We start from the raw sequence: 72,089 nt of genomic DNA, 5'->3' as shown, positions 1-72,089 counted from the left end.
TGGTCGTTGGCTTTGCCCCGCCCTGGGAGGAAGGTCGCGTGCTCGCTCCGTGCCAACATGTCGCTGTGCACGGAGAGAAGCTATTGTGTTCTGCAGCCTCTGGTACTTTTGTCCCTTTTCCCAGCTTGCTGCGAGAGCTGGGCTCCGGGAGCTCTGACCACGCTACCACGTTACAGCGTTCATTCCTCTTCCTCACTCAGCAGCTCACAGAGGCTTTCTTTGTCTTTGCCTCACTCATACCTGACTGTATTACAGTTCCTCCTCCGCCCCCGCTCCCCTTCCCTGCAGCCCCCTCCCCTTAATCCTTGCTCAAAGCTTGCAGAAAACCCCGTGGTCTGGACGGAGGTGGTGACTGCACCGCTGGCTCCCAGCCAGGGCACTTTCAGCAATAACAACATTAGTCATGCCTCTTACCAGAAATGGCTTCGACAAGCAGCCAGGATCCATGTGGCCCTGGGCGGTTTGCTTCATTTCCTTTACATGTTGTTTTCAACTGCAACCTGCGTTTGCAAGCCAAACAGAGACTTATCCAGAAGCCTCAGTTCAGGCATCAGTTGGGGCTTTCAGGGGGATTGGGTAGCTCGAGACTGGTGAGGGTGAGTAATGTTGGCCAAAGGTAGACGGGATAGTTTACTGGGCTTAATGGAGCCAGGGATGAGGTGGGGGGCATCATTCTGACTATGTGCAAAAAATCCCATTACTTCCAGTCTTCCAGACAATACAGTTAGCTTGGGTTTCCGTCTTGGCTCTCGAATTTACTAGCCTTGTGATTTGGAAAGTCACTTAACTCCTGCACCTCAGTTTCCTTATCTGTAAATTGGGATCTCCACACTCATAGGGTAGGTCCATTTTGTAAAAGTACTCTGCAGGATGTCCCCAATGGCTTAATGTAGTTTTCAGTTTTAATAGCTTGAAACCACACTAAGACTTTGAGGGTACCTGTATAATACGTTACTAAAATTTATTATCGAAGGTATGAAAATAGTAATAAAGCAGGCTCCTCTTTCATTAACAAAATTATTTAAGAAATAGTTTCTGTTGTTTCTTTTTATTCACAGGTTTGGGGTTGGTTTAAAAAAAAATCACTGATTCTCTTAGCTGTCCCATACAATATCATTGTAAGGTTTTTATCATTTCCCATTTTCATGGGAATACAAAAAAGGAAAATAACTTGCTCAGCTTCACACCAGAACAGAGATTGCTTGTTGAATTGAAATAGACTGGCTCTCTTAGTGACTAAACCTAATCTTCTTTGGATTTCCCTTTCCCCACAAAATGGTAGATGAAGCTGGATCAGTGGTAATTCTCACTTTCTAGGTCTTCAGGTAAGAGCTGTTCCAAAGAGGGGGTACAATGTTTTTTTGTATGGATGTAGTGTGAGGCTGTTGGATGGCTTAGCAGTGGTTCCCAAACTTTTTTGGCCTACCACCCCCTTTCCAGAAAAAATATTACTTAGTGCCCCCTGGAAATTAATTTTTAAAAATTTTAATAGCAATTAATAGGAAAGATAAATGCACCTGTGGCCATCACCACCCTCCTGGATAGCTGCAGCATCAACCAGGGGACGGTGACACCCACTTTGGGAATCACTGGCTTAGTGGATTGAAAACCTGGAGTCAGGAAGACTCAAATTCACATCTGGCCTCAGACGCTAACTCTGTGACCCCAGGCAAGTCCTGTAACTGCTGCCTTAATCTACCAGAGAAGGAAATGGCAAGCCACTCCAGTAACTGCCAAGAAAACTTCAGATAGGGTCTTGAAGAGTTAGACACAATTGAGCAACAACAATGTATAGGTGCATATAGAGATAGAGTGTACAGCTACACTCTTGAGAGGAAATAGGTAGTATAAGTAAGTTTACTTTGGGGTTCCTTTCCTCCAACCTGGAAGATGAAGCTGGATCTGTGGAATGTGTAATCCTTGCTTTCTAGTTCCTCAAGAACTGTTCCAGAGAAAGGCAATTTGGAATTATACACAAAGGGCTTTAAAAGAATGCAAACCCTTTGATCCAGCCATACTACTGCTGGGCTTGTACCCCAAAGAGATAATAAGGGAAAAGACTTGTACAAAAATATTCGTAGCCATGCTCTTTGTGGTGGCAAAAAAAAAAATTGGAAAATGAAGGGATGCCCTTCCATTAGGGAATGGCTGAACAAATTGTGGTATCTGTTGGTAATGGAATGCTATTGTGCTGTAAGGATTAATGATCTGGAAGCTTTCCATATGAACTGGGAGAACCTCAATGAACTGATGCAAAGTGAAATGAGCAGAACCAGAAGAACATTGTACACAGAAAGTAAAACATCAAGGCAAAGGAGACAGCCCTTAAAATGTCCCTCTGTCTCCATCTCTATCTTTCTTCTAGAAAGCATCCTTTCTAAGAGTTTACTTATCTGTAAATTTCAAGAGGACCCTGTCTTAAATTTTGTATCTCTACCCAATAGGATTTATGTTGAATTGAATAGTAGAATGTAAACTCCTTCAGGGCAGGGGTTGTTTTGTCTTATCCCTAGCACCTGCAATGATAAAAGAAGTTTCCCATTTGGGGTTAAGAAATCCAGTGAAATTACATAGGAGTCCCTATACATCTCTCCTACTACCCTCATGCCTAAGGCAGTGCCTTGAGCATCATTTCCCACCTGGCTTCACTACTCTGGACTTTGATCATGCCCTCTAGAATCTCTTCATCTTGCAAGACAAAGTTAACTTTTACTCAGGTCTCCTCAGTACCTCTTGCAGCTGAGGCCCCTTCTCCTCTTACTGAAATGGGTAGGTAGTGGAGAGCTCCTCTCAGATTCTCAATTGAAGTAGAGTACACTGGGGAGCCTTCTCATCATTTCCCATCTAGCTGCACTCACTGGACCTTGTCACCTGCCCCCCACCCCTGTAAGAGGGAAATAGGTTTGAAGCATTTTGGACCCCTGTCTTTCTAAGCTTCCAAAATGCTTCAAATCTTATTTCCCTCTTACACACCCTCCACCTTTTTTCTTGTCTTCCTCCATTAGATTGTAAACTTCTTGAGGACAGGAACTCACTTTGTAATCCTCAGTTCTTTGCATAGGACTTGGCACATAGTAGGCACTTAATAAATGCTCTTTGACTAATTGGTTAAACTTAGTAGGTGCTTAATGTTTGTTTAGTGAAAAAAAAATCCCATCTTACACATTAACCTATGGGGAATTTCCTTCTGGGAGTTTGCATGGCTATGCCCCCAGAGTCAGGGTCAGAGAAGCATCCTGAAAATGTCACAAAACATTCTTTTAGATTGTTTCGAACAGTATCAATTAAGAAATAAGCATCTAGGGGGCAGCTGGATGGCTCAGGGGATTGAGAGCCAGGCCTAGAGACAGGAGGTCTTGGGTTCAAATGTGGCCTCAGACACTTCCTAGCTGTGTGACCCTGGGCAAGTCACTTGACCCCCATTGCCTAGCCCTGTAACAAATAAAATTAATATAGAAGGATATATATAAAAGATATTAGGGTTTAAAAAAAGAAATAAGCATCCATTAAGCACAAACTGCTTGCCAGACATTAGGCTACATGCTGGAGATGCAAAAATAAAAATGAACTAGTCCCTACAAGGGGCTTCTTTTCTATAGGCAGAAATAACATGTGTATTGATTTTTTCATAATAAAAAACTGTACTTTTGGTATAGCCAAGTCTTCAGAATAACTGGAAGGGTGAGTGGCATATACTATTAGAGTCCTAACACCTTTAAAGGCATTTAGGATATCTAAGTCATTTTCACTTATTTATTTATTCATTTGTTTGTTTATTTTTTTTTAACCCTTACCTTCCTCTTGGAGTCAATACTGTGTATTGGCTCCAAGGCAGAAGAGTGGTAAGGGCTAGGTAATGGGGGTTAAGTGACTTGCCAGGGTCACACAGCTAGGAAGTGTCTGAGGCCAGATTTGAATCTAGGACCTCCCGTCTCTAGGTCTGGCTCTCAATCCACTGAACCACCCAGCTGCCCCCTCTAAATCATTTCTAAAATGTGAAAGTGAGGCCCCAAAATGCTATCCCTTGGGCCAGACATAGCTAATTAGTGGTGGAGTTGGAATTAAAACCTGAGTACTCTGACTTTTGAGCCAATTTCTTCTCAATTACATGACTGACCATCCCTTTTATGGCCTTCCATCACTGTCTTCCAAATATTGGTAGAATTTTGCATTTTTGGATCTTGCCATAACCATCGTTCTAAATGTTCACATGAGAAGGCAATTTATTTTCCAAATTTTCAATACAGTTTATGTAGAAATTAAACCTTATGCTTTATAAGGAGTTCCCATCATTTCTGTGAATGATACATCAAACTGTTGGGACCCAGATGGCCTCCCTAGTAAGTAAAATGATCATGAAGCCCTTTAGACAGACTGACCTCCCAAGCCAACTCTGCCCTGAGAACAGTGCAGAATCACCTTCATTACCCAGCTTCCTTCTATATTTCTAGTCTTCTTACACCTTACTCCCCAGTACATATTTTTTTTTGGCTTCAGTGACTGGTCTCCTGGCTGTTCCATGAACAAGACACTCTATTTCTTGGCTCCTGGATTTTCTTTGGCTGTTCCCCATGCCTGGAATTGTTTTCTGTTCTTTGTCCTGATCTTCCTGGCTTTCTTTAAGCCTCAACTAAAATCCCACCTTCTATAGGAAGTCTTCCCTAAGTCTTCTTAATTCCGGTGTTTTCTCTCTTTTACCTACAGCATGACCTTTTTTTACATGACCAGTGCATTCCAAGACCTTTTCTATAAGTTGAAAATCACACATAATAGCGAACCTCATGATTTAATAAGTATTTCTTATGCTAGGCATTTTACAATTTTCCGTAGGCTTATCAGAGTTACCAGTATCACTACTCTTGTACTTTGGGGCTATTATTAATAACTAAATAGCATTAACAAAACAAAGAGCAACGCTGCTATGACGCAATTACAAGAGATAACTCCTGGCTGATGGGAGCTAATGTTGAAGTAAAACAATGTAATGACCCACACTAAGGCTTCTCAGAGTGAGAATGAGTGGGATTGGGCAAACAGCTGGGAGGCCTAACATTGTCTGGGAAAATGGCACAGATTTAGCATGTAATTTAAAATGTTCTATTTTACATATTTTTCTACCTTTATTTTTTTGATTGACAATCAGGTATACCTGTCAAACTGTCACAAAATAAGGTCCTACTGTATTTCCTATATATTCTGTATTTGTTTTGCTTTTTTGGTATTTATCTGTGTGCATATTGTTTCCCACATCAGACTGTAAACTCCTTAAGGGCAAGGATTGTCTTTTGCCTTTGTTGTTGTTGTTGTTTTTCCAGTGCTTAGCATAGTACCTGGTCTAGAATAGGCATTTAATAAATATTTATTGATTGATTAGATGTAAGAACAATCTTCTTGGACTCTCCCATGTATATGCCTGGAAATTATCAGGTTAATATGGGATTCAATTTATTTTACTTGCCTTTTAGAGCCCAGAATGAGAAGCAATGAGTGTAAATTGTTAACAAATTTCAACCTGATATGAGGTAAAACTTCCCAAGATTTAGAATTGTTTGAAAGTAAAGAGAGCCTGCCTTATATAGTAGGAGATTTGCCGTCACTGGAGATTTTAAAGTAGGAGCTTGATTACCACTTTCAGGGATTTGTAAAAATAAAGTTTTATTGATATCTTTTGCTTTTACATTGCTTATATTAATGAAACCCTTCCTGTCCACTCCCAGAGGGCTATCTTTTATTTAAATAATTTTAAAAAGTGGGAAAAGTTAATCAAAACTAAGCAAAATACTGAAAGTTTGATGTAATATTTTATGTTCCAGTCATTGACTTCTGTGTCTTGCTGGAGTAGAAATGGCAGGAGATGACTCTTCATGTCTTTTCTTTGCAGCTAAGCTTGTTCATTGTAATTTCAATGATTCAGTTCAAATTCAAATTCAAAGTATTCAGTTTCAATTATTTTATTGCTGGTTCTGCCCTCTCTACAACAGTTCATATGTATCTTCCCATGCTTTTCTGAAGTCATCATAGGGAAGTCTAGTATCTCTGGTGTGAGGGCTTGCCAAAACTTTTTCAGGGCTGCTCATCCTCCTTTGGTGTCTGCTTGTCACTTAGCTTTCAATGGGTGTCTCCAAGAAGCTGTAGCTTCCACAATGACTCTACCCCAGTAAAAGTGCCTTAGACAGATGGGTTAAACAAGGTTAAGGGTATTGACAGGCTTAAAACCTGTTGTTGAGTTGTGTGTCTGCCTCAGGCATTCAGAAGAATGGGCAGATGAGAGCAATTAGTCCCAAAAGCCATGAAGGCAGATGAAGCAGACACTGTGGAGTGTATAGAACTTGGTTAGACATAGAAAAAGCCAAGATCATTCACTACATCCCTGGCCATCACCAGTTTTTTTGACTTTTGTTTTGCCATTGGTCTTGAATGACTCTGGAAGAGAGAATGAGACTGATGACTTTGTGTACCTCTGTCTCACTTAAATTCAGTCAAAAGATATCTCTAGAGATGTCATTTTGGTCCTCTTCTGGTATGAAGGACAACAACCAACCATACATATGTGTAAATATACATATTTGACTATATTTCAATATGGAGGTTTTCCTTTACAATCTTCCATATTTTATTTTAAAAGATTGTTTTGAGGGGTCCATAGGCTTTACCAGACTTCTAAAGAGGGCCATGCTACCGAAAAGGTTAAGAATACCTGTTTTAAATATTTGATGCTCTATTTCCCCATTGACCTCCCTGGGGTATTGCCTAGCAAAAACACTAGGTCAAAGTATGGACATTTTAGTCACTCTTCCCATCCATAATTCCAAATTGCCACACATAGGGAATGTTGAACAGGATGACCTCTGAGGTCCCTTCCCACTCTGAGCTATTATGGTCCTGTGACAGGAGGGTAAAGACAAAATTTAATTTCCCAAAGCAGAGCTGGACAGTGTCTGGATTCTAGCCTCTGGTGTGAGTGTGTTCTGTTGAGTGACTGGCTGCCCTAGCAACCCAAGCTGTTATTTCATGAAGCTCCCAGAGCAGTAAAAGCTTCCACCATTATCCTATCTTTCAGTTTTTAGTAGGATTACAAAATCTTGCCTTCAAATGTCCCACTGACCTCATTGTCAAAATACTTTGCAGAATTTGTGGGTGTAGTAGAATTAGTATGAAACCACATTACAAAAATTGAGGCCTTTTGGGGCCATGTAAAGGAAGGCAGGCCTGGGAAATAGTCTGTCAACTGTCTTGGGAAGGAAGGGATTTGTTTTCTTATTTCACCATTAAAATGGGCATCTGATTTGGTTTGAGACCTTGGGGCTCCATCCTTGCTTCAATGGCTAGCATAGGCTCGGCTCCCTAGGGATATCCAGCCTAGAAATGACCTGGATTTGTTCCCTACCTCCCACTCTGGGCAACATGGAGTTTTCTGGGACTTGCCCTCATCCACACTTCCTCTGAACCCAGTGCCACATGACTTTGGGTTAGTGAGGTTCTTGGCTCATGTAACACAACTTAGGGGCTGAAGAAATAATGAAGAAGACTATAATTTTCAGACTAATCCCAGGGGCCATGTGTAGACATGGTTATTCTAAGTTCAGAACTGTCAAAAATGCCACAGTCCCCAAAAGGTGATGGCAGAATAATAGTTACCAGATGAAAAGATTTGAGGCTACCTCAAACAGAAGCCTTGCTACTTTCAGTTCTCTCTCTCTCTCTCTCTCTCTCTCTCTCTCTCTCTCTCTCTCTCTTCCTCTCTCTTCTCCTCCTTCTCCTCTCCCTTTCCTTTACCTCCCACCCCCATATATATGCCTACTAGGTAAAGAATACTGGGTTAAATGCAAGAGGAGGAAATAGTGATTGGCTAAGACACAGTCCTTATCCCCATAGAACTGACAGCCAGCATTAAAGGAACAAAAGGTTGTCTTTTTCAAAATGAGACCTTGAGATAATAGTCTAGTCTCTGAATGATTTACTGAGAAGAGACCGATTAAACACAAAGCATTGTATACTCAGTTTGCTTTTCAGAATGCAAGAATTATTTTGTATTTTTTTACACTTACATTTTTTCTTTGTTGTATATTCTTTTGTAACAAACAAAACAGTTAAGCAAAACCAGCTGATTCACTGACCTTCCAGGACCATGTTTAAAAGAACTGGACTATATTCTCTGTATTAGAGAATAATGGACCATCTTATGAAACCCAAGATGTTTGCATATCTTGTTGAACACAGATTGTTCACTCCTCCTTTGTGAGGAGGGAATTGTGTTTCTATAATTTATTTTAAACAGTACATGTTGGAATGTTTTCTCCTTCCTCCCTCTTTCCCTCTCCCGATATAATGACGAAAGAAAATAAGTGTGTCTATCCCTAGACATGGATGGCATGAGTAATGGTCTAACTTGGAATGACTGGATTAATTTAGAAAGCCTCAATACATATTGTTGGAAGCAAATTTCTCTCTCCATTATGTAACCTTTTTAAATGTCATCTCTCAGTGACCTGGAGATCAAAGGCCACTGAGTAAATTCAAGTATAGATAAACCCTCAGAGAAAGGAAGTTAAAGAACCAGGGAACCAATGAGGCAGGAAACTGATTCCACAGGCACTGCCCTGCTGGATGGCCCAGGCAAATTAAGAAACTATGGTTGGTTCCTGAGATATGATGTGTGAGAGCTAGTGGGTGGAGAAAAGAGCTTATAAGTGGAGACCATGTGGTCTTTGGGGTCTTCTGGCTAGAGCAAGGAGGCTGGAGGAACCATTGTCAAAGTTAGCCACAGGCCCATCATGGGGGCCAATAGATTAATAAGCTAAGTACCTCTCTACTTCTCCCTTACGTTTCCCTCTCTTTACTACTACTACTTTGATTTAATAAAGTTATAAAGCCTCATATACCAGCCTCATAATTTTAATTATTACAATAGCTAGTCTATGGAGGATTTATGGGAAAACATGGATAAGAGTTAAGCAGGCATGGACAGATTTCGACAGGAAGTAATAGCCACAGATCAATGAAACCATAGATCTAAGTGCCCAAGTGTGAAGAGTGAATCAAACTCTATTTGCCTATCAATCAGCAACTTTTAAGTTAATTTATCAAAAACTTAAGTAAGTTTGAGAGTTCACAAGTGTTAGGGGGGTGAAGGGAAGAAGGTGGGAAGGATGGTTGTAGGAAGGGAAGGATGGATGGGAGAAAGGAGAGAGGAAGGTAGAGGAAGGAAAAGGAAGGCAGTGGTCCCCAGCCCCTGCAGGGGGAAATTGATCAGAGCCATTCAGGGCTCAAAAAAGAGATCAGAGAGCAACTTTAGGCTTTAGAATAGCTAGGTTTTATTTAAATTATAAATGGGAAGGTCTAGGAAAAACTAGAAGGTAGATAGAAAGGGAAAAAGGTACCAAGAGAGAGAGATCAGGGTAGATAGTGTCATCCAGCCTTCAGGCTTAAGAGAGCAGAGAAAGAGCCCCTCCAGGGTAGAGAGAGCCAGAAAATGTGCCAAACTTTCTCTTTTATACTTTCTCCGACACCTCCAACAAAGGAAGTGGGAGGTGTCAGGGGAAGTTGTAGCAGAGAACCTTGGGAGTTGTAGTCTTCCAGGGCTTACAACAATTCCAGATGACACATTCCCCCTGTGATCCTTTGGGAGACCAGTCTCCCCAGTGGATCATAACAAACATAAATAAATTTACAATTACAATAAAATAAAGGACATATACATCAATACAAGGGGAGAATGGTAACAATTTTTACAATATAAAGAAATCAAATACTTGGCGCTTCTTTTACAAAAAAATTCAGGAGACAGCCTTATTTCACAACTAAACATATATATATATATATATATATATATATATACATAAAACAAATGCATTTAAACAAAATAGATGAATTTAACAAAGCAAATGAATTTTAAACCAGACAAATGAATTTAAAACCCCCCCAAAATTCAAAATTGCACATCCAGTTGCTCTCTTAGGCTTCTGGATCAGCATACGTTCTCTATGTGGTCTCCACTGGCATCTCCATTTGGATTCCAGGAGGTTGTAAACTTATTTTCCTAAAATAACCTAGAGTCTTTCCATATGAAATAAAAACACATCCCCCCCCCTGAGGAGGATAGAAAGAAACACTGAAATCACAGAGGGATTTATGGCTGAGGCAGGAGGCATATGAATCACTGCCAATCAAATTCATCAGAAAAATTAGCACAAAAAGGCCAAATAACTAGTGGATGAAAATTCTAAACATCCAATCCTAAATTTTATATGAAAAAATTCTAAATAAGAAAAAAAATCACACTAGGTCTTTGAATAATGCCCAATTAAAGTAATCCATGTCCAATATCATGCACATACCCACTTAGCAGCCAGGACCACAGTCAACAACCATAGTAAAAAATTTAGAAAAAGGACTAGATTTTTATTTTATTGGTCTGATATTACGTCGTTTCTTCTTTTCTTCTTTCATCATTTCTTCTCAGGGATAGAATATGGAGCCAGAACAGCCAATTGTTAGGTACCTGATATAAATTTTCACAAGGAGTGGTGGTTCAGGAGTCCTACTTCTTGGGGGAATGTGTCATATGGAATTGTTGTAAGCCCTGGGCAAGACACTTGTTAGAGTGGGTGACAATTCCAGAGGCCACTGCCCTGCCCCTGGGCAGTGCTAGGCAAATTGAAAGACTGCGATTGGTTCCCATAATGTAGGGAAGGGACAGGAAGTGACATAGAAAAAGTTCTATAAAAAGTCCTGAATTTCCTGTCCAGGGGACTTCTCCTTTGAACATCTCCTTTGGAGTTCATCTTTGGACTCTTTGCATCAAGGAGGAGATTCTTTCCCTGGATACTGTGTTGCCTTGCTGGGTGAGTAGCTGGCCATCCTTTCCTGGCTTCTGGAGAAATTGGTTCCTGAGATTCCTGTCTTGGCTTTGGAGGAGGCTGCATTGGTAGAACCCTTGCTGAAGACACTGCCAGAACTTCTGGCTGAGAATTACCAGGAAAATCCACATGGAGACAGAGTCTTAGGGAAGCCCTGCTGGGACTAGGCCTGGCTTATAGGAGAAGGGCTGGTAGGCTTATTAGAATCTGTTTCTTTATCTGCATTTTTCCACTGTCACTCTTTCCACCTCTTTGTAAATAAATTTGCTAAAAGTCATTTTGACTTAAACTCTAATATTTTTAAATTGGTGACCACAAAAAACCTAAATTTAAATTCTTATACAAGTTACCTTTCATAATATTGTGACCTATGTACTGTGGGCCAGATTCATTGCTTGCCTAACAGATGAGCTGTTTGTTAACAAAAGGATTTGTCCTGTGGGGTTTGGCATTTTTCCCCAAAGGTCTTCTAAAGGTGATATTGTATATATATTGTGATAAATAAGAAGCCAAATTTCCCTACTAATATCAGGGCTGATTTTTCCTGTGGGGTAAGGGTTAATCAATCTATACTGGAACTGGGAAGGTCTAAGATGGGCTTGTGGCCGCTTCTATAGCAAGCCCTTCTAACCTTTCTCAGCTGTGAATGAACCTGAGCTATATGTGGATGCCTTCCATTGAAATGATGTATAAAACTGAATGTATTCATATTAAAATTCCCTGGTTATCCATTGGCTTTAAAGAAAAAAGTGGGAAGATGGTATGTGTAAAATGCAAGGGGTAGGGGGCAGATATTGTGCTATAGTTTTTTGGGTTTTTTTGGTAGAAGCTATTAGCTAACAGTGAGAGAAATCTCCCCAAAGTGTACCTTTGGTATTCTGAGTGAATCTGAAAAATAACATGTGAGGAATCTCAGGGCACAAATAATATGCAGGTAGGAAAATTACAGGTACTATAGTTACCCCATAAACCCAACTTCTTTCCTTTGTTACATTGTGCTTTATGCCCAGGACAGCTAGATTATTTCTCTTAGTCTGTAATCTTTGAGAAAAAAGGTGTTCTTTCTAGTGGATTCTCAGGGGACAACTCTTGAGTTCAGGCCTAAATCATTCCCCAAATTACAGTAAACCAAAAAGTTTTTGCAGTGGAATGTTGTTTTTGATTCAGGGATTGAGTTAAGCCTTAAAGAGAGTATATTCCCCTTCCACTGGAAAAGTTTCATATGAGGCCAAATGTGCATAGATTAGCTCAGATGCCTGATGTGTGAATTTTTGAGAGCCATCAGCATTAGAGATAGTTATAGCAGTGGGACTTTTAGCTGACACTGGTTTGTGTTTGCTACATCCTCTACCTACCATATTTGGGAGATCATGTTAGGATTAAAACTGGAATTTCCTCCAGGTAGGCAAATTATTGCTGATTTTTCCTGTTCCTTCCTCCTCCCCATTTTTTGTCTGGAAGAGCATCCATGAAATCCAAAATGTGCTTGTTCTTTTTTTGTTCAAGTCAGTCTTCATTGAAAATATGGTTGATTGTGGCAATTTATGATTTGTATGTTTATTTTGTTTGTGGGAATGGGATGTGAGGGACAGTAGTGAGTATGTTAGAGAATAAGAGAGACAGACAGACATAGACAGAGTCAAAGAGACACAGAGAAAGAGAGATAGTTACAGAGAGAGAGATAGAGAAAGAATAAAATGGGGAAAACAAACTCACTCTCAAAAATTTGCTATGATCTTCCTGTCTAGGGTCCTTGGAGCCAAATGAAAGAGAACCATATTGATTTATACTTCATAACTTTTCAAAACAGGGTAAAAGCATGAGTCCAGAGTTCCCCTAGGCAAAGGGCAAACTCAGCAGGAGCTTATATCTGGTCAGGGATTGAGTCAGTTGCTCTAAGGGGCTACTTAACCTTTCCATTGTTCAACTTTAAGTAATTTTGTTACATTTATTTACTCTTGATTTGGAGAGTGTTGCCCTACCCATTTATACTATCATATTATATAATGGGTGTATTATGTATATGTGTATTGTTTTCTAGGCTCTGTTACTTCCTTCTGCATCAGTTCATATAGATTTCTTTTTACATTTAATTAAAACAAATTTTCCCAAATACATGTAAACAGAAATTTTTAACATTAGTTTTAAAAGTTTTTGAGTTTCATATTCTCTTCCCCTTCTCTTCTTTCTTTCCCCTCCTTGAGAAGACAAACAATTTGATATAGATTATACATGTGCAACAGACAGAGAGGTGGCACAGTGGATAGAGCACCAGGCCTGGTCAAATCTGGCTTCAGATACTTACTAGATGTGTGGCCCTGGACAAGTCATATAACTGTTTGCCTCACTTTCCTCATCTGTAAAATGAAATGGAGAAGACCAATATCTTTGCCAAGAAAACTAAATACGGTCACGAGGAGTGGGATATAACTGAAAAACAACTAAACGACAACAACAAAAAATACATGTACAGTCATATAGAACATTTTCATATTGGCCATGTTGCAAAAGAAAACACCAATTGAAAAACAAAACAAAAAGCCAAATCTCCCAAACAACAAGAATAAAGAAAGTTTAAAAAAAAAAGTATATTTTGATCTTTCTTCAGACTCCAACAGTTTCTTCTCTGGAGAGGGATAGCATTTTCTGTAAAAGTCCTTTGAAATTGTCTTAGATAATTGTTTTCTGAGTCTAGCTAAGTCCTTTACAGTTTATCATCATATAATATTGCTGTTAATTGTGTACAAATATCCTTTCTATATTTCTGTGAGTTAGGAGTCATATTGAAAATCTTTGTAAAAATTTTTGACCCGTCCTTTGTATCAAAGAAGTCTGAAATTTTTTCTTTTTCTTTTATGGGGTGTTTATAATATCTTTTATACATTCATGAGTTACTAACCTTTTAAAAATATAGCTACATTTCTAGCCTTTGGTTGTCATCTGCTAGCTTTCACATTCTTTCCACAAACTTTAACTTTTTATTTATTTTAACTTAAAGAAATTGTATGCATTTGTGATATTAAAAGGAAAATATGTTGATATTATGAAATACTATATTTATATTTTATGTGTTTTTGAATTTCTAAACTTTTTCTGTGTCATCTACTGCCTTTACATGTCATCTGCAGCTTCTGTAAAACTCCTTCAAAATTTCTATTTAATTTCTTATGTCAACTTGTACTAAACCAAAACTGTGATGAGGAAATTTGTGTTGTAGAAGGGATACCTGTGCAATGTTCTCCTCGTTCTGCTCTCTTCATTTGTATCAGTTCATTTAAGTCTTTTTAAGTTTTTCTGAAAGCATTCTGTTTGTCATTTCATATAGGATGATAGTATTCCATCCCAATAGTATTCCATCCTAATCATATGCCACAACTTGTTCAACCATTCCCCAAATGAAGGACATCCCTTCAATTTCCAGTTGTTTGCCACCATAAAAAGAGTTGCTATAAATATTTTTGTATACTTAAGTCCTTCTCCCTTTCCTCTCTTTAAAAAAATCTCTTTGGGATACAGACTTAGTAGTTGTAGTTTTCACAGTTGTTCATTATATAATATTGTAGTTTTATAGCCCTTTGGGTGTGGTTCCAAAGTGTTCTTTGGAATGGTTCTATCAGTTCAGAGCTCTACCCACAGTGTATTAGCATTCAAATTTTATCACATCCCTTCCAGCATTTACCATTTTTCTTTTCTGTCATATTAACCAATCTGATAGGTGTGAGGTAGTACCTCAGAATTGTTTTAATTTGTATTTCTCTAACTAATAGTGACTTAGAACATTTTTTCACATGTCTATAGGTAGCTTTGATTTTGTTGTCTAACAACTGCCTGTTGAAATCCTTTGACCATTTATCAATTAGGGAAATGAATTGTATTCTTATAACTCTAACTCAGTTCTCTATATATTTGAGAAATGAGACCATTATCAGAGAAACCTGATGTAATTTTTTCCTCAGTTTTCTGCTTTCCTTCTAATTTTGGCTGCATTGGTTTTGTTTTGCAAAACTTTTAAAATTTGATGTAATTGGGATGCTATATCACTTGGTGCATATATTTTTAGTATTGATATTATTTCATAGCCTATGGTGTCTTTTAGCAAAATGTAGTTTTCCTGCTTATCTCTTTTAATTAGATATATTTTTGCTTTTGTTTTATCTGAGATCATGACTGCTGTCCCTGCTTTTTTTTTTTTAACTTTAGCTGAAGCTTAACATATTCTCCTCTAGCCCCTTGCCTTTGTCCTGTGTATGTCTCTCTGCTTCAAGTATGTTTTTTGTAAAGAATATATTGTAAAATTCTGTTTTTTAATCTACTCTGCTCCCTGGTTCTGCTTTATGCATGAATTCATCCCATTCACAGTTATGAGTACCAACTGCGCATTTCCCTCCATTTTATTTTCCCGTGTCAGTCTCTCTTCCTTTCTCATTCACCTTTTCCCACCTCAAAAGTGTTTTGCTGGGGGTATCTGGGTAGCTCAGTAGAGTGAGAGCCAGACCTAGAGACAGGAAGTCCTGGGTTCAAATCTGGTCTTAGACACTTCCTAACTATGTGACCCTGGACAAGTCACTTAACCCTCATTGCCTAGCCTTTACCACTCTTCTGCTTTGGAGCCAATACATAGTATTTATTCTAAGGTGGAAGTTAAGGGTTTAAAAAAATATTATGCTTCTGACCATTACTTTCCCCAAACCACTCTTCCTTCTATTATGAGTAAATCATAATTTGCCAATTGTTTAGATCTGTTTTTATTTGGGTGAGAAGTGGTTTGTAATTGTGTTCAAATAGTTCCTGGGTTTGTCTTGGCAGGTAGACTCGGGTATTTTATATTTTCTTCAGTTATTTAAAAAAGAATTTCTCTATCTTCTGCTGCTGGACTTTGTTGATAATATTTAGAAATGCTGATGATTTATGTGGGTTTTTTGTATCCTGTAATTCTGTTGACGTTGTTAGTTATTTCAGGTAATTTTTCAATTGATTCTTTAGGATTCTCTAAGAATACTTCATATCATTTGCAGAGTGATAGTTTTATTTTTTCATTGTCAATTCTAGTTCTTTCAACTTCTTTTCCTTGTTTTATTGCTATAGTTAGCATTTCCAGAGCAATATTGAATAATAATGGTGATAATGGGCATCCTTGCTTCACCCCTGATCTTATTGAAGAGGCTTTTAGTTTATCTCCATTACAAAAAAATACTTGTTCATGGTTTTATTTATTTGGGATCAGTGAAAAATATTTTTTTTATTCTTAAAATTTTTATTTAGAACATTTTCCCATAGCTATCTGATTCATGATCCACACCCTCTGCCTTCTCCTCCTCCCTCCCAAAGTTGACAAGCAGTTCCCCTGGGTTATACATGTATCATTGTTCAAAACCTATGTCCATGTTATTCATATTTGCAGTAGAGTGATCCTTTAACGTCAAAACCCTAATCATATCCCTATCACACTATGTGGTCAATAACATGTTTTTCTAATGCATTTCTGGTTCCACAGTTCTTTCTCTGGATGTGGATAGCATTCTTTCTCATGAGTCCCTCAGAATTGTCCTGGGTTATTGCATTGCTGCTAGTAGAGAGGTCCATTACATTTGATTGTGTCACCGTGTACCAGTCTCTGTGTATAATGTTCTGGATCTGCTCCTTTCACTCTGCGTCAGTTCCTGGAGGTCTTTCCAGTTCACACTCCAGTTCATCATTCCTTTCTTGCTCATGGTTTTAGATAGAGACTCATTATTTTAAGGAAAGCCCCATTTGTTCTTATGCTTTCTAGCATTTTTAATAGGAATGAATGATGTATTTGGTCAAGAAATTTTCTGCAACCATTGAGATAATCATCTGATTTTTGTTATTGAAATGGTCAATTATGCCAATAGTTTCCTTAATATTGAACCATCCCTGAATTCCTATGTAATGATTGAAATTCTCCAGAGCCTGTATTTCTGAATTAAAAAAAATTATTAATAGGATATTCAAGAATGCAATATAATTCAAGAATGGGCAATATAACCAGTGCAGGCCTACAGAGAGCCAGATCAAATGAGAGCAATTGGGCAAGAGAGAGCTGGGCAAGAGCTGGGCCAGAGAGAGGGGCACACAGCCCAATATAGACCCTTTGTGGCATCATCACTCAGTCCTTCCCCTGGAGATTTCTGATTGATTGATAAACAGCCACCAAGAAGGCAGATTTAAGGCTTCCACCGCTCCTTCATTACTTCATCACAGAAAGAAGTGGGTTTAAGGATGTCCAGAGGCCTGCCACATGATTGGGTCATGGATAGTCCAAAATGGTTGCCTAGAGCTTACTGATTTTATTACCTAAACTCTCAAGTGAGTCAAGTGGCTGCTCAGCCCTGCCTTATATCCCATTATTCTTTATAAAGATCTTAACAAAAGCAGGGTGATCCAACCAATTTTAATACCATGGGGGTGGGGGTGGGGAGGGAAGGAACTGTTTTAGCCTTAAAATCAAAACATTTTGGAAGGAGGACAAAGAGAAAATCCTTTCCCAATTCAATATTAATTTTGTACAGTGGGTATAAATCCCACTTGGTCATAATATATGATCTTTGTGGTATGGTTCTATAATATCCTTACTAGTATTTTGTTTTAAATTTTTTCATCAATATTCATTAGGAAAATTGGTATTTAGTTTTCTTTCTCTGTCTTTGCTCTTCCTGGTTTAGGTATTTTATGTTGTAAAAGGACTTTAGTAAGATTCCTATTCATATAGATCTTTACATCCTACTCTGTATTCATCACACAAAATTTTTTACAGCACAGTATATTCCATTAGACTCATGTACCACACATTTTTTAGCCATTCCTCAATTGATGGACGTGTGCCTTGTTTCCAATTCTTAGCTCTCATAAAATGTGTTATTCATTTATTCATATAAACAAAGAATGCATGACAAGCAAGATAAATGAGCAAACCTAAGGCAAGGAATCTAATTTGACCACAGAAGTATCATTGAGATTTGATGAAATGTGACTCATGACTGTAATATAGTTATGCAGGAGTATACCAGTTCAAAGCAAATAGAATAGGTTTTAAAACAGAGAGACTTGGAGGAGATGATCAGTTTATTGTCGGAAGACAGTGAAGTTTATTTATATAGCACTGAAGCAATATGTTTTCTGTATTATATGTATAATAATGGTGGAAATGGGCTGCCTTCTTAGTTTATATTTTGTTCTGGCTCAAATTCATTTGTATACTAAACCAAAGGGGATCTTGGAAACCTCTAATCCCAAATAACATAGTTGTTTGGAACTTCTAAAGGCTATAATCTGACTTGGAAGACAAAAAAGAAAAGATATTGTTATGTCGGACACCTTTTATTCTTTTGAAGCTAGTCACGATGGTTATATTTAAAGAGTAGCTAGCCTTTCCTTATCAGGGAAAAGTTGTCATTGAACTCCAGCAAATTGGACTTGTGATGGCATGGGTGGCTCTGAAGGGGCAAAATCTGGTAGGATCAAACAGTGCCTAGGAAAGACTACATACCACACTATTCCCACCAGGTCATTAGAACAGCAGAGCAATGAAATGCCCAGAAGTCATCATAAATCCAATAATACCAGCAGAGATGACATATGTAGCAGACACCGTAAGACCATCAGAAGGTTTAAAAAAAAGTGTTTGTGTGTGTCCCTGGTAGTATAGCACCCTTGAGTTTTTTGTAAAACTTTTTATTTTTGAAACCCTAAATTACCTGAGCCAGACAAACTACATTTTCAAGCACTGAAAGAACTCAGAGTTTGTAATTGCTGAGTCACAGTCAGTAATCTTTGAAAACTTCTGGAGAAAGGGAGGAACACCATAGAGAAGGACAAATCTTCCCATTATTATTTTTTTTTAAGGGAGGGGAAGGAACATGGAAACTTCAAACTATAAGTCAATGAACTTGGCTTGGATTCTTGACCAAATCCTAGAATGGATTGTTAACAGGATGATTAAAAAAAAAAAAAGAAAAGGAAAGGAAACCCCTTAAGGATCCTTAGGTCTTCCAGTTCCAGATTCTTGCCCTATCTAAGCCTCCTTTCCACCTTGAGATTTGGATATTCTAGCTGGGAAAGGGATCTTGATAAGCATAGTGAATCAAAATTTTGAGAGGCAACTCTATCCTCTCAATCCAAATCTCCTCCATCTCAGGTACCCAACTTGTTCTCAGCAGGGAGATTCATAGACTCAGGTATAGTCCCATTTTCTTTGTAATGAGAAAGAGATAGCCGGAATGTTGTGGATAGCAGGTCAGGTAAGAGGGGCAGTGAGTTAGAAAGACTTGAGTTCAATTTTGGCCTTAGATAGTTACTAACTGGGAGCCTCTATGTAAGTCACTTAACCTTTTTGCCTCATTTTCCTCATTTGAAAAATGGGAACAATATTAACACTTACCTCACAGTGTCATTGTGAAGATCAAATGAGATAATAATTGTAAAATGCTCAGCATAGTGCTTGGCACATGGTAAACATTGTAGAAATCTTAGCTATTGTAGCTACTATGGATAAGTAAAAAAGAGTTGCCTGGTTCTGAATTCCTTAGTTGCTCTTGAATGACAGAGCCTAGTGTTGGCAGTCCAAATGATTTTCATGGGCTAGTGAGACCTTAGCCCCAAGTCTGGAATTCTCTAAATTCAACACACCTGGGATGAAACTTCACTTTTATAGTTATTGTTCTGTAGGTGTGGTTGAACAACAGCTTGTCTGAAAAGATCTAGGCACTTTAGTGGACTGCAAGCTCAGTATGTGTCAGCAGCCAAGAAAAAGAATGGGATCTTGGGTTACTTTCAGAGAAGCATCATATCCAGGAGTGAGGAGGGAAGAGTCTTACTTTGCTCTGCTCTGGCTAGATCTCATCTGGAATATTATGTTTGTGTTCATGTGTGCTTGTAGGAAAGTAGAAATAACATTTAAGAGAATAAATTGAAAAAATTATAGAACAAAAGATTTCACCTTCCTTATTGTTTGTTAAGTATAGAAATAACTTTTAATTTGGTTGAATAAATCATCATCTTAAAGGCTGTCTTCCAACAAGATATTTCCAATCATACATCAAAATTGTAGAAGATTCTTTAAAAATGTATATAAACATAAATGAAATTATTCAGTGGCACTCTTGATTATTAGTATCAAGCAAGACAAACTAGAGAGAATTATGCTTAATTGAAGATGTTTACCATCATAATGGAGGAAACCCATTAAAAGATTCAAGTAGAAAACTAATCTTAGATGGGGAGTTCCTTCAAATGCTTCTATTTGCAGGTGATGTTGTACTGCTTACTTGAGACCACAGAATATTGCAGACCTTTTGAGAAGAAATCAATTACCCTTCAAACAAGTTTGACCTAACCATCCACATTGGAAAAAAAGGTGGATGAAAAAAGCTCATTATCATTATATGGCACCAAGTTAGATGGACAATCTATACTGATTGTCTTTAATATGTATATGTCTATATATTTTGGACAGACAGTGCAAATGAGTGAACTGTGACTAGGTTTAAATAGGGCAACAACAGAAAGCTAGATAGCCTTTGGAAAAAGCTTTAAAGTCTCCATATTCCTCCCCAAAGAATCATTCATATTTTTAATAATAATATTCTGCTAGTATTATTGTATGACTAGAAGCTAGAAACCCATAAAGTCTCTGAAGGATTTAAAATCACTTAGATGGTGATGAAGAAGTACATGGTGGGTGTGACTAAACTATACTAAATATATAGAACTATGAGGAAAAAAATAGAATACAGAACTTAGCCTGGCTACAAGGATAGTTCCAGACCCAGAGTCAGGAAGACTCATCTTTGTGAGTTCAAATCTGGCCTCAGACATTTAATAGCTGCATGATCCTAAGCCAGTCACTTAACCCTATTTGCCTCAGTTTTCTTATATGTAAAATGTTAGAAATAAGGAAATTTCTGGGCCATAATTTTGAGCTGAAGATTCATATTTTAATTGTGGTAAATTAAAGCTGGAGATCTCACTATACCCAGATCTGTGATTAGACTCCATATAGATGTTCAATAGTATGTTTTATAGGTTTCTGATAGCTTATTAGCATAAGTCATTACAACAAAAGAAGGTACAGAGGATGTTAAGAAACATGCAATGGTACTTGATAACAAGGGTTTGGAACATTTTCTACGAAGTCTTAAATGTTCAGTACAAGGTTAACTATTGTACTACTTAGGTCAAAGTAACCTTTCTTGACCACAATACTCTAGGGAGCCTATAGTAGAATACATCTTTAAAGGATCAAACAACACCTGAAAAAAAAACCAAACTTGTTTTCATTTTGTGTTATCAAGCCAGCTATATACTCTTCACTCCCAATGAACCCAGCTCCTTCTGCATAGGTTTCAACTTCCCTAGATAACTACAAAAACCTAAATTTTTATTCCTTAATATTTAATTGCTATAATATTCCAAGACACCAACCTACATATTTCTAATTCTATAGTTAACATTATATTACTAAAATTAATATTATATACACAGTTTAATAACTGGCTCTCACTCTAAAAATTATAATTACAGTTACTTATCTAAAGGATTATATGTGATTACTTGGTTTATGATTAATAACATAAAAGTGATACAAAACAATTTTCTTTTCAAAAATGAACTGGAAAAAGGAAATGGCAAAATCACTCTAATGTCTCTGCCAAAAAAAATTCCCAAAGGAGGACGCAACTGAAAAATGACTGAACGACAAGGCCACTTCCAGCTTTATATCTATGACCTTATGCTGACTTTTTCTTAAAAGATTTTGTTATCCCAATGTCCATCCACAAAATTAAAATATCATCATCAATTCATATGTTCCTTGACTTAGAAAGACTTAGTCTCCATGGTTAGGAGATAAAGATTAGGTGACTATTGCATAGAGTGCCATTTTGAAAAAAACAAAAACAAAATAAAACACAAATTCAAAACAGCAGACTTTCAACATGGTAGTTCTTTATTGCTGAAAAATTATTTCACATCATATCAGTATTGCCTAAAAATGATAGAAAATCCCAAAGCCTCCCTTTTCCCCAGTGGATTCCACACTCCACTGCCTTATTTACCTCTCTTTCCCATTTAGTTAACACTACCTTTGAACCGGTAGACTGATTGGTTAAACTAAAATACTGTGAACCTACTTCAGTGGCAACGATCAGAGGATGATTCCTTCTTTTCCTTAGTGATGTTGTCCGTCCTTAGAGGATGTAGTAAAACAAAAAAATCCCAATGCTATCTGGATCTCTTAGGAATGTTTCTAAATGCTAGGCTATTGTCAATTCAACTTAAGCACAGTTGATAAACATGGCAATCCCATGCAGATCCACCTGCAATATAAAATTTGTATGACTTAAATTATTATGGCTAGCATCCACCCAGGTTCAGCTCTATAGCTCCTGGCAAAGACTGACTCTGAAGAAGATGAACAATGAGTGTTATGGGTGTGGTAATGATCAATCAGGAAATAAGCATTTATTATGTATCTCTTGGGTGTCAGTCACTGTGCCAAGTAGTGGGGAAAACAGAAAGGCAAAAGAAAATCCCCCTCACAGTCTAATAGGGGAGACAACTTGCAAATAATGACGTACAAACAAGAATTCCATATCTATATTTATACCTATATCCATATATATGGAGATAATTAGCAGAGGGAGGGTACTAACATGAAATGGGACAAGGAAAGACTTCTTATGGGATGTTAACTGGGATTGAAAAAAAGACAGAGAGGCAGAGATGATGAAAGAGAAAACTTCAGGTATGGAGGACAACCAGTGAAAATTCCTAGAGTTTGGAGATGGAGTGATTATGTGGGGAGCCCAAGATTGAAGAATATATGGTGTGAGGAGGGGAGAGGAGTAAAGAAGTTTGGGCAGGTAGGAGGTGGGAAGAGTAAAGAGCTTTAAATGCCAAACAAAGGATTTTATATTTGATTCTGGAGGTGATTGAGAACGATTACAGTTTGTTAGAGGGGTTGGTGGTGACATGGTCAGGAAAACCAATTTGACAGTAAAGTGGTGGATGGATTGGGGTAGGCTGGATAAATAGATTGGAGAATCATTAGCATATGATATGAGATGAAGAAAAGAGAACTCAATGAATGACCTCAAGTCTTTATATAAATTATGGAGCAAGGTTTTCAGCTGAAAGAGTGGGGGGATAGAAAGGCATGAGAAGTCTGAGGAAAGATGAAAGGTTTGGAAGAGTCCCTGTGATGAGTGGGTTTGTTAGGAAGTTGTAAGAGGATATATAAGAGGATTATAGCCTTGCTATAATGAGGATCCAATTGGAATTATGTCACATAAATTTGTTGTGGATCTGACCAGCATGATTTTGTGATTTTTCTGCAGCTTTTTTCTATAGCACTTGTGTAGAAATGAAGACAGTGGATGGTGTTAATAATTCAAAACAGGCTTGGTAGGGCAAGACTGGTGATAGGATGAAGGGAGAAAGGAACTCAAGAAATGAGAACAGTATAGAATTGAATTGGTTCACCTAGGGGTCTAGATGGAAAAGAGGAGAATATAGTTAGTACAGGTTAGATGGCCTGGAACAAAAAAAGTGGGGTTGAGGGACTGGAGGTCACAGTGAGGACAAAAGAACAGTTGTTAGAGTTTAATTTAATTCTTGCTTGCTTAGTATGATCCAATTATTAGTAATTTTGAGTTGTATGTATTGTAACTTTGTATGCTTTCTCTCTCTGACTCTTGCATCAATATAGCTAGTTGGGGGTGGACTAGGGCATATTCTATAGAACTAGGCATGAACTTTGATCCCTTTCTATCCCCTTGCTCCATGGAAGGTACCCCTAATGTGATAGGAATAATATCTACCAGCATTTCCCAACAATATGAATTAAGGTCCACCCTTTATGAATGCATAGCTTTGTTTGGATTAATTTGTCAGTGGAACCCCCTGAGTGATCTCTCTAGGCCTCACATGGTCTCATAAATCTGGTGGGTTCAGATATTTTTAATCTGGGGAACACTTCACCAATAATTCCCTTTAATATTAAAAATAGAACAGAACTACAATCTTATTTAAAATGTAAGTAGTCATCTAAATCTAGATGGAGACCATTAAGGTAAATGTTGAGGTATTACTAGTAATATAGCAGAATTGATTTTTGTCATTGAGCACGTCTGATCACATGTGTAGTTATTCAGAAAACTCTCAAGTGGTCCTGACTAATGTCCTTCAATAATTTGTTTGAGGGTATCCTTCAGAGTTTGCATAATCCTTTCAGTCAAATTTTTCTGTTTCAGAGGATTATATAATGGTGAGAGTCTAAATAGTTTATGCCCACAAATCCCTTAAATTCAGTTGAGAAAAATATAGGCCTAATGTAAAAAAATCATAGTTTCTGACAATATTAGTGTTGTAAATAATGGTCATAGGACTAAGATTGTGGCAAAGAGGTCCAGACCTTTTTTGCTGTGGTCCCAAGTTTTCTTAGGGTGGAAAAATGTCTCACCCTGACCTTTTGTTGACTCTTTCTCTCCAAAATTTGAGTTGAGGCATTATTTTAAAGTTGTTTGGGTGGGAATTTTGGGAGAGTTCAGTTGGGTTATTGTCTCTAATCTGTCATTTTGGTTCCACTCAACAACGATCTTTCCTCGATCTTCATCCTTTTTGTCTCCTTTGTATCCTTTGGCATTGTTAACCACCCTCTTCTCCTTATTACTTTCTTCTGTGTAGGTTTCTGAGAAACTACTCTATCCTAATTTTCCTCCTACCTATTTGATGACTTCTCAGTCTCCTTTGCTGGAGATCAGGTATTCATCAGGGCCATACCAGGTAACAATGAGTGTCCCCATGGCTGCTTCTCTTCTACCTCTATGCTCTTGCATTTGGCGATATCCTCATCTCCTATAGATTTCATTATCATCTCTGCTAAGAATTTCTCGATCTACTTACCCCTCTTTAACTCCTCTTCTAATGTCCTGACACATCTCCAGTTGCCTATTAGACATTTAGAAATAGGTATCTCATAATCATCTTAAACTCAGCAAGTCTAAAACTGTACTCATTATCTCCTGTTCCCCATTCAACCTCAATTCTGTTCACTTCTAAACTCTCCTATCACTGTCTGGGATGCCATCATCTTCCCAGTTACCCAGACTTGAAATCTGGGTATCTTCCGCAATTCCTCACTCTTTCTCACCTCTTGTATCCAATCTACTGCCAAGTCCTGTTGATCTTATCTTTCTAACTTCTCTCATAAGCCCCCATATCTTCTCTGATTTGGCCACCACACAAGTACAGATTCTTTAGCACCTCACTTCTGGACCGTTTCAATAACCTGCTAGTTTGTCCCCGTACTTCAAGTCTCTTGTCTCTCTAGTCCATTCTCTCTACTCAGCCATCAAAATAATCTTCCTGACCACATCTCCATCTTCTTCAGTATATTCCACTGAATCCCTATCACCTCCAGGATCAAATATAAAGTATTTTGTTTGACAGTCAAAGTCATTCCTAATCTGCCCACCTCCAACCCCCTCCTAGTCTTCTTACACTTTACATCTTCCCAGTGCACTCTACCATTCTGTCATCCAATAATGCTGACCTTGTTGCTATTCCTCAAGTAAAATATTCCAACTCATAACTCCAGGTACATTGACTGGCTCTTCTCTTTTCCTAGAATGCTCTCTCTCCTTATCTCTGCCTCCTGTTGTGAGGAAGATTACTTAGTATTTAAGTATTAAGGTTGACCTAGCAGGAAGGACTGGAGCTGGAGCATTCCAAGATGGAATGAAGGAGCAGGAAGTTGCTTGTGCTCTGAGAGAGACTCCACTAGGGGTTGGCATCAAACTGTGGTTAGCCCTGGGAGATCTCAGAGTTAAGGACACCCTGCATCCTGATTCCCTGGGATCCTGAGTGGTGGTGGCATCTAGCAAGGGGACAAGACCTACAGAGCAGCACCAGGTGGAGGAGGAGTTTGGGATCTGGTGGACAGCATCTCAAGCACACTCTCTCTACTTGGATACCTTGGGCCACCTTGGCTTTTGGCATCCTGAGATCATCTGTGGATTACCGTGAGAAACCCTCAAAGCCACCCACGGGCCCTTTAGCTGTGCTGGTCAAACCTGGCTGGAACCAGGTTTGAAGCAGCCTCCCAGAGACTCCATTACTGCTCCTTTATGCCCAGCCTGGCCTGGCTCAATTAGAATTAGAGAAGTTAAGTCCTCCCCTTACCCTGTGGTTTTGCCCTTTAAGTTTTAGAGTAGAAATCCCTATCCCACCTTTATTTTAGTTAAACATAATTAAACCTGTTAAAACATTTTACCTTGCCTGTTGGTTCCAAAGACTCTGGCCTAATGGTGAGCTGGTTACAGTTGGTGACCTTCTTGTCAGTTATCAGCAGCTTAGCTGTGATCTCTGGTCTCCCCATCCTGGTCAAATCTCTCCTACAACCCAGTGTGTGTACCCACAATCATTTAGATTATATTTTAACATCCCTGGTGCCTCCATATTTTTCACACTCCTGACTTCCTTTTAGTCTCACTTTCTATGGGAAGCCTTTTTCTGATCTTCCCAAATTCTAGTGCTCTCAATTTCTCATGAAAAAATAGTTTTTGTCATATTAGGACAAATAAACTGACATCTACTAAATTTACTTAGAGTCTTTTCAAAGCTCAATTCAAATGACATTTTCTATATGAAGTCTTTTGGGAACCTCTCCTCTCCAACTGCTATTACTTTCCCCCTTGAAATTATCTATATTTGTTTTGTATCCACTTTGTTTTGATAGGTAGCGTGGCCTAAGGCAGTGATGGGCAAACTTTTTAAAGAGGGGGCCAAAGGAAAGGAAATGCTCATCTGTCAGTCTGTTTCTAAGGCAACTCTTTCAAAGTTTCATTTTATTGTATCTTACTCATTGTATTCGTCAGATTAGGAATAATGTTGCATAGCTGGATTGAACATTTCAGCCCCCCCCCCTTCCCAATATGGCCTGGCCCCATAGTTTGCCCATCACTGGCCTAAGGAATACAGTGCTATCTCCAAAATCAGACTGATCTAGGTTCATGTCTTGCCATTGGAATATACTGACTATGTGACCTTGGATAAGTCTCTTAACCACTATCTGCCTCAATTTCCTCATTTGTAAAATGAAGATATCAATTAATACCTATTTCACAGACTTCTGAAAATTAAATGAGATAATTTTTAAAAATATTTTTATATTTTATTTTTTTCCCTCAATTACATGTGCAAACAAAATTTCACCTTAATTTGAAAAATATTTGAGCCAAATTTTCTTCATCCTTCTGATGGAGACAGGCAATAGGTAGTGAGAAGCGATGATGGAAACAGAACCCTCATGCCCTGGGATCTTCTATTTCTCACTAGTTAGCACTAGTTAAACATGAACTGCAAGATATGTCAAGATTAGCCAAGCATGAATTGCAGAATCTGTACTGTTGATCAGTTACCTATTCTGTATCATCAATCACCTATACTGGATCTGTAATGTTCTATCCTGGACATCAGCTTTATGCCTGCTCTACATTATTAATTACTCATATTGTTCTTTATTTAACTTAGTTCTGAACTGTTAGGCATTATTAATTACCTATGGTAGTCTTCTATTGTGCTGTATCCCCTCCCTACATTCCAGAAGGCTAGTAAGACGTCTCCCATGTTGACAAATGATGCCAGGTGGAACCATAGGGAAACATGGGATGTGTATACTAAAGACTTTGGCATTCCAGAAGAATCCCCCCAAATCTGCACATGTTCCTTATTCCCTTTCTGGTACCCCTAAGCTCACCTATGACCCAACCTCCACCTGAATTTGGCCATGCTCATTTTCCAGGGTTTTGGAAAAGATGGAGACTTCCCTGGAATGGGGGATGACTAGTCCCCAGACACTAATAAATATGCAAACCCCGATCCACACTTGGGTGTCGGATTGCAACTCCACACCTGGAGCTGCTACTCCACACCTGGAGCTGCTACTCCATCTCCCTGAGAGCTGTTATTCCATCAGCCCAGGGCAAGGAAATTGCTAATCCACCTCTTGGGGCTACTGCTCCACACCTGGAGAGCTGCTATTCCATTGGCTACTCTACTAGTCCCAGGGCTAATCCATCAGCATTAAAGCTATCTGATTAGTCTCCAGGTTATTCTACCAGCTATCAGGCTATTATATTATTTTAAAAATTTCTTCTTCAAATAAAACTCTTTTCTCCTGGATTTTGTTTGAGCCTTCCATCTTTGGGGTGAGACCCAGCCACAAATGGGTGTATTTCTCCCACAACACTTTCCCTCCTCTCCCTTCCCCCCATGATGGTAAATAAATGAGATAATATTTATAAAGGGCTTAGCACAATGTCTGACACATAGTAGGCATTTAATATATGCTGGCTCACTTCCTAGTAGCAAATGGATTAAGGCGCCATTTGCAGCTGTTGTTCCAGGGTCATCACTCTTTGGTCAGTATTAATTATTCCTGTCCTAGCAGTGAGTTGTTCCCTCTCTCTCCTTCCCCACCAGCTTTCAAGCTCTCAGAGGGCCCTGGGGATCCCTCCGGCTGGTGAAGAAGGAAGCTCAGGATTATACTTCTTGCCCACTTAGTCAGAGTGGACACCACAACCAGTGTTTCAGACTTTAACAAAGAATGCTATTCCCAGCCCCTTCCTTCCACCTAAAAAAAAATAATCATAATAAGCTTCTGTGCTGCCCACATTTTGACATAAAATGAGTTTATTTTTAGAAAGAGGCAGGTGATCACAAATTATGCATCCACAAACCTAGAAATACATAAAATTATATATCTACAAATTAAAAAGAAATCATGGAATCTCTATGACTGAGCCAATGGTCTCTTTGTGTGGATCTAACCTCTGATTATGGCAATGCATTAAGAAAAGGAATACATACCGTTGCTATAGAGTCCTGGTAGAGTGAATCAGATAAACAGTCATTTGCTAACATTCTAGGTAGTATGCCTCCTTCACAGATCTCCTTGGCTTTAAATCTCCATTCTTACCTTTGGCTTCCCCCTCTCCTTTTCAACTTTTTAGGCTGTGGTGTTGGGAAGGAGATCTGGTTGCTGACAATCTAGCTGTTGGTTTATACTTATTTGGATTCTGGTTTGGCTTTCTCCTGCCCCTTTCTAGCAGAGTGTAAACTCTTTGAGGATTAACCTTTTTTTTTTTTTTTTTAAATCTATCTTCAGCCTAGCAGTGTGTTTGGTATACAGTAGGTGCTTAGCAAATATTTGTTTTTTGATTAATTGGTTGTTCAGAAGCAGATTTTACCTACTACTTTGTGATTGATTTAATCACTAGAATGTGTAGACACACTTGAAGAAGATATTGCCATGTGGTTTGATGCCTTCTAAACAAATTATTGTGGGAGAGCTTGATATTATCTGGCATGGGAAGGCACTGTTTAAAGAATTACCAGGCTCCAACGAATCTTTAAAAATAGAGAAATTTATTGAGTGAATGGTCAGGAGGCAGGTGCAGGTGAAATCTGCCTCCCTGAGGAGAAGGGGTTCAGGATTTTTATACCTTAACAGAACAGAGACTCTGTGACCTGGAAAGAAAGGTGGGGAGGAGGACAACTAAGGAGGATTAGGTGACATTCTCATGTGAGGTGCCTTGGCATCTGGAGGAGAAGCACAGGTATACATTGTTTATGACATATTAAACCTTGGTCATAAAGATGGGTGAGTTGCTTATCTCAGAGAATCTAGTGATGTTTGAGGTGACAATAGAGGGTACACCTCCGTGCTAAAACCTTCATCATAAAACTAGGGGAAATGCATCTAAAATAGAAGGAAATTTATCTCTCCAAGAATCCTTAGTTTTATGCAGTTGCCACCAGGGCCAGCTTTTTTCCACCCCCAGCATTTTTAGGGTCCAGGATGGAGGAATTCCTCACATAAGCTTTTGACCTGAGCTTCCTCTAGAGACTTGGAGTGTCCAGGGTACCCTTTATCCCCATTCCAATATTTACTATGACCAGCAAAGGCAGGACTATTAATTGTGCTATAAGATCCAGCAGGAGGTTAGAGTCCTCAGAACTTCAGCTGCAATTGGAATGGACCTCTGAATGACTGGCGGTGCTTTCAGGTGCATATGCTATTCTTTGGAAAGTAAACTCCCCCTGGCTCTGGTAGTGGTCTGAAACAGCTGCCCTGCCTAAAGACAACATGGAGAATTATCTAGACTTTTGCACAGAATTGGCATAGGGTCTCCTAAAGTTCTTGGCCCAGTAAAAGATGCTAAAAGATGTCTCAAGCAATTTTGTATAGCTCTAGGCAAGGTAGTTTCCCTTGGATTCTTCCTAGTCAGGTAGGCTGCATGCTGAGGCACCTCCTATGCCAGGGGAAATAACTCTATTAGATTAAATAGAGGAGTTCCTTCAAGGAGATTTTTGCAATATTTTCCTTTCTCAAACTGCTAATCTGGAGATGTCCTGGCTTTTGCAGTGGCAAAGGATCAAGGCAAACTATGTAAGATCCTTTCAAACTCCTGTCAGAACTTGCTGTGGAAAACAAGTGACTTGCTCAATAAATTTCTGGAGATTTTGGCCATGTCCAGGGATTAATTAGTGTAGGTTGATTCAGCACAATTTGATTCAAGAGATATTTATAAAGTACTTATTGCATTCAACACTTTGTGCTTGATGAATAAAAAGACACTCTCAAAACCAACAATCTTCTACCCATACCTCCAAACCTATCTTAGAAGTCTTTGATTTCAAAGCCTCATTCTACTGGAAAATGAAATTATATTCTACTGGGAAAATAGCCATATTCAACCCATTATGGTAGGGACCACTACCAAATGACTTGCCTTCAGGTATATACAATAAATCAAAGGGCCATAGATTTAGAGTGAGAAGAGACCTTAGAGATTACTTTGTCTGATTTGAAACCAGTTACAGCCAAAGCTGTGAGGAATCCTTCAGCATTTCCCATATTTCTCTGCTATGTCATGATGTAGCTTGCATGCGCGTATTGGTGTATTTTGAGGGTGAGGAATAGGTTGGATCCAGAGAAAGTTTGAGAACTTTGTTTTTGGAAAATTTCATTTAATTAATTAATTTAGAATATTTTCCCATGGTTACAAGATTCATGTTCTTTCCTCCCCTCCCTCTACCCCCTCCTGTAGCCAAAGCGCAATTCCACTGGGTTTTACATGTTGTAATGCAGGATTTATGCAAGATCTCTTGCATTTGCAAAATTACAATGTGTCATTGATCAAGACCTATTTCCATATTATTGATATTTGCATCATGGTGATTATTTAGTCTACATCCCCAATCATATCCCCATCGACCCACGTGATCAAGCAGTTGTTTTTCTTCTGTATTTCTACTCCTAAAGTTCTTCCTCTGAATGTGGATAGTTTTCTTTCTCATAAGTCCCTCAGAATTGTCCTGGATCATTGTATTGCTGCTAGTACAGAAGTTCATTACATTCGATTTTATCACAGTGTATCAGTCTCTGCGTACAATGTTCTCCTGGATCTGTTCCTTTAACTCTGCATCAATTCCTGGAAGTTGTTCCAGTTCACATGGAATTCCTCCAGTTCATTATTCCTTTGAGCACAATAGTATTCCATCACCAGCAGAAACCACAATGTTGTTCAGCCATTCCCCAATTGAAGGGCATCCCCTTATTTTCCAATTTTTTACCACCACAAAGAGTGCGGCTATAAATATTTTTGTACAATTCTTTTCCCCTATGATCTCTGTGGGGGCACAAACCCAGCAGTGGTATGGCTGAATCAAAAGGCAGACAGTCTTTTAAAGTCCTTTGGGCATAGTTCCAAATTGCCATCCAGAATGGTTGGATCAATTCACAACTCCACCAGCAATGCATTAATGTCTCAATTTAGCCACATCCCCTCCAACATTTATTACTTTCCTTTGCTGTCATATTGGTCAATCTGCTAGGTGTGAGGTGGTACCTCACAGTTGTTTTGATTTGCATTTCTCTAATTATGAGAGATGTAGAGCTTTTTCATGTGCTTATTGATAGTTTTGATTTCTATATCTGAAAATTGCCTATTCATGCCCCTTGACCATTTATCAATTGGGGAATGGCTTGATTTTTTTTGTACAATTGATGAAATTTTTGAAGTCAAGGAGCCAGAGCAGACAAGCAGTTCCACTGGGTTACACATGTATTATCACTCAAAACCTATTTGGAAAAGATTTTGAAGAAGAGGATTCATCGGGCCCTTCAGGGCAAGCAGAATGTTGAAGGATCACAATTTCATACCATATGACAATTGGGAGTAAACTATTAGACTCTCGCATTCTTCTGGTGTCCTCAGTGATAGAACCTAGAACCTCTATGAACTTTATGAACACAGTTTGGGTTCAGTCAGTGAATCCAATGACTTCTTGGGAGTAATCAGAACAATTGGCAGCTGTCTGGACCAGCGCATTAAAAACAACCAAGGCGTCTCTCTTAGAAAAAAAAAAAGGATACGTGAAACCTTTTAAAATTTGATCTTTATTATTAATGTTTTCTTAAGTCTACAAAACCAACCTACATACAATAATAACTCAGGGTTTAATCTGTAGTAGTTGCTGATTTCTAGGTGGTAAATGTTCATCCTGAAAATTTAATAAAATAATATTATCATATAATCATATAATATAATAATAATTAAAGAACTATTTTCAAGCTAGATTTAACATACCTCTGGTCTAGACCCATGCCTGAAGATGTTTAATGTCCAAATGGGTATATACCTCTAAGTATTCTTTGTCTCACCAGTTGTGCTGGGAATTGGCTGCCTATATAACATAGCCATCACATGGAATATGGACATAATCTTCTTCTGTGACCTATTTGAAGTCTAGAACATTGCTTAGAACAGATATGGGTCTCATCCCTTTATAGTCAAAGATGAATGTTAAGATTGAACTTTTTTCCCAAGCCCAGAACTTGTAGAACTTTTTTTGTGTGGTTGGGGCAAGATTGATTCCATTTAATCTGTGGGATTGTGAGATCAGTCTTATTATGAAAGTCCAAATCGCTTCCTAGATGCCCTGATAAACTGTTAAACAGGCCAGAGATAGGAGCTCTATGGAGGTCTTGGAAAAGACTTTGAAAAAAGGGATTCATTTGGCTGTTCAAAGCAAACAGGATGTTGGAAGTCCAAAAGTTCATATCATATGAAAACTGATTGAATATTGATATTTAAGCTGGAAAGGTCTAGAGTAGCCTTATGGATGAAGGATCAGACCTGTTCTGCTTAGCACAGGAGAGCAAAGGTAGGAAAAGTAAGTAGAAGTTGTAAAGAGACAAATTTGGCTTTTGAATAAGGAAGCCATTTCCTAATAATTAGAATTTTCCCAAAGAAGAATGAACTGTCTGTATTTAGATTTGAAAGGACAATAGGATTACAAATTTGGATCTAGAAGGGACATTATTGACCATTTTATCTTGAATCACTCATCTTATACGGGGAGGTCAGTTAGTCAGTCAGTAGAAATTTATTGTTGTTTGTCCTTCATTCGAAGGGGACCAATGATGCCACAGATGATGTCTTAACTTGCAAAGAAACTGGATTTCAAGGAGGCAGAATTACATAAAGTTGTCAGTCTCACTCTCTCTTCCAGAGCCATCAATGCGTAGTAGTAAGACAAAAATCAGGATGACTGCCAAGAAAACTCTTCTTCTCTGTATCCTTTGGGCTATGATCCTTAATCTTTTGAATTTGAATCAGAATCGTGATCCATATTTCCCCCCAACCTTTCCCCCTCAGCCATGTGGTTACAAGCAGAGTATCTGTACAAGCCCCTGAAACCTGAGCAGGGGTGAGGATGCCCGAGTTAATCTGCAAATATTGTGGACCTTGCATTTCCTGTGTTGTGCTGACCCTGTTGGCAAGAACTCTCTGTATGTTTTGGACAGAATTGATGTTAGAAACTGATCTATCTCTTTCTGTGACATGTAGGGAATGGGTCTATTGTAAGTTTGCCTACTTAGACCTTGAGTGTGACAAATATTGAACAAGAAGCACTTGTTTGTACATTGGCTTTTTAATGAGGTTTTTATTGGCAGTAGAATGAGCCAAAGCAAAAGATTTCCAAAAAAAAGCATACTTGGGAGCATGTGACTAGAGTATATGAATGGTTTTCTGTTGATGGCAAGACAACTTTCCTCTGATTTCAATTGGTTGAAGCCTCAAGCAGTAATACACTCCAAAAGCCTGGATGATTAGGTTTTCCTTAGAATCTGGAAAGTGAGTTTTATGCCTAAGGTTTGGGAAGGAACTAGAAAATACATCATAGGAATATTGGTAATGAAAAGCAAAATTGATCTTGATTCATGTGTGTGATGCTTGAAACACAAAGCACAACTTTAAAAAAAAAACTAAACCCTTAACTTCCACTTTAGAATCATTACTATGTTCTGGTTCCAAGGCAGAAGAGCAGTAAGAGCTAGGTAATGGGGGGTGAAGTGACTTGCCCAGGGTCACACAGCTAGGAAGTGACTGAGGCTAGATTTGAACCCAGGACCTCCTGTCTCTGGATTGGGTTCTCAATCCACTGAGTCACCTCGCTGCTCCCAAAGCATGACCTTTTAATGCATCAGAATGTATAAATCCCAGAATTAAAGCACATAGCATTTGAGATGTTGAAGAAGATGGTGCAGCTCTAAAGGATGAGCAGCAGGGATCTCACCAGGGTGCTGATTATGTTGGTGAAATTCCGAAGTCTAAACACTTATTTGTGGTAGTGAGAGAAGAATGCTTTCAAGAACCCAAGTTCATCTGTTGTCTTCATTTAGAGATAACGCAGAGGTTGCAGCTAGGTGATTCAATGGTTAGAGGCAGGCCTGGAGATGAGAGGTCCTGGGTTCAAATCTGGCCTCAGACACTTTCTAACTGTGACCCTGGGAAAGTCACTTAACCCCCTTTGCCTAGCACTTACCACTCTTACCGTTCTTCTTCTTTAGAACCAATACTTAGTATTGATTGTAAGATAGAGGGTAAGAGTTTAAGAAAAGAAAAAGGGGAAAAGCAGAACCAATAAGGGATTTTATTTATGGTACATACTTTGTTCAACAAAGCTGGGGTAAAGTATGTTCAAGTTCCTGTGAGGCAGGATAGAAGGAAAATCTCTCCATATCTTAGTATCATAAAGCAGACTGAGTACTGTTAATTTGTCTAATAGTATATGTAGCGGGGCAGCTAGGTGGTAGTGTGGATAGGGCACTAGATTTAGAATCAAGAAGACTCAGCTTCATGAGTTCAAATCCAGCCTCAGACACCTACTGACTATATCTGACCTTGGGCAAGTCACTTTACCCTGTTTGCCTCAGTTTCCTTATCTGTCAAAGGAGCTTGAGAAGGAAATGACAAACCACTTCAATATCATTGCCAAGAAAATCCCAAATGGGGGTCACAGAGACTTGCATGTGACTGAAAATGACCCAACAAAACATGGAGTGATGCAATGCAAAGAATTGGGGATTTATAATCAGGAGACGAGTTTGAATCCCACCTCTGACACTTGCTCATTGTGTGACTGCAGATATATCACTTTAATGTTATTGGACCTCAGTTTATCTGTAGTGTAAATGGGGACCAATATGAAGGTTTGGTGAGCCTGCTTCTTTTGACTCTGTATTTGTGCCCACAAAATAAAGTCAGATCCTTGGCTCAGGATGTTGGCCCAATTCTTTTTATTTCTTTCACTTTCCAAAATGCATGATGTGAGCACTCTTTCCCTCCTTGCTTGAGGACATACACATCTATCCTTTGTGTTTCCCATTGACTTACTACTGGAGACAAAAGAGCCTTTTAATGGACTGCTCAGCTGCAAGACTTGCACAGATAAACGTGCTCTCTTCTCTGGTGCCCTAAGAGACAAGGATTGCTCTGGTCCTCTTTGGGTATCGAAGGGCCTCCAGCCCACTCTCCTCATTCAGCCATCATGTGCTAATGATCTCATGATGCTTCTGTTCTGTTTCTCTTGTATTTGGTTTTTGTTCACTCATCTTTGATGACTGTTAGATATTGTAAGATTAAAATTAATATACAATTTCTCCAAGTATTCTGTTTTATAAGATTAATTAATAATAACTTGAAGTAGAGGAAAGTGATGGCCTTAGTAAGGAGAGAGTTTCCCAGCCTCCCATGCAGGAGAAGAGAGAGAGGGCAGAGTTACACACAACTTTATGGATACAACGTAAGAACGTAACGTGGGAACGAAAGGAAAGGGATTCCGGAGATGAAGTCCAAGGGTACAAAATTCTATTTACACATATTGAATGGAAGAGGTGAAGGTGAGCTTCAAAACAATGGAAGAGCATGGAAGGTCCCCTCTGTTATCTGAATTGGGAGCTGAAGCAGCCAAGCCCAGTGAAGAGCTGGTCAGCCCTGGGGAGCCACCTCCTTGGCCCAGACCATCAGCGAATTGACCTGGCTGCTGAGAAGTGCTGCAGGCAAAGAAGCTACTTGCCTATCATTAGGGCCACACTCAGAATCGAACTTGGTTGAGAGAATAAGTTTGAATCCACCCTTCCCCAAAGATCATGGCAGTAAGAAGAATACTTCCAGTTTGGAAGGTTGTTGCACTCCAGTCATTTCAGGACTTAAATAAAGTCAGGAAGATTCTAGTACGAACTCTGCCTCAGACACTTGCTGGCTTTGCACCCTGTCTCCCCCAAATCACTAAAGTGCTCTTAACCTCAGTTTCCTCATCTGTAAAATGGTGATTATAATAGCATCTACCTTACAAGGTTTTTGTGAAGATCAAATAAATAAACATGTAAAGTCCTTTGGAAACTTTATAATGCTATTTAATTGCCATCTATTATCATAAAACCTAGTTGATGCTAATTAATCAAATTATATTAGGAGATAATATTAGGAAATTGATACTGGAAGGGGCAGTTAGGTGGCTCAGTGGATTGAGAACCAGACATAGAGATGGGAGGTCTGGGTTCAAATTTGGTCTCAGACACTGCCTGGGCAAGTCACTTAACACTCCTCCCCACTTCCCCAATGGCTAACCCTTAATGCTCTTCTGCCTTGGAACCAATAGACATTACTGATTCTAAGATGGAAGGTAAGGATTTTAAAAAAGAAAAGAAATTGGTACTGACAAACAAAGTTACCTACAGAAGAACCCTGAGGAGAGAAGTAGGAGCTTTTGACAGACCTGCCATGCCGATTGGGCTTGGGAGAGTGAGTTCAGAATGGATGTGCTACAGAAAAATGGGAATGATTATGCCAGTAGTGCCGGCCTCCCAGGGTTGGTGGGAAGCTCAAGAATAATAATATATGTAAAGCAGGACTTTAGGTCAACTGTGATGAATTTTTAATGCAACCCCAAAGCAACCATCTTAGACCCCTGATGTTTTCAGATAACAGCGAGGAGGGTATATCTAGTTTATTATAGGTTATATAGTTAAGAGCAATTACACTGTTTTCACTTAATAAACTTCAACAGAAACCCACTCTATCAGCAGAAAATGTTTTGTGCTTATTACCACTGATAAAACAACTGTGTACAAACAGGATATGTATAGGAAAAATTGGACATAATCTCAGATTATCTTAATTAAAGAGGATAGAGAGGGCTTCTTAGGGAAGGCAGGACTTTAGCTGAGACTTGAAGGAAGCCAATGATGTCAAGAGATGGAGATGAGGTGGGAGAGAATTCTAGGCATGGGGTATGGCCAATGTAGGTGCATGAAGCTGGGAGATGGAGTGTTTGAGGAACAGTAAGGAGATCGGTGTTGCCCTGGTAGAGTACTTGCACAGAAGTAAGGTGGAAAGTAAGTAAAGAAAGAAAGGAAGGAATAGTGGGAAGTTAGGAAGGGGCTAGGTAATGAAGGGCTTTAAATGCCAATTAGAAGATTTTGTATTTGATCCTACAGGTAAGAGGGAAGCCCTGGAGTTTATTGAGTAGGAAGGAGTAACATGGTCAAACCTATGTTTTAGAAAGATCATTCTGATAGCTCAATGCAGGATGGACTAGAGTAGAAAGAGACTTGTAACAGCTTGCATCCCTCACTATCAAAAACACTTATTGAGCCTTAGCTGCTGTGTACAGAGCACTGTTTTGGAACAGTATTAGATTAAGACTGCATTCAGAAGCCCCTTAACAATTTCCTTTTTCAGCCCTCAAGTCTTCTGAGTGAAGGAGCTTTGTGGATGTATGAAGGTGTTTGAATCCAAAGCCAAAAGCAGTAAGAAAGCCATGGTTTTGTGTTTAATTTTAATTTGTTCATCTGATAAGTGTTCTGTTTTTGTGAGAGAGGTGGGTTGCCTTGGAGATGTGGTTATTGGGCCAGAATTTCAGTTGTCTGGAAACTAACAATGACATTAAGGGAGAAAAAAGTTATTATACAATGGATGGAGTAGAGAAGAGACAACTTGAATATTTTAAGAATCTAGCGATTTTACTCGATCTATAAATAGTATCTGTTACAAAGAAGTTATCAATTTGATGAATAGAGAGCCTCTGCTAAGGTGAGAAAGGTACCCTGAGATGAAAGCTGACAGCTCTTAACAAAGGGGACATTGTATGAGCATTTTAGACTGGTGAGCATTTGTGTAAAAATAAAATGATTATACTTAAAGGAAGAATCAAAATCTAGGACATTCCATAGTTTAAGTTCTTATTGAATGAATTAATGAATGAGAAAGTATCTATTAGGACTTATTTTGAGCCAAACACTGTGCTAATCATTGAAGATAAAGATAAAAAAAAAACCTTGAATAGTCCTTGTTTGAACTCTAATATGGAGAGATCACACATAAAAGAAAGTTCAGCAGCAGGGTTGATGGCAAGATCTAGAAGGTTAAGGGTGATGGAAGATTAGATTGGGGTGAGGATAGATGGAAAGACCCAGGAGTCTTTAGGTTACATGTGTAAGACATTTTCAAGGATATGGAGGGTGTGAAGTCATGGCAGATGGTAAGGCCTGATGGTCCTTCATTTCACTAGAAAGAATAGAGTTGGGAACTCTTGGTCAAGAATATCAGATGGGATTTGGGTGGCTGGGGGCTGGGAGAAGGTGAAGTGGATGAATATATTTAAAATATGTATATATGTAGATAGATAGATAGGTAGATAGATAGATAGACAGACAGACAGACAGACAGATAGATAGATAGATAGATAGATAGATAGATAGATAGATAGATAGATAGATAGATAGATAGATAGATAGATAGTCTGGCATAGTGGATAGAGGGCTGGATTTGAAGTCAGGAAGACCAGCATTCAAACCCTGTCTCAGGTGCACACTGTATATATAACCCTAGACAGATGAATTAAACTCTCAGTTATTTAGGCAATTTTCTAAGATAGACAGATGATCCTGACCTGTTTGGTCAAGGGAGTTCTTCACTGGGAGCTTCTGATTAAAATGAAGTCATAGGTTCAGTTCCTAGCTTCTATCTATCTATATCTGTGTGAATGTTGTTTAGTCATTTTCCAGTTGTGTCTGACTCTTCATGATGATCACTTTTTGGGAGGTTTTCTTGGCAAAGATACTGGAGTATTTTGCCATTTCCTTCTCCAGCACATTTTTCAGATGAGGAAACTGAGGCAAATAGGATTAAATTACTTGGCCAAGTTCACACAGCTACTAAGTGTTTTTGGCTAGATTTGAACTCTGGAAGGTGGGTCTTCTTGACTCCTGACTTGGCACTGTAATAAGGGGGTAATGTGGCTCATAACAGGGGAGCTGGTGGTACAAGTGAGTCACCTGGCCAGGGAGCCTGTAACTATGGTAGCTGGTGATTTGAGACTGCCAAGGATGTGTAACCTGAGCTGTGATGCCCAGTCAGTCACCCTGCTATCTGTAGGCTCCTTTAAGGTGGTGAGTGAGGAGCCCCTCCCTGCTGGAGTGAAAGCAGAACTCAACAGGAAGTGAATCTCACACACTTCCTGAATAAAATGGATGCTGCCCAGTACTTTCTTTGGAGTCAAATGGTTGCTATTCTCCCTCTTTTCAGCCCCTTATCCCAGAATGATGTTATAAATAACTACAGAAGCTCACAGTATCAGGCTAAGGGTTTATTTAAACACAGGAGGGAAAACTGAGAAAAGAGGGTTTAGGGTCCAGAGAAGCTGTTGCTAAGGGTGACTGGCCAGTGTTGGCAATGGTCCTAGAAGGTAAGATCAGGCTGAGGGAACCAGCCCCTCAGCCAAGGATAATTTCCACTGCCCTGATGTTAAGTGATCCACTAGCTAGACAGATGAGGTTGATGACTTGGTTTAGGAGTGTCCCTATTGCTAGGCTGACCTAATCTAATTTCCTACCCATGATCCACCTCCCTCAACCCAGGGTCCCCAAGGGAAGTCCAGGGGTAGCTGGGTGTCTGGGTGAGTTCAAGGAAATCAGAACCCCCAGGTTGATTCAGCAGGGGTATTTATAGTCCCAGCTCAGACTGTCAGGTCTTGGGATTGGCACCTGCTGGGCCAAAGTTCCATTCTCCTACCTGCCAGGATTGCTTAGGGTAATTTGTAAATGCAAGAGATCTTGCATAAATCCTGCATTACAGCACACTATCATATATTTATCTATATAGAGATATATATCTAGATATGATTATATATTACATTTTAGATCTCAAAAGAGTTATGATTTCATTAGTGGAGCTTTCCCTTCTATTGAGACAGAGCATAACCTTAAGAGGCATTTCATGATTGCTTTCCCAATTTTTCACTTTGTGAAATGTGTCTTCAGACAACAGATACAGATATATGAGACATTGATGGGTCCTTATTCAAAGCCTTTCCATTTTTATAGGCCATACACTTGATTGGCACAACCTCCAAGAACCTAGGAATACCTTCATGGCATTCATGAGCAGGCACTGTGGTAGGTAGAACTATATATAAATATATATATATATATGTATACAATATATATAAATAAATAACACAACACATCAATAATAAATAAATAAATATTTGTTTTTTTAGGGATTTAGTTTATATTTATAAATTTAAGTAATATTTAGAAATAATTTATTTTATATATATAAAGTTCTACCTACCACACACACACATATATATACTTTTTGTGTACATACACACAGATATATATTAAGTTATATAGTCTAATATATAATATATTATATAAATATTATTGTTATATATTAAGTTACATATTCTAAAATCTATTAAGTTATATATTCTAATATATAATATAATATATGTATTCTAATAGCTAACATTTATATAGATCTTTCTACATGCCAGGCACCACATTGTGCTTTATAATTATTATTTGACTTTATCCTCACAACAACCCTGGGAGGTAGGTACAGTTATTATCCCTATTTTACAGCTGAGGAAATGGATATAAATAAAGTTTAAGTGACTTGTCCAAGGTCACACAGGTAGTAAATGTCTGAAGCTGGATTTGAACTCAATTCTTTCTGACTCTAGTCACCTACTTGCTCTTATATTACATATATACACATAGATGCATACATTCATATACATATAGTATATTAATATTAATTTATATGCACATCTCTATGTGGGAACATATATGCACATATAGATCAATTTGTGATCATGTATACATATGTGTATGTGTATACATATATATGTATATTCACATAGATAACTCTCTAATTTAGAAATTATAGGGAAGATACCAACCAAATTGGTAGAAGGATTTCTCGTTGTTAACAAAATAAGTGAAATCTCAGATCAAGTCTCTGTGTCTATTCACATGTGCACACACATATCTGTATATAGACACATAGACACACATTGAGTTTTTTGTAAATATGGGCTCTTAGCATCATAGATTTAGAGCTGCGTGGAATTATGGTAGTCATGGAGCCCACATCTTCCCTCCTTTTACAGATGAAGAAACAGAGGCACAGAGAACTCAAGCTACTCGCTCAGGGGCGATCTGATGGGGTATTTGAATCGGGGTCTTTCCATCTCCAAGACCAATGTTTTATCCACTCTTCCATATGTGATGAAAGCTCGCAAGGTAAGAAGTCAGGAAGAAATTTAAAGTTAATATCTGTAAAGTGATTCTCCTGAGATGAACAAATTCATCAGAGATCTAAAAACGATTAGTTTAGTGATGAATTCAGTATCAAGAAACTGATGTGTCTGGATGTGAACAGCTTCACTCAGCAGCCTTGAAGGGTCCTGGGCTGACTGCAGAATTTGGCTGTAAAAAGAAGTGTGTGTCAGCAAACACAGGAGCTGAAGCCATCAGCCCTGCTCGTGCTCCCCTCTGGTGAGCTTGCTGTGTATCTCGTGCCAGATCACTCAGCTCGTCTTGGTTCTTGGCCCTTGATTCAGTCCCTCCCTGGGCACATCCCACCCCGTGTGAATGTCCATGAACCACCTGGCCCGTACTTAATCCCCGATGATTGCTGGCCCCTCTGGCAGAATGACTTTTTCCTCTGTATCTTCCCAGTTTGAGGCTTTGGGCCACAGCTTGCCAATAGGACGCTAGCAGATCTGGAACTTGGCCATCCCTCCCTCCAAGAGCCAAATGAAGCTTTGCAGTCTTCCTACCTTCAAGACCTGACAGGACGTTTTTGTGGTTTCTGGGAATGTTTGGTCTCTCCCATGATAGGAGAGGGCTATTAAAAAGGGTGGTGCTAACAGATGATGACAATATATCTCAATATATAGCATTGTGAGATTTGCAAAGCACTCGACATACATTATCTTTTTTGGTCTTTAAAACAATGTTGTGAGATGGGTGTTCCTAGTGTTGTTCAGTTGTTTCAGTGACCCCATTTAGGATTTTCTTGGCACAGATGTTGGAGTGTTCTGCCATTTCCTTCTCCAAAGCATTTTACAAATGAGGAAACTGAGGCTAACAGGGTTAAATGTCTGGCCCACAGGTAGAAAGTGGGGAGGTCAGATTTCAACTTAGAAAGATGAAATAATAGAGAAGAAGAAACTGAGCCTAAGAGAAATTAAATAACTTGCCCAGGACCACCAAGTTAGTTAGCTCCTCTGGGCGGAATTAAATCCAAGTCTTCTTGGCCCCCAAATCTATCACTCTAACTCTGTGGCCACAAATTGAATGTCTTCCCATGACATCACTTTCATCCCCTGATCAGTATAAAAAGAGTTCTGAATAAGAAGAAATGCTATCTCACCAGTAAGTCCTCATTAACTATGGTGACTCAATCCATCGATGACTGTATTTACCTAGGTGGTCTATTTTTCTAATTCTTTTTCAGAGCATCTATGGATCATTTTGGCTTTAACTTTGCTCTTTCCTTCATTTTTTACTCTGAGCAACTTTTGACCCTCAGAATCTGATCATTCAAATGATACTATAATAGGATGAGTTGAGCCTTTCTTCTTGAATGTCTCAAATATTCTCCAAAATTCCAGGGGAAGCTTTTGATGGAGCAAGTTCTTGTTAAATTCAAAGGAGGGCCAGCCAATGAATAAATGACCAACGTGTAAGATATGTGGAATTACTTTCTACTAATCTCTTGGTTGGTGAGGTAAAATAATGTTAATCCTAGTAATGTCCCTTCTTTACATAATAGCTAACATTACCAGACTTGCAATTTTGAGAAAGTGAAGATTGTTACTCTTCCAGCAAGACTTTCTAGGATAATACAAGAGATAGATAGGATAATTCTGCCACAAAATTGTCCATCTAAATGAATGATAAAGCACTTATTAAGCTATTAACTTCATGCCAGGCACTGGGCCAAGTGTTGAGGATACAAAGATAGGAAAGCACAAACTGCATCTTACTAGTTTACACATTTCATTGCCTCTTATTTCTTAACAATCATCTCTACTGTTTTTCCATTTGCCTCTATTTCTACCTGTTTCTGTCTTTACATAACTTGTTGCATGCCTTCTCTATTTTTTTTTCTTGGTTACTTGTTCATATCTATATCCCTCTTTTTGATCTTTTTTAAATTTTGTGTGATCAACATTTTATTTTCTTGCTTTTTCTTTTCTTTCCTTTTACTCAAGAACAAAGAGCCTTGAATTAGCATGAAAGGTGAAAGGGGGCCAACAAAAAGGCTTCTCTCCCTTATATCTGAAAAATAAAATCTCAGGAGCAAACCTTAGATCCAAGCAAAGAGTAAGTTAAGGGGGCTGGATCCAGGATAAATTTTAAAAACAACGGTAGTGGTAAATGATAATCAATCTGCTAGGTCCTTGGGCAGCTAGGAAAGGAAAAGCCAAATTTAAAATTGGTCTTTGATACTTAACAGCTGTGTGATCCTGGAAAAGTCATTTAACTTCTCTTTGTCTCAGTTGCCTCAACTATAAATTGGGGATAATAATAGAAGCTACCTCCTAGGGTGAAGATCAAATGAGATAATATTTGTAAAGCTCTTACTCCAGTGCCTGACACATAGTGGGTACTTAATAAATGCTTTATTCCTCTTCAAATCAATAAGCACTTACTAAATAGTGTTTCTTATTTATAAAATTTAGCCAACTTAATATGTTTATTAAATTAACCAATTATTATGTGCTAGAGATTGTGCTAATCTCTGAAGATACAAAAAAAGGAGCTTACACTCTAATAGAGAGACAGCATAAAAACAACTATATTCAAATAAAATTTCATGTACATACTATGTGTGTACATGTGTGTATGTGTGTGTGTGTGTGTGTGCATTTATAGCTATCTAATATGGCAGGTAGGTGGCACAGTGGATAGAGTGCTGGGCTAGAGTCAGGAAGACTCATCTTCTTGAGTTCAAATCTGGCCTCAAGATACTTACTTGCTGTTTGATTCTGGGCAAGTCACTAAACCTTGTCTGCCTTGGTTTTCCCATCTATAAAATGAGCTGGAGAAGGAAATGGCAAACCACTCCAGTATGTTTGCCAAGAAAACCCCAAATGGGGTCATGAAGAGTCAGGCAAGACTGAAACAACTAAACAATCTATCTACTAACTTGGAGGTAATCTCAGAAGGAAGGTGTGGTGGGGAGATTTGAGGCAAGAAAGCCAATCAGAAGGCTATTGCTACAGTGCAAGTATGAGGTGAGGAGAGGCTGCACCAGGTTGGCGCAGTATCAGGGAGGGGGAGGACATCCTGAGCAAGCAGAATCGACAGGACTGAGCAAGAGATCAGACGTGGAAGGTGAGAGAACGAGAAGCTGAAGATGACATCTGCGTCACTAGCCTTTGTGTCTAGGAGGATGCTGTTGCTCTGAACAGCAATAGTGAACTTAGGGACCAGTTTCTGTGATAATATTCTGGCCATATCATTCAAGTATGGTCATTTGGCAAATTTTATTTATCTTCTGTGTTCAAATTCATGGCCTTTCTGGCATTGTTCAGCTTACAGAGAGTCTGATAGTTCTGAGCTAGGCAATAAAACAGGTCAGAGCAGGGAATGAACATGGTTGCTCTCTTGGTCCAAAGCTTCTAGGAGACAAGTTGAGTCATAAACAGTGGCTAGAAACTCCCAGTATCTTATCTCCATATTTACTTTGCAAATCTTACAATGCATATAAATGATATTCATTATCGACCACACCTTTTACTGGCTTCCTATTCATCTCAATTCTTTGGATTTTGGCACTTCTGAGAAACCCAGGTTGCTGACCCAAATGAATCTTTTTTAAAAAATCCTTACTAGATCCTCTTTTGGATTCTTTCCCTTTTTCTCTAAGTTAGGCTGCACTAACCATTGGTACAAACAATCGCTTCAGCAATCAGCAATAACTTATTAGGCACCTGGCTAGGCACTGGAGACAGAAGACAAAATCTTGTCAGAGGCCTTGCCTTCAAGGAGATTATCTTTCCTACCCTTATGTGAGTTTATGTTCTGACCTAGCCAGGTTCATTCCTGAAGACTTTCAGACTTGACAAGACCTATTAGAACTTGAGTTCAAGACTTTGAAATCCCTTTGAGATCATTTTCACTTGACACTGAAGCACCAGAGGGAAACAGTAGATTGTACAGTGATATGAATTGTCTAACAAGCGATCTAGTCCAATGAGCATTTATTAAAGAACCTTCTATGTGCAAGGCACTATGCTAGTGTAAATCTCCACCTCAATTAATGTAATCTAAAAGACTTTCCTCTTCAATCCTCACAGCTCAGTTGAATCAGTTAATCAAAAGTGTAAAGTAGGTGGGAACTTTTCTTTAATCAAATTCACCAGAAACAAAGTACTTTGATCATTGGGCAAAGACATAGATGATGGAACACAATAAATATCTTGTGATTAGTTCTTAATCTTAGTGCCTTCCTTCTGAGCTTGAAATTGTGGGAATTGAGTGAACTACACTGACTCCATCTTGTGACTCAATTCTGGGTCTAGATCAATTCCCTTTCTATTTTTTTCAGTTATTGGCTAGTCCAATTTTCATCTTGTGAGAAAACTTTATTCAGTTATGGGAACTGTGAGAAAACTTTACTGCATTGTTTGAACCTAGTTCTGCATGGCTGGAGAGCTTGACTACCTCTACCCATTGCTTAGAGACCTTTAACTAAAGATGTAGGTTATGTCAACCAGAAACTCAGTAAGTTCCTAAGACTGATGTAAGGAGTTTTCTCACAAGTATACATCTCAGGCAGCCCATAAATCTTATCTGAAAACTGGCTTCATGCTGGTCAATCATTGTTTCCATGTTCCTTTGATGGAATACAGGTACCTGTGGGGAATTGTACCTGTTTGTTCTCCCTCCTGCCTAACTTGGAAAATCCTTATTCTTTCCTCCAATTAGAAATAAAGCTACTTAATTTTTCTGTCGTGGTGAATTGTTTTCTTTTAACTAATTGCTCTTAGATTTTATTAATTGTTTTTGATACAGAAGTCTGTCTCACTCTGTAATCAGGGTCTTCTTTGGACTAAGGAGTCCATTGGCCCATTTATTATACCTGTTTTGCTAATAAATCAGATTATTTCCTCAGTTATTCCACCACAGAGACTATGCCCAGCATCCTGTCTATATCTTTTCTATACATATTCATTTGCATGCTGTCTCCTCTATTAGACTGTGAGCTCCTTGAGATTGAGGACTGGGTTTTGTTTTTTATTCTTTTTTTTTAATTTTTTTTTAATTTTAAACCCTTAACTTCTGTGTATTGACTTATAGGTGGAAGAGTGGTAAGGGTGGGCAATGGGGGTCAAGTGACTTGCTCAGGGTCACACAGCTGGGAAGTGTCTGAGGCCAGATTTGAACCCAGGACCTCCTGTCTCTAGGCCTGGCTCTCAATCCACTGAGCTATCCAGCTGCCCCCTTGTTTTTTATTCTTGTCTTTCTTTGTATCCCTAGGGCTAAGCCAGTGTCTTAGAAATTACTTTATAAATGTTAGCTGACTTACTGATATAGCTGTGGACCTTTGTATTCCAGTGACAGAACAGTATAATTTTTCTCATACCTTTCCACCCTCTCCCCCTTCCCCAAGCCATTTCTACTCAGAAGCATCACAATATTTTTTTGTGAGGTGTCACCTGACTTTATCCAATGATCAAAGCATTTCTTTATTCCCAAGTTGATAAGGAATTGTTTCCTTCTAGGTTTTATTAGGTTTCTAGCTGTTTGGGCCTTCTGTAATTATTTTCACTGAGGAAGGGGTTAACACTAGGCTGTTTTTTTGTTCTTGACAAAGTTGCCGACCTCGCTCTTTCTTTTAAAGTCATCGAAGGGGGCAGCTGGGTAGCTCAGTGGAGTGAGAGTCAGGCCTAGAGACAGGAGGTCCTCGGTTCAAACCCAGCCTCAGACACTTCCCAGCTGTGTGACCCTGGGCAAGTCACTTGACCCCCATTGCCCACCCTTACCAATCTTCCACCTATGAGACAATACACCGAAGTACAAGGGTTTAAAAAAAAAAACAAAAAAACAAAAAAAACAAAAAATAAAGTCATCGAAGTCCAGAGGGTAAGACAAAAGTCAAGATGTCTGGTGATGGCTTGGGATGCAGTGGATGACGTTGGTTTCTCCAATTTCTAATAAAGCTCTAAACTCTCCATAGCTCTTGGAACAAACTATTATCCTCTATTCTGCCGGTGAAGTCTTCACATGCTTGGGGTAGACACCCTCCTAACTCACTGATGGATGATGTCTGTTGGTTACCCTCGACTTGGTTCAGCCCATCTGCTTAGATGGCTTACCAGGGTGTGGCTGCTGTACTTGTTACAGCTTCTTGGAGTCTCAGGTGGGAGCTAGGTGAAAGGTAAACATCAAAGGTGGATGAGCAGCCCTGAAAAGGGCTCAGCAAGCCCTCATACCAGATGTGCTAGTCCTCTTCGAACACCCATATACCAGGCACTGAACATCTAACGACAGGCGCTGAGGATACAAAGACAAACTGATAAAATTTGATATAGCTGATATAAATCCCATCTTCTTTCCCAGGAAAACTTTCTCAACTGCTTTTAATTCTAGTACCTTCTTTCTGTTAATTATTTCCTATTTATCCTATACATAGCTTCTTTGTTTATATTTGTCTCCTCTATTAAAATGTGAGTTCCTTGAAGGTAGACAGGAACCACCTTTTGCCTCTTTTTTTATTCCCAGTGCTTAGCTCAGTGCCTGGAACATAGTAGGGATAAATGTTAATTGATCAATAAATAGTCCTTACCCTGGAAGAACATAGATTCTATTAGAATAAGACAAACAATTGTGCTTTAAATGTACTTAGACTCTTGGCATATCCATTCTTTCTTAGACTCCAAGAATCCCGAAAAACCAAGTACTAGGAAAGTGATTTTTCTTCATTTCTGAGAAGAGCAGAGATATTCATTCTAGTAATGGGAAATGTGGGCCATTCGTCTCTCTGCCCAGATTCTGCAGGACATCTCCCAGGATGACTTTCTCTCACTCTGACAGCAAAGTGCTTTGAGGATTTTCTTGGCTGAGATTTACTTGAATGTAGAGAGAAAATCAGAGACTGGAGAATTTTAGATCCAGAAGTGACTTAAGAGATCATTAAGTCCAACCCCCTCATTTAGTAGCTAAGGAAAGAGACACTTAAGAGATTAAATGTCTTGTTCAGGTTGCACTACTAGTTAATGCCTTCAGCCTGGCTCCATTTCGGGAAAGAGATCTTATAAGTCCGAAAGGCACCTCCAGGTAGTTAAGGAGAAAAGGATAAGAGGATGAATGAAGATGAATCCACTTCTGCTGGTTCCAGCTTGTGTCAAGCCTGAAGAGTGGTAATCCAGGATTTGTGCTAATAAACAAAGGATCTGTCTGGTGTCAGGAAGGAATATTGTGGAATTAAGGTGGGGTTTCACAGAGTTTCCACCTAATTCCTCTGAGGTTTCCAGCTTGTTGAGCCCTGCATTGCCTTCTAGCTCAGCTAAGGGTTCATACAGAGCTAGGACTTGAACCTAGTCCCCTCTTTAGTGCTCATTTCACTGCAGCATGGGATGAAATGTCTGACTGCTTTGTTATCTTATTAACCTACTCAGAAAAAGGAGAGTTGCATCATTCTTTCTTTAAATGCTCTCTCTTTTTTTATTTTTTTTTTTAAATTTTAAACCCTTAACTTCTGTGTATTGACTTATAGGTGGAATAGTGGTAAGGGTAGGGAATGGGGGTCAAGTGACTTGCCCAGGGTCACACAGCTGGGAAGTGTCTGAGGCCGGATTTGAACCTAGGACCTCCCGTCTCTCGGCCTGGCTCTCAGTCCACTGAGCTACCCAGCTGCCCCCTTTAAACACTCTCTTAAAACACTAGATCAAAATAATGAATAGAGAGTTAGTCTATCTTCCACATGGCTACCAAACTGATATTCTTTTTTTAAAAAAAAAACCCTTATCTTTCATATTCAAATCAATACAAAAAAATAATCTAAAACTGAAAGGCAAGGCAATAGGGGTAAAGTGACTTGCCCAAGCTAGGAAACATTTGAGGTTAGATTTGAACCCAAGATCTCCTACTTGTAGGCCTGGTTGCTTATCCACTGAACCACCTAGCTGCCCATCCAAATTGATTTTCTTAAGACACAGGTGCTACTCTCTTCTCAAGAATTCTCAATGGGGGACAGCTGGGTAGCTCAGTGGATTGAGAGTCAGGCCTACAGACGGGAGGTCCTAGGTTCAAATCTGGCCTCAGACACTTCCTAGCTGTGTGACCCTGGGCAAGTCACTTGACCTCCATTGCCCACCCTTACCACTCTTCCACCAAGGAGCCAATACACAGAAGTTAAGGGTTTATAATAAAAAAAAAAAAAAAGAATTCTCAATGGCTCCTCATTGCTTCTAGGATAAAATACACAATTTAAAAGCCTTATTTTTTAGTGGACTGGCTCCTACTACCTTTTTTTTTTCTTAATTACTTCCCTTCAGATATTCTCTGTTCCAATGAAACTCTTCTGCTACCTGTTCTCTTGCACCCAGCATTCCATCTCCTTTGTCTTTTTGCACAAGAGATACCTACAGCTGGAATATATTCTCTCCTCACCTCCCCTTCATAGAATCTCTAATTTCCTTCAAGGCACAGCTCTGAACATCTTTCCTCATCCCCTAGTCCTGAACATTCCTTTTCTCTTTATATTGCATTGAATTCATTTGTATTTCTTTACATAATAAGTGATTAGGAGAGTTACTGATCAATTTAAGTCACTCACCACTAATTGATCTGGCAAGATGACAGAGTATAGGCCATTGTTTACAACAATTTAGGGGTACTTGCTCATGGAATGTGAACATACCCACTGGTGTGTACTAATTGGTTTTCAGGAACTTGGATAGCCTCCTGATGATTGGCTAAGAATTAACCCACTCAAAGTGGGTCCAGTGCTTTCATTTTTGTTAGAATACCTATACATCATCTCTATATCTCTAAGTCTATCTGTCTGTCCTTCTATCTGTCTATATATCTATCTGTGTATCTGTATGTCTGTCTATCTGTGTCTATCTCTATCTATCTATCTATCTATCTATCTATCTATCTATCTATCTATCTATCTATCTATCTATCTATCTATCATCTCTCTATCTGCCTTTTCCCTTGTGTCTTCTTCCAAAGTAAAGCAAAGTGAACTGAAGAGATGGGGAGATGGGAGAGGAGCTGGTTTTATCTCTGTTCCAATCTCAGAAGCAATGGTTAATAATGACTTGCCCCAGAAGCAGGTGGCAGTGGTATGGATGGGTTTTCATGAGGCCTAAAAAGAGAAATCCTGAGACTTGGCTTTCCCAGAGTAAAAAAATGCCAGGAATTAGGGTGTGAAGATGTTCTTACAGAAGTGCATGTCAGAAGAGTCATATTTGTGTCCACCTGTTCTAGTTTTGAGAGATATTTTGTAGATAACCCTAAGTTTAGAAGTTTCTTAGTTTGAGGGTTTAGCTCCAGACCCCAAGAAGATTTTTCCTTGACAGGGTGATTCCTGGAGAAGGAGGACGACCAGTCCAGTTTGATAGTAAATAAATGTTTATTAAGTTGTCAAGCACTGTGCTAAGCCCTAAAGATATAAAAAGAGGAAAAAGGCAGTTCTTGCTTTCAAGAAATTTGCAATTGATCATCCCTGTCCTCAAGGGGTTCCTAAGCTTTTGGAAGGAGACAATATCTACCAAATGAAATATAACTTGTGACCCAGTCCTTCATTGGCTCCCACGAATTTTTTGTATCTTATGTATTTTTTCTGCTTGTGAGATGGATATGTGTGGTGGGGTGGAGTTGGGGTGGGGAGGTGGTATGGGAAATATAGGCTACATTTAGAACCTTGGATGCCACCAAAGGAGACCAGACTCCGTAGCTCATATTTGGGGAAACTTGGAAATGAGCTATATGGTAAATTTAGGAGATTTTCTGGAAGCAACTAAGGATGGGGGCAATGAGCCAAAGTGAGGATCTGACACATGGGATTGGACCTAGTTGGGACAATCCTAGAGTCTTATAGGGGTAGAGGAACTGAGCCATTAAACCCTGTTAAACCTTAATTTCCTCATCTTTAAAATGAGTTGGAAAAGGAAATGGCAACCTAAAACAGTATCTTTGCCAAGAGAACTCCAAATGGACTCACAAAGAATAGAATATGTGTAATGACTGAACAACAAACCCTAGAAATTAGTACAGTACTCAGGAGATGAATGAATGTTTGTTGGAGTGAATTAAATTAATAGATCCTACTGCTTGAAGGCACCTTATAAGCCATCTAACCCACATACATTCCCTTTTTTTCAGAAAGGGAAACTGAGGTCCTGAAAAGGGAAATGATTTTTTATCAAGGCCATACAGGTAGCAAGTGCTGGAATTAGGATTTGAAACTGGGCTCCTTGACTCAAATCCATACCATTTTCATTTTTGTTGTTCAGTTGCCATCATATTGGTCACACAGTTCATAAATCCTAGAAATTGAATCCAAGTTCAATGTTGTTTCACTTCTGTCCTATGCTAAATTTCAGGTCCATCACTTACTAGATCTATGACCTTTGGTGAGACCTTAGTCTCTGGTTACTCCTCTACAAAATGAGAACAATAAAACTTGTCCTATTTACCCCATAATGTTGTCATGAAGAAAATGTTTTAAAACCCAAATTGTTGTCATTTCAGTCATGTTGAACACTTTGTGACTCCATTTGGAATTTTCTTGGCAAAGATTCTGGAGAGGTTTGCCATTTCCTTCTCCAATTCATTTGACAAATGAGGAGACAGAGGCAGGCAAGGTTAAGTGACTTGCCCAGGATCATATAGCTTGTATGTGAGGCCAGACTTGAATTTAGAACCCTCAGGACTCCAGGCCTGGAGTTCTATCCACTCACCCACCTAGCATTATGTAAATGAGAATTTTGAGTTGTAAACTGATTCTTGGAGGTTATATCAAAGTCAGATCCCCAAAAGTACATTGCTTTAATTGTGTTTAGTGTTTTGGATACTTAATCTTCTCTTTTCTCCCTTAGCCAAAAGCTTTTTTAGCATCTAAACATATAAGGATAAAAAGACTTTCATTAGATAGGGAAGAGACTCAGATGTCACCTAAGGTTATTGAATTGTTAATAGCTCCCATGTGATTCCTAACAAGGGTTTTTTGTTAAAAAAAAAAATGAAAACTGAAATTGCTTCTAATATAGTGAGCAAGAATTTGTCCTAGGCTTTAAGTACCTGAAGAATAAAAAACCAGAAGCTACACTGTAGAAACCACTGAATTCTTTACTGATCAATTTTTGTGATGGCTAAATTTGTGATGAAGGAAGAATCAGTAATCAGGAGAGAAGTAGGGGAGCCAAGAGTGAATGAAGTCATGGTTTTCTATACATGCCTAGTATGGGCCTAGTCAAGGAAGGAACTCAAGCATTCCTGGACCTCAAGAAGAAGAAGGAGGAGGAAGGAAGGAAACAAACATTTACTTAACATTGGAAATCAAAAGTCACTGCCTTTGAGGAGCTTATATTCTAATTGAGAAAGAAAGAAATAAAATAGAGGTTAAAAAAGAAGAGGAGGAAAAGTATTGGATATGAGGCATGTTTTTTTAGTCTAGAAAGTATGAATCTCTACTCTATGCTCTCCTAGATACCTTATTAGCATAAATCAGAATACTAGAAAATTTTGGAGTTTAGTGATTTCAGCAAGGTTTCAGAGTACTAAATTTCAGAGTACTAAAAAGGGAACATTGGTAAGATCAATGGGAAGGTTGCTGTGAATTGAGATAGCAATTAGAGGAAGTGTAGGGTAGGCTCTCAGCTCTGAGTCCATTCCTTTCTTCTCTTTCTATTTCTTTCTATTCTTTCTAATTTCTCTGACACTCCAACTACCCTCATTTCACCTCTCTGTTTCCTCTATAAGGTTCTGATATCCTTTTAATCACTCCTGCCAATGTTGTAGAGAAAAAGTAGTAGATTGTAAAGCTATGCAAAGGGTTGCCCTCAACTATCTCTAAGATCCTTTCTAGCTGGTATCTTCTATGAGTCTAAGAAAGTTTTCTTGAGTAAGCCCTAAAATTCAGGGCTTTGAACACTTGAAGCTGAAGTTGAGTCAAGAGGGAGAATCTGGTCAAACCTTTTTATTTTGCTTGAATAGTTTTGGTTGGATATCTGTCAGTCTCAAGTTCAATGGAACAACACTGATTGAATTAGGCTCAGGGTTCACAGTATTGTTGTTTTGTTTCCCATCATCTAATATAGTTCCTGGCACTTAGTAGACACTCAATAAATGCTTATTAATTATTGATTTTGACTCAGATAAAACATTCCCATAGTAATGAAGAATCAACCTGAAAATTAAAAGAAATTATGTAGGGATACTGGAAAATGGTAAATGACTATGCCTTTGATCAACCCAATCCAATCATACTTAAAATATACCACTTCCCTTTTCTATTGAGTCCGATTCCATCCTTGCTCAGCTTCAATTCCAAAGCCCAGCTCAAGACCAACTTTTTAAACTAAACTTTCCTTCACAACCCTTTAGTCTACAGATATCTCTCTTTCCTGTGATCTCCAATAGCATAAAAACCCCCAAACCTCTTACCTTTGTAAGATTAAAAATTAATATCCAAATATTCCAAGTATTATATTTAATAAGATATATTTATAATAAGTTGAAGTGAGGGAAGAAAAACCTCAGTAAAGAAAACCAGCTTTCCCAGCCATGCACATGGGAAAAGAGCAAGAAGGCTGAGTGGTGGGCTTACAGCAAACTTATAAACATTACATAAGGACACAAACATGAGGGAAAAGAAAAGAATTCTGGGTAATGTAGTTCAGGGGTTCAAGATTTTAGTTTTAATTTAGACTTAAACCTACTTGAGGACAGACTCCGAGTCTAATTATTCTCTGAATCCCTAGAAGACCACAGCAATTCTAGGCTCGTAGAATTTAGATTTGGAAGTTACTTAGTGATTGCCTGGCCCAATCTCCTATCATTTTCATTGTAAAGTGAAAAAAACAAACAACTGAATCCCAGGGAAAGAAGTGGCTAGTTAAAGATCACATGGGCAGTTATTAGCATTCCCAAGGCTTGAAGTTCAGCCTCTTGACCCTAAATCTAGTTCGTGGTCATTCCTCTACTTTTGACTCTTGTAGAAAGGCAATGAAATTGAGGAGGAGAGGAAATAAAAGGAATGCAACTAGGGCTACCTTTAAGTGTGGGCCTTTATTAAAAGCCATGCTGACTTAGTTTTGTACTCCCTGATATTTTTCAAGAATTTGTCATCATTCGGTAGTGTTGTATTTGGAAATTGTCATCTACTCCCACCTTGGAGAGGATCTAAATTGCAAGAGCCCAACTTCTTTTGCTGATGTGAACCTTTCAGAATTGTCTTTATCTCGTTACAAAATTTACCGACAAAAGCTGACCATGAGGGAAAGAGCTATTATGGGATTGTGTGGATCACACCACTATAATAAATTCACAAACTTGGAGTTAAACCAGAGTATAAGATTGGAGTTTATTCTTTCAAGGAAAAAGGACACTCCCAGTTTTGGATGCTTAGGTAATGCCAATGCATTGAATTCAGGGTACCAATTTACAGTTTCCAATCATAAAAACCTCCTTCCTTATCTCCCTCCTCCCATCCTTTGTTAAGTTCAAAGATGTAACAAGGTATACATATGCAAAGGGAACATGAATCCTTTTTGACATGACACCTTTAAGAGATAAGGAAGTTCAGGAATTTCCATGGATGGAGACTTCTTGTCTCCATAAAATTGAGGCCAAAGGTTTTGTTTTTAGAGAATGGGATATTCAGGTTCTAAAAGGCCCCAGGGGAAATACTAAATTCCCTCCAGGCTCTTGAAAATATTGGGGTACTGGTTAAAAAACGCTTAAAGAAACACTTCTTATGAGAAAGGCACAGATTATATCCCTCTCAGGATCCTTAGTAATAAACACATCAATATATTGCTGCTAACTTGCCATTCTTCTAAGAAACTTAATTTTCTTTGTCCTGAGTTTTACCTCCTTAATAAGGATAAAAGCTCGAACCAGGAATTTTCCTTTCAGCACCCTCCTGTAGAATTTCCTCTAGGTTTCAACAGATGTTGGTCAAATAACTCTAATTCTTATGAAAGCATTAGAGGGAAAAATTCATGATGAGCATGGGACAGCTTTTCTAACCTCATTTTGCATTTAAAAACTTGTAACAGATTCAGAGTAGCCAGTAAATAATTGGCACTCCTCCTCAAATAATTAAAACTCTCCTCCTTTGAATTCTATCTCCTCCTTCCCAAACCCCATCATGGTGATTAAAATCTGCCTTGGCGCTCCAATCCAGGTTCTTTTTGGATCTCTATATGTCGGAAGCAAATTTTTTCCTCCATTATGTCACCTTTTTTAACATCATCTCTCAGTGACCTGGAGGTCAAAGACCACTGAGTAAATTCAGGCGTAGATAAGCCCTCAGAGAAAGGAAGTTAAAGAACCAAGGAACCAAGGAGACAGGAAACTGATTCTACAGGCACTGCCCTACTGGGCAGCCCAGGCAAATGAAGAAACTATGGTTGGTTCCTGAGATGTGATGAGTGAGAGCTAGTGGGTGGAGAAAACAGATTATAAGAGGAGACGCCGGAGGAAGTGGTGGTCTTCTGGCTGGAGCATGGAGAGCTGAAGGAACCCTTGTTGGAGTTTACCTACAGGCTCATCATGGTGACCAATAGATTAGAAAGCTAATTATCTCTCTACCTCTTTCCTACCTTTCCCCTCTCTTTACTACTCCTATTACTTCAATTTAATAAAGTTATTAAGCTACTATCAACCTCATAATTTTAATTATTACATATAGAAAAAAGAGCTTTTGCAGGTTTGTTGGTTTCTCTTCTTAGGCCTAGCACAGATGGGTGACTTCAAACCCACAATAATCCTGTCTACCAGATTGAATCTCCTCAACTACTAGGATTTAATCACTCATTCTCACTGATTTGAAAATAGATTAACCTTCAATGGGGAGATACAAAGTTCTAAACAAAGGCTCACCTCTTTTCCTCAGAGAGTTGGTTCCCACATACAGAATCATCAAAGAGGAAGAGAATAGAGACCACTTATCTTTTCTATTATTTAGATGAAATTTATTTTTAAATCTAGTACTTCTTGCAGCCTCAGAAACTCACTTTCCCTCTCACTCCCCAGGGCAAACTAAACAATGAAACAATTAGGAATTCATCAAGTCTTAATGGCTCTACCCTTAACGAAATAATCATTTGAAGAATCTTAGATTGTCTGGGAAAAAGGGAAAAAAACGAGACAGGCAGGCCAAATGTTAGAAACCTGAAAGCATCATCATAGAAAGAGAAAGAGGTTGAGTTAGCTGCTTCCTGTGCATAATTTCCCTGTACTTTGATCAGTGTATTGAGATGCCATGGGGAGGAGAAGCTGAGTCAGCAACAGCCAGTCAGAGGAGCAAACAGCTTGACTTTGCTCAGAGTACCCCCTAGAGCTGAATTCTCCAGCCAGCAATCAGAGAAAAGGTGCAATTAAGCAAATTGAAACAAAGAAAGAAAACAAAATAACCACCCCCCAAAGAGTCATTGGATTGTAGAATTGTATGGTATTCAAGAGATCAATTTAGTATCCCCCTCTCTTTTTATTTCACAGATGAAGAAACTGAGGCTCATCCAAATCTTAGCATGTAAGGTCAGTAATAGGATCCTTTCTGGGGACAGAGTAGCAATTAGCAATCACTATCATTAATCTTCTCTTAGATATATAGTGTTGTTACTAGTCTATCTTTGCCTAGGACAAAAAGAGAATTTGAAGCCTCTATCTGGTTTCTGGGAAGGGTTTTTAATCATCCAGGAGTGTGGCAGCTTCATTCTTGAATTTTTTAGGTACCTGGGGATTAGGAGGAATTTACTAAATTGAATACCTAGGCAGCCAGGTAGTTCAATGGATAGAGCCTGGAGTCAGAAAGACCAAGAATTCAAATCTGACCTCACTTACTCGTTATGTGACCTTGGGCAAATCATTTAACCTCGCTTTGCCTTTCCACTGGAGAAGGAAATGACAAACCAGTATCATTGCCAGGAAGACTTCATGGACAGTATTGACTCCTATGGTCAACAGGGTCACAAAGAGTCAGACAAGACTGAAGAAAAATGGCTTATCCCTACAGGGAGTTACTCCTGGCCCCTCTTTCCATTGCAAGCAAATAACTCCACCTGGACTTGACAGTTTCCATCAATGACTTACCAGATCTTTTTGATACCTACTTCTAATGTCTTTCGAATCTACCCTTTCCTTATCATTTCCACTACCACAGACAGGGCAACTATGGGCTCAAAAGTGTACTCAGGAGGCTTTGCATTGTTCTCTTGAATATGAATAGACGTGAAATATATTGGTCAAATTTGAGGCCAAACTCTAAGCCACTGTTTCTTCTGTAAATTGGTCTCTTTCTGTCAATCTTGTCCAATACCAACAAAACGGTATTCCCAAATGAAGCTTAGAGATATTATCTCCATTTGCTTTATAATGAATGTGATAAGCAAAATGGACTATGGCTTTCCTCAAGTTGGTGAAACGTTTTGCATTACTTTTCCATTTTCCCCATGACAAAAAATGTACTCTATATTTAGCTTTTCTCACAACGTAGTTTTGGTAGGCTTTATGGCTCAGTAAAACAACACAACAACAACAACAACAACAACAACAAACAAACAACAACAAACAACAACAAAAACAAAAACCAGGAAAAAAGATTTAAAGAAGGACAAATAAGAATTCAACAGATTTTCCAGTGGAATATAAGTTTACCCCACTTTTCTTTCCAAACCAAATTTTGCATTTGATTCTTCTCATTGTATTTGGAGGAACCAAAATGATAGGTTCATATGGATATTGTGATAATGAGATTAAATCTACCTGCCCATCTTTAGATTTAATCACCAAAGGTGAAAACATCTCTACTTAACTCACAAGTTGGGAGGTCTGTGACCCACGTGTGTTAGAGTGAGTGACAAATCAAAATTTACTTGCCTCCTGGGCAGTCCTAAGAAAAGCATCTGTTGTGATTGGACACATAAACTAAGAGGAAGGCACAGGAAAAGATGCAAAAGAAGCTCCTTTAAAAGAGAGCTCAGTGAGCTTAGCTTCTCTCTTTGGTTCGTGACCGGGACTTGGAGGAGCTCTGGAGCTGGTGAGACTGTTCTTAAATCTTTCCTTTGGAATTCCACATGGTGAGTATAAAGACTGAATCTTCCTGAATTTCTCTTAAGGAACTTCCCTTTCAAAGGGACTCTGACTGAAGCTTTTGCTTCATATGCCTTCAGGGCCTTCAGGCCTCTGCCTTTGACTCAAGGCTTGGCCTTTTCCAATTGAACATTAGTTAGATCTGCTTGGGTTAAACCAGGGACCTAAGAGAATTATTTAGTTTGTCAGGTTAATTATCTTACCTTATCTTCTCTCTAAATTTCTTACTTCTCTCTCTCTTCTCATTTGTAAATAAACTTCCATAAAAGTCATTTTGACTTGAGGTTATTTTTTAATTGGGAATTGATAATTATTCAATTCCATGGTGACCAAACCTTTTAATAATAATATATCCAACCAAAAACCCTCTTTTACCCCTTACAATATGACATTTCTTTTGAAGGAAATTTACTTGCTTTTTTATCCCCCTCCTTTCTTTGATCTTAGAAAAAGTTAATCAACCATAAATCCTCAAACTAAACTAACAGGGAAAGAAAGGCTTCATTCTTACTAATATTTTGAATTTTCCCAAATATTTCTCTTTGTTCCCCTAACATATTGTTTTATAAATATATATTTTTAAGATCTCCTGTTGTATAACATGATACGATGATAATAGTAATTTGTGAAACCATATTATAAATACCTGTGGAGAAAATATGCAAAAAGTGCCATTTTGAACTGCCAATGACTTATAAATCACACTCAAGTATGATTATGAAGCAAGATTATGAAAGAGGTCAAAACATCGTGTGTTTGGCACCTGTGACATTTTACCTCTATATCCTTTTTTTTTTTTTTTTTTTTTTTAACCCTTGTAATTCGGTGTATTGTCTCATAGGTGGAAGATTGGTAAGGGTGGGCAATGGGGGTCAAGTGACTTTCCCAGGGTCACACAGCTGGGAAGTGGCTGAGGCCGGGTTTGAACCTAGGACCTCCTGTCTCTAGGCCTGACTCTCACTCCACTGAGCTACCCAGCTGCCCCTCTATATCCTTTTTTATTTGAATTCTCAGTGGCAGATAGCACTAGACTCAGTCTGGCATTTTTTTCCCCTTGTGGGAGCCTGGGAGTAGAATGTGGGCAGTGTGTGTAGAGGTACAGTGGATAGATTGCTAGGCTTGGAGTCAGGAAGAACTGAGTTCAATATGACCCCAGTTACTTTCTAGCTTTGTGACCTTGGGCAAGTCTGTTTACCTCAGTTTCTTCATCTGTAAAATGGACTGGAGAAGGAAAACCACTCCAATATCTTGGCCAAGAAAACTTCATATGGGGAAGAGGTATATACAACTGAAACAGCTGAACAACAATAATGAGCATGGACAAGTCACTTGATTTTTGTTTTCTTCAGTTTCCTTAATAGCACTTACATTGCAGAGTAATGAATGAATGAAGATCAAATGATATAATATTTGTAAAAATATTTATTCCTTTGTTTTCCCTCTTCCTCTTTTCATTCAATTTTTGGAGAAGGTTCAGAATATGCTGAACATTTTAGTATAAAAGAAGAAATTCAAATCAAAAATTTATCCCCTGGTTCCCTTTAAAAATAAAAGAGATTATGTATTCTCACATTGGCCCCTAGACATTGGACATTATTTACACAGCAAGGACTTATCTTAAAGTTCATAGAGACATCTTGTTCTTGTGTAAATCTCTTTGACGTTCAATGTTAGCTAAGCTAGGGCTCCAGCAAAGGGGAAGGCCAGCATTGACTGACTCATTAGCACTTTGTGCCAGATTCTATTTCCCTAACAGCTCTCCTTTTATTATTGTTCTGCTGTCATTGTCTTCTGTTTCTAGCTCAGGGTCTTAGGATTTATAGCTTTGGAACATGGAGAAACTTTAGAGTTCTTCTAATTCCATTACCTCATTTTACAGATGAAGAAACTGTGGGTTTCTAGTAAAAAGAATGGACACAGAATGGACATTTAGGTCTTCTCACTCCAAATCCAACACTCTTCTTTGAGATATCTTGGAGAGATACAGGGTTGGGTGTTTTTACTACTCTTTCTGCCCTCATCTCTGCTTTGCTGCTCTCCAATATTTTATTCCCCTTCGTGCCATATCTCAAGTAGCTGGACTCCACTGGAGCATTAGCTGACAATGATAGCTCCTCCTTGCCTCTGGGGCATTGAGCTTTTTAATCTGCTAAATTTTATATCCAGATACATAACTGGACTCTTCACACAAAGAGCTTCTTCAGATGGCTATGGAAATGAACTCTCTTTGGGTGCATTCTGATGAATGTTTTCCACTCTGGGCTGTCTACAACTTTTTGCCTTCTCCTTCCCCCAGCACCTGAATAATGTGCCTCTAACTCTTGGCAGCCTTTCCATGGAATCTTTTAAGGTTCAGAAAGGCTTTCCTTTCATTTGTTTTTCTATGTCCCAAATAGACACTAACTTTAGATTTTTTAAAATATTAACTATTTATATTGAGTTTTGAAGTATACAAAAACCTTAAGTGTTTTTTCTAACAAATTGTTGCTTAACACTCTCTCCCCCATATTTTGTAATCAAGACTCCTGATTTTTCAGTTAAGGCAAGAGTCCTTATTTATTCGTAAAACTAGTATTTCTAGTACTATATTAAATAATAATTGTGATTTATGGGCATCCTTGCTTCACTCCTGATCTTATTGGGAAGACTTCTAACTTATCCCCATTGCAGATGGTAGTTGCTGAAGGTTTTAGGGAGATACTACTTATCATGCTAAGGAATGACCCATTTATTCTTATGCTTTCTAGTGTTTTTAACACCCATTTGGTATCAAAGGCATTTTTTGCATCTATTGAGATAATCATGTGATTTCTGTTAGTTTGGTTATTGATATGGTCAATTATGCTGACAGTTTTCCTGATATTAAACTAGCCCTGTATTCCTGATTAAGTTTCACCTGGTCATAGTGAATGATCCTTGTGATATATTGCTGTATTCTTCTTGCTAGTATCTTCTCTGTTTTTATTCTTCCTGGCTTATGTATCAGGACCATAATAATTTCATTTAAAAAATTGGTAGGATTCCTTCTCTGTCTGTTTTCCCAAATAGTTTATGTAGTATTGGGATTAATTGTTCTTTAAATTAAAATTGTTCATAGAATTCAGTTGTGAATCCATCTGGCTCTGGGGATTTTTTCTTAGGGAGTTAATTGATGACTTGTTCAATTTCTTTTTCTGATATGAGATTATTTAAGGATTCTATTTCTTCTTTTGTTAAGCTGAGCAATTTGTATTTTTGTAAATATTCATCCATTTCACTTAGATTGTCAGATTGATTGGCATAATGGCTAATGTTTGCTTTAATGTATCAATTTCATTGGTGGTGAGTTCAGCCTTTTCATTTTTGATATTTGATTTGATTTTCTTTTTTCCTTTTTTAAATCAAATTAACCAATACTGTCTGTTTTATTTGTCACCCTCCCCAATAAAACCAATTCCTAGTCTTACTTATTATTAGTTCAATGGTTCTCTTACTTTCACAGTTTTATTAATTTCTCCTTTAATTTTTAGGATTTCCAACTTAGTCTTTAAATAAAGTCTTTAAATTAAATTTTTAATATGTTCTTTTTCTAGTTTTTTAGGTTGTATGCCTAATTCACTGATGCATTTTCTTTATTTTATTGATGTAAGTATTTAGAGAGATAAATTTTCCTTTAAGCCCTGCTTTATCTGTATCCTCTAAATTCTGATATGTTATCTTCTCATTGTCATTCTCATTCATAAAATTATTGATTGTTTCTATAATTTGTTCTTTGACCCACCCTTTTTTAGCATTATATTATTTAGTCTCCAATTAATTTTTTATTTATCTTTCCATTGTTTTTATTGCATTGTGGATGCATTTATTATTTCTGCTTTTCTGCATTTTGTATTGGAGCCAAATATTGCTGAAAAGAAGGTATATTCCTTTCTATTCCCATTCAATTCTCTCTAGAGACATTATTTTAATGTTGTTTGGAGGGGAATGTTGAGAGAACTGGCTGGTTTCTGACTGGTACTCCACTATCTTGACTCTATTTGTGTATATTTTAAAAAATACTTTCTCAAAATCAACAAAAGGTCCTTAAGTTCATACTTTTATCCTAAAAGACAAAAAAGAAAAGAAGTATAATTATGCACAATCGTTTTATAAAACAACCATTTGATGTATTTTCCAATTAAAATGTTATCTTTTAATTAAATAGAATTTAAAAGTATTATTATTAATTAACTGACAGAAGCAACTTTCCTTTTACTTTAAAGATCTAGATATTTATAAGTATCAATGGATAAATATGGACAAATATGACATATTTGGTCTTATTCCATCTGCACCAGAATTGTTAACAGGATTATCTTATAATGATATCTTTAAATAAATGAATAAGTATCTGAACATTCTTACTATATTTTGAATATAAGTGAATGAAAAGTTCTCTGATGTATCAAAGAAAAGACCATTTATAACATCTTATTTGTGTAAAATGGGGTTTTCTACTGTACTATTACAAAGATAAAATATAACTCACATTTAGTAGTTATGATTAGTAAATAAAATCAACATTTTCTTTAAAAAAATTTTTAAATTGAAAAATATTTATTTTCTCTTCTTCAGTCCAACACTGCAAGGAAGGTAGCATATTAGGTAAGTAGAATGTGATCTTTCTACAAACATGCCCATGTCTCTAGTCTGAAAAAACCCTCATTTGTCCTTCCTTCTCTATGTTCTCTCCCCTTACTTCTTAACCCCTTAGGATCTGGTTTTTGAACCAAGAACAAAATCCAAGAAAAGGCAGTGTAAAAGAAACTAAAATAAGAAAAAATAATTCAGAGATAATTTTTAGGCCAGAGTAAAGAGGCAATGTGGTCTAATGGAAAAAAAGAATTAGATTTATGTTCAAATCCCAGCTCAGCTACTGGTTTGGTTTTTAAATGTTCGAAACCAGTTCAACTAGGCCCAAACCACCCCAAATGGTGCCTGACTGGCTCAAACCATTCACTTCAGAGCAGTCAGAATGAGTTGAAACCAATTAGAACCAGTTCAAGCCAGCCAAAACAGGTTTCAACAAGTTCAGTCCAGCTTGAAAAAAAAACCGGAGTCAAACCTCACTAAACCAGTTGGAGCCAGTTCATACCAGTCAGAACTGATGTGAACTGCTCCAAATCAGTTAAAATCAGCTAGAACTGATTCAAACTGGCCCAAACCAGGTCTGACTGGCTCAAGCCAGTTGGAAGTCTGTTTTGACTGGTTTGAACCGGTTTAGAGCATTTAGACTCTTTTTAAAGAATGATTGAACTAAAGTTCCCTAATATAATAACTTGTATATATTAGTGTTTAATAAATGTTTGCTGAACTGAATTTAAATTGATTTGTATTATTCTTATTATATGGATAGATTTTCAAAGCCATAGACATACATGTATTTTCAATTCCCTAATAAATGCTTACAGGATTTAAAAGCATCTAAATGTCTAAATGTTTAACTACTTAAGTATTTGGATACCAGATCCTTAAGTATTTATGTACTAAATACCTAAGTATTTAATAAAGTACTTAATTACCTAAGTACAAGTACCTAAATAGCTCCTTTCATATGTGCCTAATTGCAAGTTCCATCCAGCTTAAATTGGCCAAGCTGATCCATCTGGTTCACTCAGATTTGCTCTGGTTAGAACTGGTTCAAACTATTTCATTTTGGTGTGAACTGGTCCAAATCTGTTTAAACCAGTCCAAAGCCATTCACACTGGTCCAAACTGGTTCTATCTGATTCAAATGCATTCTGTCTAAGCTTTTATCCCAAAGTGATTCAAGTTGGTACAATCCAGTTCAAATGGGAGTGAACCCTACCCTTACTTCTAACTCTAAGTACCCAAGTGCCCAAGTATCAATAACTGAATCACCTAAAAACCTACCAATTTCTACCTAATTATCTAAGTACCCAAGTGCCTATTTCAGTTGATTTTTCACCACAGGAGCCTTCTGTGCCAAGGTCAGTTGGCAAATTTGAGCTCACAGATATTTCGCTTGCCTTTGAAATGTATATCCTCCCATCCACCATGAATAATGTCTTTGTCCTAAGTCTCTATCTTACTTAAGAATGCTGTGCTTTTTGTTCAGTGAGCATTTAGCTCATATTACCTTGTATTATTCTTTACTTTTACACTCATTACTCTTTTATTTGTCCTTTTTCTAATAAGCACCTTCATGACAGGACTGGAAGCATTTCCAACATAGTGGAGAATAGGCACTGGATACAGATGACAACTTGAGATTCTTGGTGCTTTGAAGGAGAAGGCAGCAGCCCTAGTGATGATGTCAAATCAATTTAATCTTTTCAATAAGGAATCTGAGAGTCAGGGATAATTCTTTCCCCAGTAAACCAAAAGATTAGTTAAGAGCCAAACCAAAGACTCATGCTGCTCTCTCCAATACAAAGTCCTTTGTCATCTTCCTATTTAAAGGTAATCTTTTCCAACTCTTCAGACCTGAGATGGTTCAGTTAGTTTCACTTTATCTATAATGTATTTATAGATATAATATATAATAATATAATATATATAATAAATATATTTATAGCAGTGGGATACAATAAAGGAAGGGCCAGAGAAAGAACTGAATTGAGTTGGACTAACAAGAGATGGCCATTAGTTTATGAGCTCCTTGAAGGCAGGGATAATCTTTTGACTTTTTTTGTATCTGCAATGTTTAGCATGGTGCCTGATATATATACATATATATATATAACCAATGAATATATATATACATATATATACATATGTATACACATAGGCACAGGATAGAGTGCATATATATATACATATATATTCATTGGTCATTTGGTCATGAAGAGAGGTTGAGGGTAGGACTGAGTTGAGGTGAAGTAGAAGGAAGTGGAGGTTCCAAAATGAAAGATTTATTTCAGCATGGCATAGTGACCTGGGTACTAGATGGGGAATCAAGAAGACATGGTTTCAAATTCTGTTTTATTTTGTAATTGTGTGACCTACAGCAACTAATTAATCCCTCTGTGCCCCAGTTTCTTCACTGGACTTGATGGTCTATAAGGTCTTTTCTAACCTCCTTGAGCTTCAATTTCCTCATCTATAAAATGACTCAATAACCTCTATGGTCCCTTCATAAATCTATGATCCTATGATTTTTGTCTAGGGCTGGTCCTGTTTATGGTCAAAACATTTGGTTTGCTTTCCACATGATCTCAGCTGTTATATAAAAGTGGAGGCTGTTCTGGGAACATTCCTTTTACAAGGATCATAGATTTAGAGTGAGAAGGGAGCTTGGAGATCATCCAGGCCTAGAGAGGTGAAGGGACTTGACCACAGAGCTCCCTTGGTGGCCACACGCAAGAGAAGAAAAGTGAAGATTGAAACATAATTCCTGAATTTAGCAATTGTCCTATGAAAATGATCCAGACACTAAAGTTTGATATGAAAGCATGCCATTTTGATGACAAAATACTTATTTGGTTCCTAAATAGCTGGACAATTCCCCTTTAAATGTTCTTTTTCCATTCCTCAGGCCTGGTGTAATCAGCAGATGGCCCCCATCCCTTCCCCCTTCTCCTTTTTAAACGACCCTGCTAATAGCCAATATCCTGGAGAGACCAAAGCCTTTAGGGGGATCAAGGCCATTACTACCCAGTCCAGCAAATGCAGAATGCTCTTGGGGATTGCTGTTATTTGGTTAGGGGGTGAATCAGGGCTCACAGCCGGTTGAAACATCAAAACACTGAGGGTGGAGGGGTCATGATGACTCCTTCCAGAGAGAGAGCCAAAACAGCTGTGAGATTCCAGAGGCTTTTGTTAGTACAGCATCTCTTGCTCTGTGCTTCTGAGGCATGCTGTATCTAAGAATATAGATCTCTATTTATTCCTCATCTCCATAAGCGCTAAACCCTATTCATTACTTAGCCTTGTGCATCCCTGTGGACCTCTTTGCCCATTAATCCAGTGGTGTGCAGTCGGCCACAGACAGACACACCAGCCTATTTTAAGTAGGATGCAGCCCCCAGGTACAGGAATGCTCTGAGATGCTGCCACTCTGTGGCCTTTTAGGGATGCTACAAGAGAATACAAAAGAGGGCTTTTGCAGCCCGGCATGGCCAAACAGCAAGAGGGGAAGGTGCCCAGAGACTGGGGTATGTGTCAAGGTCATAGGATGGCATACCCTGGGCCAGAGAGAAAGCCAGTTTGTGGGAGCGTGCTCACAAGGGAAGGAGACAGAAAACTGAGAGAGAAAGGGAAGAGGAAGCATGGAAATAGAAAAGAAAGTAACAATACTGTAGAATGATAATTAAATGTCCTTTTTCTAACAGGAAAAAAAAACAAACTAGGCCATTTCAGAGAGAGAGAGAGAGAGAGAGAGAGAGAGAGAGAGAGAGAGAGAGAGAGAGAGAGAGCACTAGGGAGAGGTGACAGAAAGATGAGTCAATGGAATATTTTTTGCTGGCTGCTTGGGTTTGGGTGACTCAGTCTCCCACACACAAAAGTCTATTCTTAGGGGTCTTGGAGAGATCACTGAGGTGCTTAATCCTGGCTGCTTACAAGGGCACCAACAAGAAGTCAAGAGGACTAGAATCCAGTCTTGGTTCCGCCACGAAGAATTCCATGATTCTATTATCCAGTAAATGGGCAAAATAACAGAAAGTCCCCCAGATAAGTCACGTTTGGCTTTGATGTGTAGTGAGGGGCACATGACTCCAGGAAAAGAGTACAGATGTCTACAGATAGCCCTCCTTTATGCTGAGTTAGCTCTGGGAGGGACAATCCCATCCCACTGGTGAGTGCAAGGGAGAAAGGCTCGGCTGATTCTGAATAAATCACAAAATGAGGCTCGATTATAGCACACTTCAGTGTAAGCCTTTTAGTGCTGCTAATCAGGAGCCAGATTATGCTCAGTCAACTGTGCTAATTTATCAAAGATACAGTCAGAAGTAGCCTATTGACCCACTGCTTATTTCATATAATAAGCTGTCTTGGCTCCTTTGTTGGGAGGTTGTTAATTCTTAAATGGTGGCAACTTAAAAGGTATCTGTCATTCGTACGTTTGGGAGGGACTAACCTTTGTAGGAACGAGGGTTGGTTTAGGTGAATGCCTTCACAAATTATTTACAGAAGATGCAATTCTGCTAACAAATGGCTTCTACACCTCTCCCCACCCGCTAATATGATCAGTTTCCCCACTATTAGGACTAAGGACTAAATTGGATGTAGACCCACATCTTGTATTTTGGTGTCTTCTAGTGTTGTCATTTAGAGGCTATTGGGAAGAGAGATCTGGAGAGAAACAAAGTCAAATTGAACTATGATCTTTTAATTTTTTAAATTAAAAATGTAGTCCAAATCAGTAACGAATAGCAGGTTAGCAGATAACCTAATTTGACCTCCCCAATGATTCTTTTTTTTTTTTTTACCAACTTTTTCAATTTTATAGATAGATACTATGATGGATTACCCCAAAAGGTACTTGGGAGTTCACATCGTGACCTTCAGAGTCTTTTCCTGGGCAACCCTAGAAAATCAGAGAGATAGCCAGTGGTTAAGCTTTGCCTTCCAAGGCATCATCATGAAGTGAGCAATCCCCAGAAGCTCCTTCAAAGAAAATCCATCTACTAGACATTTTCATCCTGAGATTTTTAGCTTGCCTTTTTGGCAGAGGTAGTTGGACCTTCATAGGGACCCTGTTATTTAACAATAAAAGTTGCTGATATTTATATAAAACACTTTCTTCCCACCAACCTTCTGAGGTGGTGAGTGACAAGAACATTTGATTATTGTCCGAAAGATGTGGGTTTGAATCTTGTCTCTGCCCTATATGAGTAGGTAAATCACTTAGTCTCTTTTTTTATCTGTAAAATGAATGAATTCAGACTCTTTAAGGTCCCTTCAAACCTTCAAATACTATAATTCTAGTTATTGCAATCTTGTTTACACATGGGGAAACTAAGGCTCCAAGAAGAGAGATGACTTATTGAGCCACACAGTATAACCAGGGAATGAATTCATGTTTTCTGACTCTTTCTACCATGTTGATTTCACTATAGGAAAGAGATTATTTTCAGAAGATAGAATATTCAATAGTATGTTGATTTGTCAACTCTCATTTAGGCTTCAGAGATTAAAAATAATGAGCACATTGGCCTTTAAATCATGGAGGCATTTATTAGGGACTTGAAAATATATCTCTGTTTACATATATATGACCATATCACATGGCATTGAGAAGCTATTAATATAACAATACAATTCACTAGAAATTCAATTGAATGAGCATTTTAAAAGCACCTGCTACGCGCAAACTACTGTATTAGGTCCTGATAATACTAAGATTCAGCCCCTTCATTAAGGAAGCTGTGTTTGAGTTGCAGAGAAGGTCAGGCCAAGGGAAGCTAGCTGTGCAGCCCGCCCAACAAAAGTGCTGCCCAGGCTGGGGATACACCAAAAGACAAAGGACACTGGGAGACAGAATTGTCTAAGCTACAAATATGCCTCATTCCCTAGGGCACTGCAAGTTAGTACCCCGTCTTCCCACAATTACGAAGTACCTTTGGCAGAGGGTACAACCCAGGTTTATTGTGTATGTGTGTGCAATATTATATAGCTATTATTTTAAAAAAAAACCCAAACAACCCCTTACCAGATTCTGTCTTGGAATCAATACTTTGTATTAGTTCCTAGGCAGAAGAGTGGTAAGAGCTAGGCAATGGGGGTTCAGTGACTTGCCCAGAGTCACCAAACTAGGAAATGTCTGAAGCCATCTTTGAACCCAGGACCTCCTATCTCTGGGCCTGGCTCTCAATCCACTGAGCCACTTTGCTGAACTGCTACTATTTTTTTTTTAATGTTATCTTAGTAAGTGATTTTTCTATGAGTTTATTTATCGCCTGGCTGACTATTAAAGTTAAGCCTGCTATTTGAGACTTGTGATCTAGAGTTCTGGGAATGTAGATCTAGGAAGTACCTTTCAACTTGTGAATAGTTGCCCCTCTAGGGGGCCCAACCTGAAACCTAGGAGAACCAACTTGGGGGGGGGGGAATTCTACATACAAAAATGAGCAAACATAAAATTTGTATAAAACATTTTTTGGGAGAGAGAGAGGCATTAACCACAGAGAGGATCAAGAGAGACCTCTAGTAAGATTTGGCACCCAAACTGAGCCTTGAAGGTAGCTGAGGATTCCAAGAGGATGAAGTAAGGAGAGAGAGCATTCCAGGTCTTGGAGATAGTTTGGGCAAAGGAACACGAGCAGGGTCTGAAATGTCATGTAGAGGGAAAAGCAAATGGCCTAATTCATCTGGAAAGTATGGTGTGTGAAGAGGAGTAACATGAACCAGGTTTGCAAAAAGCCTGAATATAAAGGTCTTTAAATTCCACATAGAATAAATGTATTTTGTTCTAGAGACAATAGGAAGCCATTGAAACTTCTTGAGCAGGTAAGTTACACAGTCAGTTTAGGAATATCAATTTGGTAGCTCTGGATTGGACCAGGGAGACCAATTAGGAGTCAATTGCAGTAGTCCAGGTGAGAAGTGATAAAGTCGTAGGCTATGATGGTGGTCATGTTGTGGGAAAGAAAGAAATGGATGCAAGGGAGGCTATCCAGGTAAAATTCACAAGACTTGGCAATGGTTTCGATATGGGAAAGAGGAAGAGAGAAAAGACAAAGATGACTGAAGTCTTGAACCTGAATTATGGGAAGGGAAGGATGAAAGGCTGTGTAAGGTAGAATGATAATAATTTAAATTTTGGACATGAAGAGTTTGAGATGGCTATGGGATATAGAGCAAATAGTTGGTGATGCATGACTGAAATTCAGTACAGTCACTTCACCCTAATTGCCTCACCCTTATCACTCTTCTGTCTTGGGAACAATATTTAGGATCAATTTTGACTTTATGGTTCGTAGCCTATCTAGTTCTAAATCTATGATCCTATGAAATCAGTGATCTCCCTGCACACAGAGAGCTGGTTTAGAAATGACTCCCACAACCATGCTCAAAACACTATAAAAATATGTATACACTTTGACCCAGCAATACCAGGTCTTATTCCCAAAAAATGGATGAACAAGTTGTTGTATATGTTGTATATGATTGTAATGGAATACTCTTGTGCTATAAAAAATGAGCAGAATGATTCCAGAAAAACCTGGAAAGAATTAGATGAACTGATGCAAAATGAAGGGAGCTGAACAATAACAGCAATATTGTACAATGATCAACTGTAAATGACTTAGCTATTCTTAGCAATACAATGATCTAAAACAATTTCAAATAATTCATGATGAAAGAACTTATTGAATATGAATTCAGATGAAGGCAAACTCTTTTTCACTTTCTTTTCATTTTTTATATGTGTCTTCTACAATATGACTAATATGGAAATATATTTTGCATGATCACACATATATAACCTGTATCAAATTGCTTACCATCTCAAGGATGGAGGAGAAGAAAGAGAACAAGAGGGAATTTGGAACTCAAAAATTTAAAAAAATAAATGTTAAAAATTGTTCTTACATATACTTGGGAAAAAAATAAAATATTTTTGACAAAAATAAAGTAAAAAAAGCATATTCCATCCCATCAGGGAAAAAAAACAACTTAGGACACAAATGAGGGTCAGATATGTAGATTGGGAGATATCTACAGAGAAATGAATATTGAATTCATGGGAACTGAGGAAGTCACTAAGAGACTGCATAAAGAAAGAAGAGAAGAGGGTTCAAGATGGAGCCCCATCATATAGCCCCATGTAGTGTGTGAGAACTGGATGATCATCTAACAAAGGAAACTGAGGAATGGTCAGCCAGATGAGATCAGTGTGAAGAAAACCTAGGAAGGAGAGAATAACCAGAAGGAAGGGGTGGCGAATGATGTAAAAAACTGGATAGAGGTCAGTCAATAAGTAAGACATAGCTTAAACATGTATCTTTTTGTCAAGTGATGCCTTCTCTAACAAGGGGAGTTCCTTGCATATTTTAATATAACAATAGACATACAAATTAATGAATTTTTAAAAACCAAAACAATTCTTTCTTAAGCACTTACTATGTTTTAGACACTGCTAAGCTTTGGTAAAACAAAGAAAGAGGAAAACAATGCCTGCCCTCAAGTAGCTCACATTCGAATGGAGGAGAAAGCATGTAAGTCATTAGATACATGCAAGATGTATACATGTAAATGGAAGGTAATCTCAGAGAGAAGGCAGAGAGGGCAGGAGTGAT

This window comes from Gracilinanus agilis, chromosome 3 (genome assembly GCF_016433145.1).
Source record: "Gracilinanus agilis isolate LMUSP501 chromosome 3, AgileGrace, whole genome shotgun sequence".
NCBI classification, from domain to species: domain Eukaryota; kingdom Metazoa; phylum Chordata; class Mammalia; order Didelphimorphia; family Didelphidae; genus Gracilinanus; species Gracilinanus agilis.
The sequence above is the reverse complement of the archived record's forward strand: the minus strand, read 5'-3'. Positions refer to the sequence as shown.